This window comes from Vicia villosa, linkage group LG3, assembly GCF_029867415.1.
Source record: "Vicia villosa cultivar HV-30 ecotype Madison, WI linkage group LG3, Vvil1.0, whole genome shotgun sequence".
Lineage (NCBI taxonomy): Eukaryota > Viridiplantae > Streptophyta > Magnoliopsida > Fabales > Fabaceae > Vicia > Vicia villosa.
The window spans coordinates 56,823,653-56,895,741 of NC_081182.1; the positions used below are offsets into that span (position 1 = coordinate 56,823,653).

A 72,089-nucleotide genomic window follows, 5' to 3' on the forward strand; every position below is an offset into this window, starting at 1 on the left:
TTGAGATGTTGAATTTTGTATGTTAACATGATATCTCTATCTAAAATCTTTAAACATCAAATTTATAAGGCACTTCTATTAAATATATATTTTTAATAAGAGTCTAGTGGTGAAGACTTGGATTTTGAGAGTGTGCGCCTCTCAAGGCCTTGGATTTGAATCCTGTTCGAATATAAAATATTAGACCTTATAAAAAAATAAAATTAAAGAAAATCACATATTTAATTAAATCATAAACAATATCAATAATAAATACCATTAATAACTATAATGTTTTCTTAATTTATATTTTAATTTTTATTAAAAAATTATAATTTTTTTAGTTAAATACATTTTAATTTTAACATTTAAATAAAAAATATTTATTTTATTATTATCTATATATTTAAATATTTAAATCTCTAAAGACAGTTGCATTGATATTGAATGTAAAAGTTTAAAAAAATATTAAATAAACAAAGTGTATATAAAATCATAGAATAGTAACTAAAGTTAGAAATAATAAAATTGAAGTTAAATATTAAAACGTGGTCAGTTAAAGCTCTATCATAAAGTATAGTTGATACAAAATTAATTCGTTTAATAAAAGGACAATCCTAATTTATACAACCAAAAAAGAGATAATTCTAATTATTAACATTACTATTATTTTTAACTAAATTGGGAAGGAACAGATTTGTCAAGAAATCTCTATTAAGGGCCCGTTTGTTTTGGCTTTAAATAAAAATGATTTTTATAGTGTTACCAAATTTTGTGAAAAACTTTTTTACAAAGAAACTTTTTATAAAAGCTTCAAATGAAAATTTTGTTTGAATAGTTATTCTTAAAATGTGATTTTAGGTATTTCATCTATTTATGGTCAAAAAATTTGGATATCAAAATTTCAAAAAATCACTTAATTTTGAAGCTATTTCAAATAGATTTTCTTAAAAATCATTTTTGAAATACAACTTTTTGTAAAAATTATGATTTTGACTAAGTTTTGGTCTTCAATTATGTATGTTTATGTTATAAGATGTCAAAATTAATGTTTTATTTTAGAAAAAACGAATATAAAAAAACTTGTAATATTTTGAAAAACGATTTTCGAAAATCTATTTTCAAAAATACAAAGAAAAAATCCATTTTTTTAAAGATGAAACAAACTGTCCCTAAATTAGCTGTTCATTATTAATATTGGTATAATGGTAGTACCGATTTCTAAATTGCGTATAAAATGGCAATCACATTAGTGGGCCCAAAAACAGATACACTTATAGTAATAAATTTTATTATAGGACTAATGAGGAATATGTTGCTTTTTTATAATCAATGCAGTACAATCACCAAAACAAATTATTAATATTCAGATTAAAACTTTTATTGGAGGCCCTTCATTTTATGAGGCCCTGTGCTGTGGCTCTTGTTGCACATGCACTGTGCTGTGGCTCTTGTTGCACATGCACAGGGCCGGCCCTGCATATTAACACAGATTCTTTAATGAAGTAAGATTTTCCTTTTAATATAAAGACTAGATGGAGTACTAATTATCCTAGATTGACGTAATGTCCAATTCACAAGGCTCTATGATCTCCCTTATACAAGCATTACCATATTTCATTGATATACTAGATCAGTTCAGTTCATGTGACTAATTCACTATCTTCTTAAAAGTAGACAACGATCCTCACCATATTCTAAAAAGTAGACAATGATCCTCACATCGCACCGAAAATGCAGCAACTACAAAACTATCTTAAAACCTTGATCTCTTTACTACTAAAGGTCCTTAATATTTGGTGAAAAATACATTCTCTATTCTCATTCCACTATTGATTTTCTTAAAATCGTCTTTTTTACTTGAACGTTAAAGTTCTTGCATATACACCATCATCTTATAGAGTAACAATGCAATCCTATGAAGTATTCAACCAACTTCGGTCGTCGTCATCATCATCATCATCGTAGATCTACTATGAAATAGTAAAGCGAACAATTTCTTAATTTAGTCTTATAAATATATTTGGAGGTAAATTTTCATTACCAATTTTTTGACTTGCACTCTAAGAAATATTTTCTCTAAATTAGGTTGCATGAAACTCATTTTAAGATATATTTGACCATCGAATATCTAGTCAATCCAATCCTATTTTAGATGCCTGATCCTAAACATAAAGAGAGATTATTAAATGTCTACCTTAAACCGAATTTATAAACACACATATGATATTGTCTTCAAAATTGGATTAACTCTAAACTAAATTTTAAGACCTTTTCACTATAGGATGATAGAATGATACAAATGAATAGCCACCAACACTATCAAAAGTTGAGCCCACATAAAAAAAAAACAGCCAAAGAAAGTGTATGACAGAGGGCATAGTTGGAGTAATCAGATCAGAGCAACTATGTCCACAAATTGAGGAACAAATTACAAAGTCAGCATCCAATTTTCGACATCCTTGCAATGCACTCACTAACTTGAAAATTTTCATTATTGGAATTGACCTCACTATCACATCTTAATAGCCATAAATCTTTACTAATCTTTAGATGCAATTTTGCCCCTAAAAGCATGTGACACTGTCATGAACCGTAACAACACAAACTGAAAAAACAGAATGATCATTTTTTTGAGGGGCCCAAACTACCAAGAAACCCAACAAAATTATATCAGCTTTTTAGAGGTCTTGATGACCCATTGGTGAATATTGCATAATTTTAGTACACTTTCAGAATCAAATAAATGATTCACTTTTACTTAGTGATAGTGCTGTTCTTTCTTTTTCACACACACAAGTCAATGATTTCTTTACTTCATCGCTTGTTGACTCCGCAACTAACAAGGACTAATCAATATATGCATGAGTGAAGAGACCCTACCCTAGCTACATTGATAACTATATAAGTGCTTATCCATAATTTTTTTATAAAATGATATTCTCGTTCTCGGCGTACAATTGCAGAAATTAATTCTTCGAGCTGAAAAGAAATGTAATAAACAATAAAATTTTCTTCCAAAAGACTTTAACATCGCTGCATGTTCATCCAAGTACTCATATTCATGAAGCACAAACACCATAAATACGACACTGACACGTCGACATCTATAACAATTAAAAAAAATTTAAACCTAATCACAAATATTTGTATAAGTTTCAGACACATATGCAATTACAGACATTTTTAATAGAGATATGGTAGTACAGAACTCGTTGTTATCCATTATTGAGATGAAATGTGTGTGGAGAAGATTTATCACAAGAGACATAATTAGGAGATGGGTAAGGTAACATAATTCTTTTTAGTGATAATAGCAGCACTAATTGGTGGCACATGCTTGCATGAAAAAGGCAACACATAGAAATTTCTTTATTAAGGATTGTTAGATAAATACAATCTATTATCATGACGGTTTTGATAATGTTGGTAGACCTCAAACATTTACTAATTGCAATATCTATAATTGTTAACCACCATTTGCTTCCTTAAAAGGATTAGTTTTCCACCAAACTACATCGCCTGGTCGGTTCTTTACTGCTTTAAGGGATTTGTGGTTGATAATTCAAATCATATTAGACCTAATGCTAGATTTTTCTTTGTCGTTTCAATTATTTCATTATGTGGTGTGCATAAAGTCTATGTGTAATGTAAACCAAATCATTTTGAAAATTTAGTTTCTTAAATATATATACAGTACACCAAAATTAAGATTTATTAATAAATTTACATTGGTCAAATATTCCACCGATGTAAAATAAAATGTGATGGTATTTTTGAAATTTTGAATAAAATTTCGGTGATATATCATTGGTTGATAATTAAAACCTAAATGAAATATATTTTATTTTATTTTTAAAAAATGAATTTTTATTAGGAAAAAGTTCACAACCTAACGGAATATTTCAATAACACACTCTCTTAAATATTAAATGCAGCTTAAAGACAATCAACAAAAACAAACAAAACAACACAACATAATTTTTTTGTCAAAAAAAATAAAATAAAAAAACACAACATAATTTTAGTGTGGAAAAACCTCGGTTAATTATGAGTAAAAAATCACAAGACCCGTATGCCACTTAATATCCCCACTATAATCAGCAATGGGTACAAACAAAATTCTCTCTAACAATAATTAGAGGCATACATAAACATCATCAAGATCTATAATCGATCTTGAAATACAACATGAATCAAGAGAAATAAAACAATCCAAAAACACCAAGAAATTCACACCTCAAAGATGGACTCGACTGACGGACTTAAAAAGCTCATAATCCAATCTCCACCGTTCAAAATGTACTCCTATGAGTCATGAACACTGATAAAATTTCAGGATAATCTGACCGTTGGATTCTGCGCAATCTCCGATTTCGTGGAACTACTATGTGTTAAAATGGGATCGCGGGATTTCACTATTCTCTCTACTTTTTCTTTTTGTCTCTCACATATAAACCATATTCCTCTTTGTTGGATAATAACAAAGCCTTAAACACACATGAGACACTAACCCACATTCATTTGGGTCCCTCTAAATAGGAGTGGTAGCACAACAAACTCCTCCGACCGATTAGTTGGAGGGCAACACCAATCCATTTATCGTACGTGCGACAAAAATCAAACTTCCCCCAGACAACACCTTCGTCAGAGAGAGAGAGAGGAGAGATCAAATTACACCCGGAAAGTTACACCACGAGTTACACTCGCTCCTAATTTCATTTCAAATAAATATTTTTTAAAATCAACCGTTGGATCGAAACATAATATCATATAGATCATACGTATAAAGTTTGAGATTAATCTATAATGGTTTACTATGTCATCGAATTACATCAAAATTAATGCTATATGAAAGTCCATTTTGACGTTAATCTTTGTGTATATTGATGACATAGTAAATCATTATAGATTATTCTCAAACTTTATACATATGATCTATATGATAATATGTTTCAATCCAACGGTTGATTTTAAAAAATAATTATCCGATGTGAAATATTGAGCGAGTGTAACATATATATATATATATATATATATATATATATATATATATATATATATATATATATATATATATATATATATATAAAACAAAAATATGTTTTTTATTTTTATTAAAAATATATACTCTCTTTTCCTCTTCTATTAATATTTTCGACAAGAAAAATATAAAAATACACTTTTGTCTCTAGTACAAGTTATTTAAAATAAAAAATATCTATTTGTTTTTTATTAAAAATATTTTGCTCTTTTTCATCTTTCTCTATCAATATTTTTGATATAAAAATACTCTTTTGTCTCTAATACAAGTCATATAAAATATGATAATGCCATTTTATTTTCTTTTAAAAAAGTATATACCCATATCTCTCTTCTTATTCACATCCTTAATTAGGAAAATACTTATATGGACACAACCATAACACATGAATTTACACTCATCCAATCATATTTTTTTTATTAATTAAAAAGTTAAAATAAAATTGTCTATCTCCTCCATTAAACCAATCACCCCATCATGGCAATTAAAAACGAAATTAAATTTTAGAGCGAAGGTCCATTTTATTCCCTCGCAAAAACTTCAGAAGTTAGATTAGTCCCTGAAAAAAAAAATTCCCTATTAAATCTCTTACAAAATTTAACCGAGTCATGTTAGTCCCTCTACTAATATTTTTCAAACCAATTTTTTTCTTACTTTTGAACCGTAACTGGACTGTTAGTGAAGACCCATTTTAGTCCCTCACAAAAATGAGAGTCCAAATCAGTCCGTAAGAAAAAAAGTCCCTATTTAATCCATTACAAAATTTAATTGAGTCATGTTAGTCCCTCTTTTAATATTTTTTCAAGCGATTTTTTTCTATTTTTAAACCGTGACCGGACTCCTATTTTACGAGTGTTGATTTGAAATTATTTGTGAAGGGATTGTAGATAAATCATCGCGATACACGATGTTCTTTTTTTGTTGAGTTTATTATCAGGCTTATGGGTGGGTGACTGCGGTTTTTTGTATTATATATTCTTGTGTATTAGGTTTTGGTATTGTTTTAGTTGTTAATGATCATTTGGGAAGATTTAGTTCTGCTTCTGGGGTGATTTAGGCTAGTTTCTTACTTTTGTAAATAATACTTGTGACGAAAATAATACACATGATATGTTGGAAGAAATTTGGTTTATACCATATTTCTTAGGTTTTGATCATAACAAAGTATTCAATGAATAATAAGGTATACTAGATAACCTAATTTCTGGTGGAAACTCTGACTCTAAAGACCATGTGCAAAGGAACTTAACTTCTGACCCGTACTCAATTTCTGAAAGCAAGCCTATCTTGTCAAGTCTAGTCACGGTTTAAAAATAGGAAAAAATCGTTTGAAAAAAATTAAGGAGGGACTAACATGACTCAGTTTAAAGATTAAATAGAGATTTTTTTCTTATGGACTAATTTGGACTCTCTTTTGTTTGTGAGGGACTAAAATGAGTCTTCATTAGCAGTCCAGTCACGGTTCAAAAGTAAGAAAAAAACCAGTTTAGAAAAAATATTAATAGAGGAACTAACATGACTCGGTTAAATTTTATAAGGGATTTAATAGAGAATTTTTTTCTAGGGACTAATCTGACCTCTGCAGTTTTTGTGAGAGACTAAAATGGACTTTCAGTCTAAATTTTTTAAATAAATTTCAATTTTTTTTTACTTTTTATTGATTGTTTCTAAAAATATAAATTTAGGTTCATATCTATACGAGTATTTCTCCCTCAATTATACATTTATAAATATAACATAATAAATTTTACTTTATTTTATTTGTCTGGTTTATTATCTATAAAAAGTTTTAAAAAATGATCTAATACTTTAAATATTTGTATTGCATACTTAGTATTTTTTTAATCGAACACATTCATAGAGTCTTAATTGCAAAACAGCTCTCATAAAAGACATATCATGAAATTTTGTGATTCTCTCAATCTTATCTATCATAGAGGGCCGCTCATATATGAACTTATGTGCCTTTAGGGCATGTTCTTTCTATTGGCAGTTCCTTCTAGAGATTCGGGTAGTTTGCTTTCAATCTTTCATGCATACATATAAGGATTGGGTCCAATCTGGAACAAATATTATACGTATATCAATTAGGAATCAGAAAATTCGTCCAAATTGAGAGATATTTTGTTAGATTTATATAAAGAATAGTGTTCTAACAATACCCATACATCCCAATTCATTCCTATGACGGTGTAAGGATTTGGAACTATACGGATATACATAGTAAAAGAGAGGCTAGAATAGGATTCTCTAATATGGCCCAACGGATAAAGAAAGGAAGGAATGTGTGGTTGTGGGCCTAATCTTTTACCCACTTTACAGTGATATGTATGGAAGTTATGATTTTGCTTCAAACATGTAGATAAGAATGAGTTTGTGGCAGATCTTTACAACATTCCCTCCCTACCACCATTTTAATATGATGCACTAACGTTGGTGGCTTTGAGTGAAGATATATTAGATTTTATTTTGGTCGCTTTACAATGCATTCCTCCAATAACAGAGAGGATCTAATTTCGGTTTAGTGCCAGCCACTTTCTTTTGAACAAAACTTAATCCATATATGCCATCATGGGTCCTACATAATTCTTACGTGAGAAATGAGGAACCGTGAGTGACAACTTGGGCTTATATTGCACCCAACACAATAATAAAGAGGAAAAGTTGAAGAAGAAGAAGAAAAGGGGGAGGAGAATCATTAACAACTATGCTTTAAGAATAGATAAATTACTACTTTTCTAGGGTTTGAAACTCAAAATCCTATTTAATTATTTTTTGTGGTTGATGAAAATATAGATCAATACTTTAAGTATGTAAGTCCTAGCTTATAAAAAAAAAAATATGTAAGTCCTAATTCAATTAAGAAATTTCAAATTATTTTAATTGAATATCGTTACTCCAAAAACATACGTAGTAGTCCACCTGTGTGGGACTCTAGATCACTATTGTTTTATACTTCAACGCCTTAGTGGAGTAATTTTGGACTGATGATTGGGCCTATCTCCTTTCGGCCTATGATTGGCCCATAATAATTTCCCCAAGCCTTGTTGTGGTGCAACAACGGGAAGCCTTTAAAATCGTTAGGATATACTTTACGTGTCTGGTTCATTGCTCGGAAACGTGGGAAAGACTTGGAATTTGACACGGGTGATCTTAGAAACAAGCACAATGAGTTCTAGTATTGAGATGCCTCACACGATTGTTCTTACATGTGACCTTATTCCAATAGACTAGGGCGTGACACTTACCAATAAGATGTTAAGTGTACTCGAGTATCGTTATAATCTCGAGGCAAATCCAACCATTGCTTCTCATCTGCCCATTTCCTTTTATTCTGGACCACTAATTTGTCTGCCTTGCCTTAATATAATACTTCACCTTCTCAACCACGTTTCCACTCTTTGTGAAAACTATAATCATTTTCTTTTCTATACTAACTCTGATTGCTCTCCCCTGAGTTCTAATGATTCCTATTTTATTTGTATTTCAGTGCAAGATGAAGCAATAAACCTTCAAAGATAGCAACAAAATGATTATATAGCAACAAACCTTTGAGTTCCCATTCTAGCAGAAGTACAAATGATTATATGATTCTATTTGTGTGTAATGATTTCTCCTATCTACGAAATGATTCTATAGTTCCACAAGGATTTCTATATGATGACATGTCATGTTTCATAAGTGACACGCCATTAAAAATAAATATATCATCAATTTTATGTGCAATATGTAAGAAGGAAACCAAAACAGTTTAACATTCTTACATATTTTTAATGGTTTTTCAAAAAAATATGGATTAAATCAATTCAACTATTGAATTGAGAGTTATGATTAAGTAGAAGAAATTTATAAATTTATGAAGTTTTATTAAATTTTTAAATGATTTGATACTGTCATATCATTTTATTTCAATTATAACAAGTTATTTAAAATATATGATAATAGATAGAAAAATAAAATTCTTGAATGGTTTTAAATTTTATATACATAATTATTATTAGATGATTTAATAATTGAATTGATTTAATTTAATTTTTAAAAAAGGTTTGTTTAAAATGCAAGAATGGTAACTTTGACAATTGGTATCAATGAATAATCTCATACGTTATATCCAGTTATTTATATTTTTACATGCAAAAATATTAGAAAATAATATATGTGGGGTGAACTTAAAATAAAAATATTTGTGGTGTATGGTGACTAAATGTAGGGCGTAGAATATAAAGACATATTCGTCTTAGGCATTTTAAAATCATCTACCAATTGACATCGTTCTAATTTTTTTTAGCACTGTTGGTTATGAAGGATTTTTCCTGCCACCCATTGAGTTAAACCTTACACCCCTCTTTACTAGTATTTTTATTATAATATCTTTTATGTTAAAAATACAACTTCCACTATTTATTTGTTATTTTTCGGAGATTTTGGAAAAGTTAACTTTCTTACCGGAATTTTGAACATTCTACCGGATATTTACAAGTCGTTTTTTTCATTAAATTTAAGGGTTTTTACATGCAATTTAGGATTTACTAGAAAGTTATCCGCGCGACGCGCGACTGTTTACATATATATAATAATTGAATGAGTATTTTAAAATAAGATAAATATTTTATTTAACTTCATTTTATAATAATATGATATCATTTATGCTTGATAAAGAAATTGTAACAAAAATTTCTAAATTCATATATATTGTTAATAGATAATATTATTTAGTTATATTTAAATATTACTTTTTATTTTTAAAGACAATCAATTCTTTTACATTTATTATGGTTTATATGAGAATTAAATGAATTTAAATTGTTAATTAAAAGTTTTAAAAAGTAATAGATGGATTTTAAATAAAGTGTATATTAAAAAAATCAATAGAGCAAAATAATTAGTTTATTTAAAAAACCTATATTCTGATTAATTGTTTTAACAAAAATTGTTACATTTTTTCAGAATAAACTGTGATGATATTTAGTTCAAATGTAAGAATTTAGAGTAAAAAGTATGACTCTTTAAATATTTTAATAGTGTTTGAAATTACAAAATTTAACGATTGTGTAGAAAAATATTAATGATAATAATAAAATATAGTTATCGAAGGTTTCAAACATTATTATAGCATTGAAGAGTTAAAATATTATATACATAAATTAAATTATAGAATAACATGTTTGCAAAGAAAAACATAATGACAGAGATATATTATAATATTGAGATCAATTTGTTCAATTTTTTATTATTGTTTAAATTTAAAGTGAAATATTTTACTCATAACCTTTATCTAATAGGAAAAATATCGAAATTGCATATTATTTATAGATATAAAATTTTAATATATTAAATTGTTTTTAAATTTTTATATTAAAATGTGTACAAAATCAAACAATGCGTCAAGATAAATTATATTTTGTAAAATAGAAAAAATGGTTTATTATAAATAACAATTAATATTCAAATTTTAGATATAAAATTTAAATATATTTAATTGTTTTTAAATTTAATATTAAAATATGTACAAATCAATGGTAGCTAAATGTTTCATTGTTATCGGACAAAATATGTGACTCAACCTGAAAAAAAAAATTATAATGGATCAAATCTCCTATTTAATATATAATAAAAAAGTTAAATGAAAAATAAAGACAATAAATTGAATACACTTGAAATTTCATACCTTTTTTATTCTTCTAATTATTTATAGAAAAGAAAAAAAAAATGAACTCAAATAATAAATTAGCCTAATTCTCCCTTAGCCTTTTTCAATCCAAAGTTCAATCTTATAATCATATGTGATTTATCAGCTCACTTTTTCTCAATAAAAGTTAGGATTCAACATCTCTTTATCGTCTGACAAAATATGTGACTCAACCTGAAAAAATAAAGAAATTCCATACCTTTTTTTATTCTTCCAATTAATTACAGAAAAGAAAAAGTGAACTTAAATAATATATTAGCCTAATTCTCACTTAGCCTTTGTCAATCCAAATTTTAATCTTATAATCAAATTTGATTTATCAACTCACTTTTCTCGGTAAAAAATGTGACTCAATCTGAAAATTTTCAAAAAATAATGAAATTTTAACTATTTAAATCACATACATGAGATAATAAAATTGAAGTATATAAAGTAGAAAGAAAATAAATCATCAAAATTACATAAATTTCTTATTCTTCTTTTAACTATATGAAGGAGAATGTAAATTCAAATAATATATTAGACCAATTCCCAGCTAGCATTGTTAATTGAGAAAAATGAAGGAGAAAATTTTTAAAAGGGAAATGAAAAATAGAATATGATTGAAGATCATTACTTTTGCTATTTATAATGAATGCATAGAATTATAATTAAATAAAGAGGGGTTGAATGGTAAAAAAATGCTTATTAAAGTATATTTTTTTATTTTCTTAACCGAAAAAGTTAATAGTTAACCCATTATTTATCAAAATAGTAACTGATAAATAATAATAAGTATTGCATAAATGACCTATTAAAATAATATTTTTATGGTATCTTTAATGAAGGTTAAAAACTGAAAAAAAAACCAATGATGGTAGAAAGTTATGGAATAGAAAAAAAATTGATATATATATATATATATATATATATATATATATATATATATATATATATATATATATATATATATATATATATATATATATTTATAGTAATTCAAACCAAAATACATTATTACTCTTAGAATTATATTGTCTGTTTTATAAGAACTTTTAAATCTATATATTACCTAAAATTATATTCAGTTAGCATTGTCAATTGAGAAAAATGAACAAGAAAGTTTGTAAAAGAGAAATGAAAAAAAAAAGATTGAAGAACATTTATTTATGTATTTATTAGGAATGCATAGAATTTAAATTAAAGAGTGATTGAATAGTATAAAATGCACATTAAAGTATATTTTTTTATATTCTTAACTGAAAAAGTTAATAGTTATTATTTGTCAAAATAATAACTGATAGTGATAAGTAATAATAAGTATTAAACAAAGGACCTATTAAAATATTATTTTTATGGTATTTTTAATGAAGATTAAAAACTGAAAGAATACTAATAATGATAGAAAGTTATGAAATATATATATATATATATATATATATATATATATATATATATATATATATATATATATATATATATATATATATATTGTTTTTTATAAGAATTTTTAAATCTATATATTACCTAAAATTATAGTTTATATAGAAATGCCTATTTTATTAAATCATTCCTTAATAAAAATATGACCGAAAATAAAGCCAAAAGAAATAGGATATCAAATAGTATTATAATTTTATTTAGTATATCAAAGACTACTATAATTTTATATTATATTGGAATTAAAATAATTTAGACTATACGGTGTTAAAAATATTTTTTCAATGTTTCAATATTTAAATTCAATTATGAATAACTTTATACAAAAATGCAAGGGGAAATAAGAAATAAGACTTCAAAGAAAAATATATTATTAGTATTAGAATTAGATTAATATTTAAAGTTAGAAATAAAATTAAAACATAAGAATATTAGTATTTTTTATTGAGTTATGTATTTCATATTTTAATGCGTTGTCTTTATTTTAAAGACTTGTAAGTATATATATTATTTAAATTTTATTTTATATAGTAGTATATATTTTTGTAATTTTTCCTTAACAAATATATAGGAAAAAATAAGACTAAATTAAATATTATGTCAAAGACTATTATAACTTTATATTGAATTAAAATATTTTAGACTAAAACAATTTGTCTTAGCAATTTATTATAAATTAAAAGATTATATAATATTCATAATTTTTAAAATTTAAATCTCAAAAGTTTTTATTTTATTAATTTGTTAAAAATTCAAATGAATTTTATGAGTTTTTAAATATTAAGTATCTTAATTAAAAAAAATCTTTCATTAGGTCTCTTTATATAAATACATGATATGATCTGAAATGAGATATTTTAATTTAATTTTATAAATTTCTTTCTTAGAATCAATTTTATAAAATTTAAAATTTTCAATCTTAAAAATGAGAAGTAAAATAGAATTAAGGTTGGTGAAAGTTGCTATGAGAATGCCACCTGAGCCTAAAATTATGGTTTTATCTAGGATTGTCATCATGACAACCTTAGATTAATATTAAAAGAGATTAAGATTAAGATTAAGATTATTGTTATTATTATTATTAATTATTAATATAGTGCCAATTTAATAAATTTTATTTTATATATATATATATATATATATATATATATTAAAATATTATTATTATTAATAGTATTGTCAAAATATTGTATTATTATTATTATTATTGTTATTGTTGGTTATATATATATATATATATATATATATATATATATATATATATATATATATATATATATATATATATATATATATATATATATATATATATATATATATATATATATATATATATATATATATATATATATAATTTTTATTTTTATAGTGGTATCTAAATATTATATTATTACTATTATTACTAATTTTTTAAATAAAAAAATAGTAACATTCTATGATAATAGGAGTTATAAAGGTAGTAAAATGCTTTTATGAATGATACTTGAGATATAAATTAAAAATTAATAAATATATTTCTTATTTTTATTATTATTGTTATTATTATTATTATTAATATTGTTGTTATTATTATTTATTTATTTATTATATATATTATATTATTATTATTATTAGTATTGTTAAAATATTATATTATTATTATATATTTAATATTATTATTATCATTATTATTATTTATTTTTACTATAGGGTCAATTTAGTAAATGACACATTAGGGTTTTTGTTAAGAATGACTATTATGATGACACCTGACTAGGGAATGGCTATCATGATGACACGTGGTTAGGGTTGCCATCTTGACAACCTTCCATTTATATATACTAGTAGTTTGCCCGTGCGATGCACGTGTAAGTTTGTATAATTTTTTTTTTTTTTTGAAATAAAAGAGTGAATATATATATATATCAAAGAAACAAAACAGCCAGGCAATCAATTAGTTGCCATCCTAAAACAAACTATAACATGAGTAAAGCCAATTTGCTTCTATACTTGACTTTCATCCAACCTCTTTGCACTATCATATCAACAATTTTCCTAACTACAGTATGAGTACTATCCACTTTATCCCTATCAAAAATATTGGTATTTCTGTATATCCACAGCCCATACACAGTTTCAGCAATCGAGAGCTTGATCATGGTTTGCATAAAACCCTTCCCACGAGTACTATTAACTAGCCAGTTGAGTTCCTCCTGCCAGTTACACGGGGTATGCCTCACTTGCAGCCATTGGATCACATTCTTCCACACCTCAGAACCAATCCTACAGTCAATGAGTAAGTGATTAAAATCCTCAGGAGCCTCATTGCAGAAACTGCATAGATCATTTTGTAACAATCTGATTCTTTTTAGCCTAACTTTGGTTGCCATTCGATCCTGACAAGCTAACCATAAGCTCACAATTGCTCTAGGCCTCTCTTGGTTATGCTGAATAAGCCTACTCCAGCTCACAGTAGGAACATCAGGGATCAGTTTGTCATACATGGTTTTCATAGTAAACTTACCCTTGGCCTGCATCATCTGCCAAGTTTGTTGGTGTTCGTGGACATCGCTTCTCCTATCAAATATAGCCCGCATGATCCAGGAGCAATTGGAAGGAATAGGAGCATTCCACACAGTCTGCCTCTTCAGGTAGTATAGATGCACCCACTTCACCCACAAATTATCCAGCTTCATAGATATATTCCATAGGCACTTAAGCAAAGTAACTTGATTCCAAATGCCCATGTTGATGATATTCATTCCTCCATGTTTGATAGATCTGCAGACTTGATGCCAAGCCACAGTAAGTTTGTATAATTTGCTCTTAATAACTTATTAATCATATTTTTAATATAAAAAAAATCAATTGTAAGAAAATAAGTAAAACATAGATTGAAAAAGGAAAAGCGTGTGAGTAAGATGAAAAGAATATTACCGTAGTTTTATTATGATATAATGTGATTTTTTTAATGAAATGAAAACAAAATATAAGAGAAAAGGAAGATGAAGATATGATCTTAAAATAGTTTCATCCTAACATTCAAAAGTTTAATTCTTATGCTAGCATGAAGAAATATATAGCAGAGGTGGGATAATAGTGGAACGTTAAAAAAAATTACATGGTTATTGATTAATTATATATAGTACAGATTAGTCTGTGATAAATAATTATATTTTCTAATAATAATGTAATCACTAAAAAAGAAAAACTAAATGGTAAAATGAATTATTAAAAAATAATAATAGAAAAAATATTAGTTAATTTCAGGGTCTAATCCTTTGATCCGATATTGTAGTAGATGATTAAATTTTCTCAAAAAATTTAACATTGATGTGTGGTTAGGATTTATTTTGAATAAAAAATATACGATTAAGTTGAAAGAGATCTTTATCATATCATGCAAGTATTCTTCAATATAACATCCATTTTTTATAACTCGTTTTTTTAAATAAATCTATAAAAATTTGTACCTATAAAAAATTATAAGGTAAAATGAATGAGTGGAAGAAAAAAAACTAAGAGAAAATAATAGGAAAAAAATGGGATAATTACAGTGACTAATCCATCAAATCGATGAGAATTATATTAGATGACAAAACATTCAAAAAAATGAAAATTGTTTCGTGGTTATGATTGAATTCGAACCTAAGACCTCTGACTGAGGTGAAAGAGATCATTATCATATCATGTAAGTGCTCTTGAATATAACATTCATCTTTTAACCCACTATTTTTCACGATTCATTTTTTTTAAATTGTCTTCAAAGTACGTACCTACCAAAAAAATATAAGTTAACTTCAGGGACTAATCCCTTGATTCAATATTGTAGTAGATGATAAAAAAATTTCAAAAAATTTAACATTAATGTGTGGTTAGGATTAATGTGTGGTTAGGAAAAAAATGTGATAATTACAGTGTCTAATTCATCAAATCGATAAGAATTATATTAGATGACAAAACATTCAAAAAAATGAAAATTGTTTCGTTGTTATGACTGAATGCGAACCAATATATATGTATATATAAATTGTATTTATATTTTTTATTTATTATCTATCATAAATTAGTTATATACATTTTTAATATTTGTTTTTAGATATTTGGATATTATATAATTATATCAATTTTATTAATCTTTTTATATTTTATATTTATATTTATTATTTAGAAAAACTAAGTAATTCATGATTATATAAAAATTATAATTTTATTATTAAACAAAATAAATAAAAGAGAATAATTAAAAAAGCATAATTTTTTAACATTGCAATGGGATTTAATACATTAAGGAATGTTAAATGGGATATATATATATATATATATATATATATATATATATATATATATATATATATATATATATATATATATATATATATATATATATATATATATATATATATATATATATATATATATATATTGTATTTATATTTTTTATTTATTATCTATCATAAATTAATTATATACATTTTTTAATATTTGTTTTTAGATATTTGCATATTATATAGTTATATAAATTTTATTAATCTTTTTATATTTTTTATTTTTATTTATTATTTAGAAAAACTAATTAATTCATGATTATATAAAAATTATAATTTTATTATTAAACAAAATAAATAAAAGAGAATAATTAAAAAAGCATAATTTTTTAACATTGCAATGAGATTTAATACATTAAAAAATGTTAAATGAGATATAAATTATAAAAAATTTATAACATATTTATTTGACAATTTTTTTAAAACAAAACTTATTTGATATTTATATTTAAATTAAATATATATTTATAATAATAATTATTATTATTATTGGAGAATTAAAGATTTTTTTATAAAAAATGAGAATTAGAGTAATAAGATATAATAGTCTAATTGAATATATTATTATTATTATTATTATTATTATTATTATTATTATTAACATTTTTAATATTATTATTAGTTAGATATTATATAATTATTATTAATACTGGTGGTTTAATATTATTATTATAAATATTATAATAACTATTTTTATTTATATTAATATAGAGTTTGAATAATTAGAGTTTGTACTTATAATTAGAGTTTTTATTAATAATTATTAATGTAAAATCAATTTTAAAAAAGTAGAATTAAGATTGATATTAGAGTGACATGTGTCAAAAGTTGTCAAGAGTTGTTTTCATGATGACACATGGCTAGGGTTGCCATCATGACAACCTTGCATTTATATATAAGATTAAGATATCTGATTTTTATGGAAAAAAACATGCATTATTATCGACACTTTTGAAATGTCCAGTAAAATTGCATATTTCAAATGCATTTATATAGGCATTTTTTGAAAATTCGGTAATTAACATGCATTTTTATCAGCACTTTTGAAAAGTCCGGTAAAAATACATACATACACTTAGACGTTTCAAAAAATTCGGTATAAATGCATGTTGGTTACCATATTTTTTAAAAATGCCGATATAATCATGTTAATTTCCAAAATTTTTAAAAAATTGATAGTTCACTTTTATGTTTTAGTGAGGACTAGAGGAAGAGACAACAAAATAGTTCTTAGAGTGATTGATAGAGTAGAGAGAGCACCTCCAGAAAGCTCGGGTGGAGGCGGCGGAGATGACGGAGAGTCGTTTCACCTTAGGGAGGGTAGAATCGCCCCCGTAGATTCTAACTGCAATAGGATCGAGCAGTCTCGATTATCTCGCACTATGCATCATAGAGGTGGTAGAGTTGGACGAGCTAGAGGTATTGATGTCGAGCCTTATGCGGCTATTGCTGATGATGTAGAGGTTCCTCCACATAATTATACCGAGGTTTCTTCAAATGATACAAAGGTTCCTACTATAGCTGATACAAAGGTGGTAACTCAGGCTGATATGAAATCGTGTGTACACACATTTGGAAAGTTCCTTGGAGGGCCCAATGATCGTACCTTGCTGACATTACTTTGGTTTTGTACCAAATGTTTTTGAATATTATTGATATTTTTATCTTAACATTGTACTAGATAAAAAAAACTAGCATTACATTATTGCAAAATTAACATAACTTAACATGAATATTGCTTAGCATAACTTAACAAGAAAATAAAATGAACAAAATTTAAACATTATTAGATGATTCATGACGTTTTAACATGTTGATAATATCGTCAACAGATCTCGCAACTACTGCATCTACCTCGACTGGATCCTTTATTTTGTAACGGTGAAATGTACTCCACATAACCCTTAAATCTTCATTCGTCTTCACCTCAAACATGCTGAACTGTATATTTCCTTCATTTTCAATTGAGGGTGAACGATACTCAATCTCAATCACCAATTTGTTGTCTGGGTAGTGCAAGAGATTATCCCGTTTGGATTTTAGAAAATCAAGAGGGGTGTCATCTGTGAGTCTAAAATCAACAGGAGGTTTCACGTCATTGGTATACACAAATGCAAGATACCAAAATTAAGACATTCTGAGATATTTATCTTAACATCATATGGTGCATATTTATAAAAGTTTTAAATCATTATGTACCAAATAAAATTGTTGGTGCAATCACAACCCTGCAAAAGTGTCGATAAAATCTCAACCATTGAAAATTAACACTATTGATTTTTCCAGGGTCTTGGAAAAATTCGGTAATCCATGGTGTTTTTGAAAAAATTGGTAAAATTTGTCAAGCACCAGATTTTTTGAAAATGCTGGTAAAAATGCATTTCAAATTTTTTCGGTTGCCTACTGTTTTTTTGTGCGAGAGAAATTTTTTTCAACATTTTCTTAATGGAAAGATGAGAGGGGTATTTTTTTGTATAACGAAAAATTGAAGGGGTGTGAGGTACAACTTAAGGGGTGGCAGGGAAAATACTCTTGGTTATACATTGAGGAATTACATGGCACTTCCTCTATTGTACCTGACGCTTCTTCATATCACATGATTTGAACATAATACCTTTATAGTTTAGAAAAGACAATATTACCCATTAACATTATCATTTTCAAAGTTTCAAAAGCTTGGATTCTACCGAATATTTTGCAGTTAATACCAATTATTTACAAGTAAGTATTACTTTTTTTAATTTATGCATTTATATTGGAAATTTTGATAGGATACCATATATTTCGTGAAAACCATTTCTTTTTACGAATTTTAGAAATGTGTGCATGAATACCAATTATTTCAAAAATGCATGTAAAACCCTGTATATGCAATACCATGTTTTTCTAAATTGTCGGTATATGCAAGGGTATGACTGAATATTTTAAAAAATTGATAGATCTATCCTTTTTTTTTGTAGTGAGAACAAGATGAAGAGACAACAAGACTGTTCCTAGATTAAGCGCCAGAGTAGAGAGCAATTGTAGAGAGCTATGGTGGAGGCGACGAAGATGACCGAGAGCAGATGTGAACTAGGGAGGGTAGAGTAGTTCCCACCAGTTCTCATTATAGGAGGATTGAACAGTCTCGTGGACCCCGTACTCTCCAACGTAGAGGAAGTAGAGATGGACAGACTAGAGATCATAATGTCGAGCCAAATGATGTCGATGTTGATGATGTTTGAATTTAATGGTTTTGTGGAAGAAGACATTGATACACGTGATGAGAATGACAATTGGAGAAGAAAGAGTTTAAAGAAGAGATTTTGTTTGGAAGAAATTGGAAGCTGAAAGAAGAAGAAGAAATGAGGAACAAGAGTATTTAAAGTGAAAAAAAGAGAAACTCTTAAATTTATCTTTTGGACAAATGGCACCAAATTCAGGGACATATGGTCTTTGCGTAAAGGCATAGTCAAACGGTTTATTTTCGTGTCCCACATTATCCTAGGAAATTGGAGCCATGATGATTTTTTTAGGGCTGCACGTTTTGAGGCGACGTCTCGATAAAGTTGTCACGATGACAATGACGGCAGCGCACTACTTAAAATAGTGATAAGAAGATTAAAAAACGCCACTATCTATAGTTTGTCGAATGTGGCATTTTTGGGGGGAAATTTGTTATCGTAGAATTTCGACGTTATTGAGCTCAACAAATAAGAAAGGAGTTCACACAAATACTTAGTGAAATTTGGACTTTTTTAAAAATATTTTGACATTGATATTCTAGCCTAGGAGGTTGAAGCCATGAGTATTTTGATATATAAAGTTCTAACCCAAGAAGTTGAAGTCGTTACTCTGAAGTGGAAGATGGGATTTAGTATTTTTTTCCCCAAAGTTATAAATCCAATACTTCGACATCAGCAATTGGAGCGAATGGCAAGTTTAAAACGAATAACTATTTTTTGGTCTTATCCATGCCAAAAGAACATGTGGAAGCAAATCTAATGCCGAGAAGCATGCAGCAGAATACATGTCAATTTCTAAGGAAAAAATGTTGTAGACAATTAGTCATGTATTAGTATAAATAAGAGTTCTAGCATTATGACTCAGAGTGTCCAATTCATTACAAAAACCCAAACCCTCAAATTATCCAAGCGAAAAGTGAGAAACAAGTTAACTGAGCGACTATGTATGATTCTGAACACCACTCTTTACATATTTAAGCAAAAAAAATTCCTTTCCTTTTACTTATCTTTCTCCAGCATTTCGACTTTCTTTTACATTGCCTTTTACACAGATTTCGACCACGTCAAAATCCTTTACCTTTTTTGCAAATTTACTTCCTTTGTTTCATATAACAAGTTAGAGTCAATTTACATTTTACACAATAACCAAACACACTTTTAAGAGTTTATGCACATATGTCCTAGGAATAACTAGTTGATCCTGCAAATAACTTTTTTTAAAGACTAGAGCTTGTTTATTAAAATTTACGGTAAACACTCTCGTAAAGGGGGTAAGGAGAGGTAAAAGAAAAGAAAATACGTGTCTAGCATACAAAACAAACTTAATTAAAAAACAACGAAAATTAATACTATAGTACAAACATTCTTCACTCTACAGATAAAAGAGTCCTTTCAAATTAACCTAAAATTTTCCAAGTTCAAATCTCAACACACCATGAAGAGATTGAACGGCCAGAACAAACAGCTCCATTTAGTACACGACATTTTTTAAAGCATCACCCTTCAAACCCTCGATCGAAAGGTCTAACAATTATTTATCTAGACTGACTACCTCTTCTTACAAAACTTTCGATTAACTTGAAAAGGCCTCTTTCTCATCTTCAAGCTTTATTCTAGCAACTAAGACACTGAGTATAACGCCCCAGACTGCCTTCGGGATGATCGACTGACCCCACAAACCAACACGGGTCTTTTCAGCATGCTTTGACCTCACTCACACGCTTTCCGGGAAACTTCCCAGAAGGTCACCCATCCCAATACTACTCCAAGTCAAGCACGCTTAACTGTGGAGTTCTTATTGAACGGGCTCCCGAAAAGAAGATGCATCTTGTTGATATAGGTAGTACCAATCAATCCTTATAAGCTTTCCTTCGACCATGCAGTCCCATACCTGCACAGCCTTAGGATCCCTCTCATTCCGATGTGGCGACCACCCTTGCCATCTCAGGCCTCAGGTGTTCCATGCGGTGCAACCACCTCTCGCCTTTTTCGGCCTCGGGTGTTACATGCCCACCAGCTTCCGCATGGTTCGTCCTCGAACCACATCGTACTGGGAGAGGTATAGCTCTGATACCATTTGTAACGCCCCAGACTGCCTTTGGGATGATCGACTGACCCCACAAACCAACACGGGTCTTTTCAGCATGCTTTGACCTCACTCGCACGCTTTCCGGGAAACTTCCCAGAAGGTCACCCATCCCAATACTACTCCAAGTCAAGCACGCTTAACTGTGGAGTTCTTATTGAACGGGCTCCCGAAAAGAAGATGCATCTTGTTGGTATAGGTAGTACCAATCAATCCTTATAAGCTTTCCTTCGACCATGCAGTCCCATACCTGCACAGCCTTAGGATCCCTCTCATTCCGATGTGGCGACCACCATTGCCATCTCAGGCCTCAGGTGTTCCATGCGGTGCAACCACCTCTCGCCTTTTTCGGCCTCGGGTGTTACACTGAGAGATCAGGTCTACAAGGAAACACATAATTTTATCTTAGAGGCAGTGTGAGGCATCTGACAGTCAAATACATGAGGCACTTGAAAGGGAGAGAGCTCGGCATTGTCCGTCGCTTGAATGGTAGAAACTTTTCCATGTAGCTTCAGCCTTTTGGTGTGACTTCTGCGAGTAAGCTACTATCCAGAACCTCTTTTGGTCCTAACCAAAAAAGTTGACCTGTCATTATTTTTCTTACTTCGCCGCTCGGACACGGACTGAGTAAAAATTTACTTTCACATCAAAGTGGTATGGGGTCAAAAATCTCTGGGTTCTGTCAGTGCAACCAACCAGACCCAAAGCAAAAGTCGAGAAGATACAAAGTTTTGTGTGAGTAGTGGGAGAAATAGATGTTGCCAAAAAGTAATGAGGTTTGAACTTCTTCCAGCTTTTAGTATAAACATGGAAGATCTTCTCGTTATTATGGCGAAGGGAAACTAACTATGACTAGGCCCTTTCTTAGAAGGAGGATTCATGGAGAAAAGGTGAAAGGAGAGTTTTTTCAAAGCAGAACCCATTTGCCCCTTGTATTCGTATCAATATTGAAACACCCTTACAAAGGCCCAAGCAATGAGGTGGAATTAGGGAGCAATCCGAAGGTGATCCAACACCTCTTTCTCAAAAGCAGTTAGCAGAAGTCAAACACCTGGTTTCTGAAAAATGAAATCATAAAAGGGAATATAGAATCCATCAAACGTGTTGTATATCCTTTTGTCAAAGGGGATTGTGGAAATAGAACATTCAGAGGACGATCCCACTTTGAAGGTAACCTTCTCCACAGCAGCCTCTTGGATATAAGAAGAAATTATTTGCAAATACACAGGATATATCCAAAAATAGTCACCTGCATCAGTCGATTCCATCACCTACTCAAGACGAACTATTTCCAATTTGCGTCATAAAATGAATCATTCTCATCAGCAACAACAAAACACTGATGAGGAGGTTTTTTCCCGAGAAAATAGATGGAATAGCCAGCCTCACACTCCACCATCTTAAATAAAGTCAGACCCAAATTAAATTTGCCATGAACAAGGGAGACGCGCACGAATTGCAACTTCCCATGTCGACATATCATTCTCATAACTAAAAGAGTACTATTCTAACCCAGAGCTACTGCTAGGCATATTTTGGGCAAGAGCATGAAAATCCACCCCGTAGAAAATGTCCACAAGTTTTAAGTTCTCAACTCCAACAGATGATGGTGGACCATTGCTATCTAGGTCAAAAGCATCAGTTAAGGGCATATTTCCCGAGTTTACCATGGCTGCACATACGTCGAAGATAATGACCCACAAATGAAGAGACAACAAGGGATGAAATCGTCGAAATTCGCAAACAGAATAGTGAACTAAGGAGAAAAAGAATATTCTAAATGAGAAAGGAGAAAAAAGAGACGTTTGAAAAGAAGCCAACCTTTTATAACAAAATCAACAACATCCCAACGATCCAGATCAATAGGTGATGGATGAATTGTTCCTTGGGAATATATACGGTTCAAATGCACTCGAATACCCGAACTTGTGGACCTAGAGCCTGACGCTTGAAAACCTGGTGAAACGTCTTTAGGATGGGAGAATATTTAATGCACTTGTTTCCCATTACTTTTGTAACTGATCAATGATTTTTCTGCTTCTCACTATGGTTAGACATCATCACTAAGGGTCGCCCACGACATTGAAGACTTCCAGGCTGGTATGTACGAAAGGACCAAGAAATGAGTCAAATAATGCTTGATCAAGATTATCCAACATATATAGTCAGCACACATGAGATTCAAAGTATTTTTTATCTCAACTTTTCACCATACTCATCTTAGACTCTGAAACTAATTTCGGCGTTAAGGTTTAACCTTGCAGGTCCACTCCACACTACCGTATTAGAGATCAACATCGTTGATTCTAGAGTCCTACGTCATCAATCGACATAAATTCTGATTCCGCAACATATCACTAATCAATAACACAATTCAAAAGAATTAAAAATAAAATAACATCTTACTCGTATCCGTCTTAACTAGTAAAGTTTGGAAACCACTCTACAAGCACAAAATTGCATCATATAAAGGCGCACTAAGACTTGAACAATTCAACAAAATAACATGAAAATTATGCAAGGCCTAATCACAAGCCAAATTGTTAACATTAGCTAGAAATTAGATAAAGTTGAACAAATCTAGTGTTAGGCAATTAAAAACCAACCAAACACATGAGCGCCAACCCAACATTAACAAAATTGTACCATCATTTTAAAGTTACTTGCAGAATCCTCTGAAATGGTCAAAGGACTTATTTCATAATAAAAATCAATATCCCAACACAAAATTAAGCATTTGTAAATGAAAGTCTAAATAGGATTAATCAAAATTATATGTTGACTGAGACGATGATGATCAAGATTCTTACTTACAGAGTAATTTACTTACAACATGATAATATCCCTTTTTCTCTCTACTTCAAGTGTCAAATTTGCACTTATATTACACAAACACCTATATGATTGATTGATTTGGGATAGGAAGGTAAAAAATAAAATAAAATAAAAATAAGAACATGTATAAAATGTTACTAACGCTAAAGGGAGCAGCGATGACAACAAGCTCTAAACCGAACCGGTCAACTAGGAAGGGCGGTTCGGTTGTCGTACAGTAATTCTAGCAGGTAAAGGTCGACCGGTCCCGGACCCACCACAACTGCTGCAACCCATGCGGCCTGAACCGGAACACGTACTACAACCGACATCACCGTCCGACCAGCGTGAGCAGAGACAAGGGACTCGACCGGTTCCGTTGCAGCTGGGACATCTGGGAAATTGACCCGCCATGGGTTTTTGGTCCAAAACCGATTTAACGAGAACCGCTCCGGCCAGGACGCTTAGACCGGTGGCTAATTGGCTCAGCACGAGTGGACCCATTTGCTTGAATAGAAGATACTAAGGAAGATGAAGATGGAAGGGGAAACGTAAAGGGAGAGAAGAGAAAAGATAAAGATTTTGTGAGTTTTATTTGGAGTGGTGAATAAGAAAGAAATATAATAGAGATGAATAAATAAATAAAGTGGTTGTGGAATTGTACACGTTGACGAAACTATGTTTGGTGGCTATAACAAGTTTGGGTTTGGATGCTAGTGCAGATGTTTTATTTTTCAATTGTGGTTTCTCTTCTGGAAAAGCCACTTCTTAATTAACGGTGCTGCGCATTTAACCCACAAAAAAAAAACATGCAAGACATTTATAAAAAAAACATATCTCAAAGAAAATTTAGAATTACAATTGTCATTTTTTTCAAATAACCATAAACCCAAACAATCAATATTTTAAAATAATTATTTAAATAATTAAGTTTGGAGTGTGCTATAAACTAAGCGCACGTCATGGTTCATCTTAGATTTTGATAAACTGTTACTCTTTCAAAATTAATATTTTGGTTACTTATAGAATCGACTAAATTGATTATAGGACATTTGTGTATAATTTTGTTTAAGTTCTCTTACGGGTAATTTCTTCGAGCTAATGGTGAATTTAAAAATGGTGCAAAGATGGTGTATGTAAAATAAAGGCAAGAAAAGTAATTTCGAATGAAATTTAAAGGGAATGAAAATAATGTTAATGTAAGTAAATTGACATGAAATAAAAGATAGTGCTTCATACGTACATATTCGCAGAAAACTCTTTTTCAACAACACTTAGATACTTTGAGTAATTTTGAGTTTGGTACAATATTAAACACCCAAAATTCTAATGCTAAGACTCCTATTTATATTACTTTCGCAGTAACGGTAACGAACGATCTCTTCTCTAGAGGATAACATGTTCTCGTTTGCATGCACTTTGCCTTTCATAGGTATCCACACATCTTTTTAAGCAACAAATAAGGCCAAAATACAATTATCAGCCTTATTTCAAATTCTCTTCGTCGAACTCACATTCGAATTGTTTCGAAAATATTCTAAGTCTTAATGTAACATCATCTTCTAAATCTTCGTTGAAGTCAGCTTATTCACTTTAAATATTTTCTTAAGTCTTACTTGACATCTTATATCCAATTTAGCGTCGAAATTACATCTAATAGGTATTTGCAGCTGAAAACCAAGGCGGCCACCCCATATGACGCATATGTGCAATGTGTATGCATATGAGCCATATGGGATGACTCCTATGTATTATGGATTTTTTTATAAATAAAACCCACATTCTCCCACAATTATTCACACATTTTCTCACTTTCTCTCTCATTTTTTCTTAATGGCATCTAACCTTATTTTCAAAAAAGATGGGTATATTTGTTTCTCTATTGTGAAACCCCCAATTAAATTGAAATTTTGGAACATCCATTCCATGGACCATCCCAAGTGGTCCTTGATCCGCTAGTTAGGCGGGGAGTTCGATGATGGTGAAATCATCAGAAGAATTCAGAGGCTTAGAACGACCACCTCAATTGTCACTGAAGAACCAGGATGTTGGTGGGATGAAGTAAAAAATGACAATGATGTATGTGCTATGATGCATAAATCAGATGATATTGTTATGACGATTGTGATATCTTAGATATTTTATTTATTGTTCGTGTTATTGTTTTAGTCTTGTTTGTGTTTGTTTAGTTGTAACAAATATGTTTAAGGAATAAATAAAGTTCATATGATTTCTAAAAATATATTAAAAAGAATGCATACAATTATTAGGTGGCAGAACTTGTTCTACGATTGGGACAATTATTTCAATTGTGTTTGATTTAACGACATATACTACACATATAGTCTTGCGTAAAAAAAGCAGATTCCGAGGAGCTTGCCCTTAGAGGTTAGGGGAGCCTCGGGAAAAGATGATTTAGTGACTGACTTGGGGGATTTAGAAGCGGTGGGATAGGCAACGTGTTCCAAGAGAGCGCCTGGCTTATCCCTCATACGGGAGCCCATTTGTAAGTCTAATCCCGTGATGGATCAGCTTGTCGATCTCTGAGATCTTCAGGCCTATTTATAGTGCAGGGCTTTTAACTCATATTAAATAGCTGTGATTAATGGCCATGTAACCGTCCATTAATCACTTGTAACATCCGTAACCGCATCTTAATGGCCTTATAACGTTTGTAACCGCCCATAATGGCTGGTAACGTCCCGCCTTCCGGTTAAGTACCTGATTCTGCCTATATGCAGTTCTCGGCTGCCCAAATGCGTATTACTTGCTATAGGTCGCGTCCTTATAAATATTTCGTGTCCAGAACAACATCCTTTCCATTTTTTCAGTCGTATCCATTTCAGTTCTACTACGTGTGTTGTTGGGGCTACCATTTTTCTTCCTTCGTATTCTGTCATTATGCCAAACTACTTCTCCTTCATACGGAGACTAGTAATCCTCTTTTTCTATTTCTGGAAATGCATTGATGTAAACGGCGAGCAAGGTTTCAATCTTTTAAATGGGAGATAACAATGTTAAGGAATCACGGTGAGCATATGAACATGTCGATATAACATGAGAGCTAGGCATGCGAAATACTTGAAACTTTCCGCAGTCGCACCAACCATTCAGTAGTATTAGGGATGGCAATGGGCAGGGTATGGGTAGGGTACTATAGTACCCATCCCCATACCCGCGGTTGGAAAAAATCCCCGTACCCGAGCCCATACTCGCTTGGGTAACAACTTTAGCACCCGTACCCGTGCCCTTTGGGTATGTAAGTACTCATACCCGTACCCATTACCCGCATTTTTAATAAAAAATAAATATATCAACTATAAAATATCATATCATTTTAAGTTTTGAGTAACATTTAAATGTTTTCAAAAAACTTATTGAAAAATTATAAAATAAACGAACACTTATGTTACATATGTAATGGTTTAACATCGATGTATTTTTGAAAATTGATAGACATTTATTTTAATATAATAATATAAATCAAAATATATAAATATATATGTTGTGTGGGTATGGGGCGGGCTGGGTACTAAGTTGCCCATACCCGCTTATTTAAGTGGGTAATTACCCAAGCCCGTGCCCGTACCCATTTATACGGGTTTTTACCCTATCCATTGTGAGTATTTTTGTGGGTACCCACTGGAGATGGGCCAAATTGCCATCCCTAAGTAGTATGACCCTCATTGTGGTCAATTGTTTCTTTGACACTGAAAATGCGGTTAAAACAGTCGAAACTTGTAACCTGATGGGTGTTGGCTTTGGCAGTTTCTTCCTTCATAAATTTCATGCAGATTTCACTGAACAACTGCCCTGATTGTAACATTGCATTCCACCTTTCACCCCGTATCGTGAACAGTGAAGCCATCCTAAAATAAGTTGATCTCACCAATGTGGTTATAGGAAGGTTTCTGATGCCTTTGAAAACACTGTACTATTTTATCAACCAACACCAACACACCTACAACCAACAACGACAACAATCCGCTAACACTCAACCCCAATACCAAGACCTACCAACCACATACTCAAATTCAATACCAACAACAAGGCTATAGCCAACGCCCCGATGCGGGCCCCTTCAGATCTCAACCTAGCCCCGACTTGGGTCAACTCGACGAATACAACCCAAACGATCCACTAATCCTGCAAACGCCACATCACTGTAGTACCCAACAAAAATATGGCTTCAACACACCACAAGAAATATTGTCTTTTTGCCAAGCCAATTCAAATGCCTAGTGCTACCAACCAACCATTGATTCCCCACCACCCCTACCACAACAAAACTTTTAAGGCATAGGCAACCGACATTTTGACAATGGTTATTCGAGACAATTTGATGACTTGACGAATTACATAGACACTGAGCACATTAAGGAGATATTCCAAGAGTCATCGACCCACACACAACAGAAACCTCAAAGCATTAAGGGTCAATGAGTTAGGCAAGCGCCTCAGTGCATAACCTAGAGTCGTTACGATAAACCAGAACATTAAAATATATGTATTTCTTGTTCCCCAAATGTAATAGTTTTTTATGATTCAATAGTATTACCTTAATTTTTTATTGTATTAAATATTTAATAATAATTCAAGAAAATAAAAAAAAAATTAATAATACACACAAGCACCATATAAGATGACGTGTACATATATTTTGTATACTTAGGTGTCATGTGGGTTGGCGTGTACATCTATTTTCAAACCCAAGGTTGGTTAGTTAGTTAAATTTTTTGAAAACAATGGTCATTTAGTTAATTAATTTCTAAATTAATTTGAAAGTTCTGGTTATTTTTAAAAAAAATTATATAATTGTCGATAGTAATTAAATAAAATTGTGAAGAATAATTTATTTTGCAATCAGGAAAATCACTCGGAGTAATATGCACACACTTATATGAAAGTAATAAATTTTGGCCTTTTCAATTTTATCTGAACAAGTGAAAAATGTAATGAAGATGTAATTTAACTTCAAGATTCATGTGGAAGATTTCCCCACCACTTGGTTAAATTTAGATGATTTAAGCGGGGAAGAAAGTCCCACATAACAGAAAAAATATTGGGACCATTTATTTTGTCTTTTACACCATTAGTCCATGACCATACAAAAGTTATTTGCAAAACATGATTTGTTTTGTTGAAATTTTCAAGAATCGTTTATCTAAAACGAGAACCAATTGTCGACAAGGCAGAAGCCGTGTGCGGTTAAAGATTGTGACTAATGCGACTATTATTCTAGCCATCTTTCTGCGTGCACACTATTGCTCCGACCATAAACTTCTTCCACGGCTCTTGGCATGGGTAGCTAATTTATTACATTGTTTAATTTGGGATGTATGAGATGAGATATACATTATCTCCAGGATGTTAATAATAAGTTGTTAATTTAGATTGCTTCTGAAAGTTGCAGACCTCATCATCACAAAGCAAGCATAAGTTATGAGTTGATGTTGCCGCAAGGTTTGCTGAACATGATATAATATCCACATTAAATAGAAATTATATATATTTTCTTTTCTCATAATCTAACAAAATTTCATTTTGAAAGAAGAAAATATTACTTAAAACACTTGTCTGATATTGATGTTGATTCTTGAAGTTTGAATATAGTTTAGGAAACAAAGATCATCTTCGTGCGCCAACTGTGCCTCAAGATGGCCTATCTCAGCATTTTCTTTGTCGGCGAAGATCCGAGGAACACCTATAACATGTATAATAAGACAGTTTCCGATATTAAACAGAATTTTGAAGCTAAACAAATCAACGTTAGACACTATTTTTAAAGGGCAAAAGGATTTATTAAAAAAACACTAACACAAAGCACAGGTTGCTAAGGTTGGGAGAGAAGTCTAACAACCAAAAATTCAAACATTGCATAATGATATTGACAACAGAGGCAAGTACATAACCCTACAACAACAGGTGGAACAACTATTTTCCAGCAGCCCAATACTTCCAACCCGAATTACTTGCTAGTCTTTCCACACTCCCACTTTTAGCAATTCACATGCCTCAAAATGCGATGCAGATGATTAACTACCGAAACAAAATACCCCATCAAGAGACTAAAGCCAATGCGCACCAAATAAGATAATAGTAATTACAAGCTCAGCAAAGCAAGTAAATACCAAGCCATCACAGCTTCTTAATTTCAATTGAACTATCAAATCATCACTCCAACTCTTCTTACATACTGCAATTTATCAATAGAGGCCAAAACAAGCAGCAGGGTAGGTGAACCAAAATGATAAGGTTGGCAACCATCTTTAGATTCTATCTTTAACCATCTCCACGATATTTCCTGTGCCTGCTCTGTAATACTCAACCACAACAGACTTGCCTTCCCAAACAGGCACACATCATATTGTAACAAATCTATCTTCAAATATTGACCATCAAACCACCAAAGGGCCAAAAGTTTTCGATAGTTTCATTGTTCAAGCTACCAAACCAATCTACTTCAATAACTCATACCATAACTTGAAAATACAGGACATTCATGGAAATTTTGTTTCATGGACCCAGCTAGGCCACAGTCCCAAACTGGTGCACATCAGGTCCAATGATCCCAGTTCTTAAAATATTTTCTTGTTAGTGGAATTCTATCTTGAATCAACCTCTAGACAAAGAAAGACACCTTTAATGGTACTTCCTTATGCCATATTTCTAGATAGGTCTCTACTACAACCCTATCTTGAGTCCTTATAGGACCTTATATTGTCCTAATGTTCCTTCCTTCCAAATCCACCAATCACACTCATCCTCCTTACTCAAAACAGAACTGACCATACTCTGCATTTCATTCAACAGTTCTTCCTCCCACAAGTAAAACCTTCTTTTCCAACTCCACTTCCACTCACCCTTTTTTTCCTTCTTATATCTGCCGCCATTGCTGACTTGTCATTTGACAAAATAAACAGCCGTCCAGAGATCTTTCATCCTTTCCAAACCCACCAATCACACTCATCCTCCTTAGTCAAAACAAAACCAACCATACTCTGCATTTCACTCAACAGTTCTTCCTCTCACAAGTAAAGCCTTTTTCCTCCAATTTCACATCCACTCCCACACCCTATTTTAGTCTTATATCTGCTACCATTTATGCCTTGTCGTTTGACAAAATAAATAGCCGTAAAAATTGATCTTTCATGTTTTCTTCCTGAACCCCCAAACTCCTTTATTCATCTTGTTTACATCTTCTCACCAAGAAAAGCACACCCTCAGCTTCTCACCCAATATTGATCCCCCACTGCCATATTTATATTTCTATACCTTGTACCATAACCAGCAATGACAATTATATATCTCTAACCTCGGCAGCCACTTTCCTAATATCTCAATGTTAATTATATGTGAACTCAAATTAATAATCCTCATCCAAGTGACATAATTCAAATGGTCATATAAAATGCTATGTTCTAACAAGAAAATATCTATGTAATGAATAGTTAAATTATAGTTATGGTTATTTCTTGAAACAAAAAAAAAAATCAATGTTTTAAAAAAAATCAATGTTCTTAAAAAAAGATTGATAAAAATTATTTGAATAGTACTAGAGAATTTTTTTTTTATAGAAATTAAAACCATTTAATATTTAATGATTGTTTTTTACAAATATGCAATTATACTCCATGTTTTTAATTGGGGAAATTAATGTAAAAACTAAGAGAAAACTTGGTTTGATTAAATAGTTATAATAATAATTTGATTTTATTAAATATAGAATTTTAAATGTGACATAAAATGAAAATAAAATGTAGTTTCATGAGAATGAGATGGTTTCATTTAAGATTCAAATTTAATATTATAGGACTCGATGTTTATAGCATATATATCTTAATAGGGTATAATATTTACCATGAAAGCATTCCCTTGCTTCTCCAGCCATGAGTACAACATCCCCACTTCGAAGAAACATCGCTAGGGGAGCATCCTCTCTAGATTTTCCTCCCAATAGAAAAATGGCTTTACAGCCCAAGCTGAAGAAAAGAGGATAAGAAACTTATAAGGATTCATCATCTAGTAGCTCTCATTTGACATGCTTGTATCTAGAAACCAAAGAACAAGATAGTCCAAAGAAATAAGCATAATACCTTAAACTAACTATGGGCTTACTCCAATCTGCTTCCATATCATCAAGGTGGCCACCCAGTGTGTCCCCTGCAGTATAATAGATACATCGGAGTTAGAGGTAAATCACTGAATTGTGTGGTGTTTTATTGTGTGTTACAAAAACCGCTGATACATGTTACAGGTATTATTTTAACAAAAGGAAACATTGTCTCTTACAACTAGTGCTTGTTTGGATAACACACAGTTTGAGCACTTTTTGTTCAGGAAAATTGAGTACAACTAATTTTCAGAGACATAAAAATTTCAAATTTTTACATCTAGAGTAGTACTCTTGAAATGGGACACACAAAGGCATCCGCATCAACCAAGCAAAATAGATTCTTCTTAAGTTGCATTTAAATAGCATTCCCAAACACAAACCAATTTCTTTAAACTCTATTCTTTCAACATTCATTTAACAAAAAAAGTAAAACAAAGAAACCTTAACATGCATTGGAGTTAAACTAAAAATGGAGAGAAAAGAGGACATGCAGAACCATCGCACAATAAAAAAAAGTTGCTTTATGCGAACCTGATGCAAAGTAATTTACTATCGCAGCTTCAGGCTGGAATTCAACTCCAGCAGGTAATGCAGGTTTTGCTAATTGTTTGGCGAGCTCACATAGTGCTTCAGGGATTTTGTTATGTTTGAGAGACACATTATAATTTCGCTGTACATATACATAAACATTAAGAGATTTTCCAACAAAAGCAAGCATAAAAAAGTTGGGTCATGCTAACAAGTGCCATTACGAAACAAAAAAAAGGAAAATGCAGTGTTGAATAGAGCATTTTTTTAGACTTTTAAAGAATTGACTACACAACTTTTCAAGACATTATTACTATACTTGATTAAGTGCACTTGTAAGCATTTTCCAAAGTATTTTATTTGACATCTTCGCAACAGAGTAGAATGTATTCCTACGAGCTAATACAACTTAAGGTATATTTGAGCAATCTATAAGTAACAACGACAAATCATCAACCTCAAAAATCTGTAGTTTAAGCAAGGTGTGGACGTGTGGTGTATGCTACAAGGACATTGAGACCCTGGAATTGTGATGCAAGCTTTTACAAGCAACTTTCTTGTATCTTAGTCACAACTAGAAAGAGAGTTCCTATCTCGCAAAAAACGGGATGTATGCTAAGCAATAAATCATTGGGAGTAAGTAACCAGCTAATAGTTCTCCAAAGCAAAAGTGAAACAGTATATATTAGTAGATATGATTCCATTCTATTCCAAATAAAATAAACATATAACTAAAATTTAAATCTAAATGCAGCCGAAAAACATTTGAAGGGTGAATCATAACTCACATTGGACCAATCAAACTGTAGTCCAAGGGTACTCCATCGCAACTTTCGCAGCAAAGAAGAACCAGAAACTGATCTGCTTTTTCTTAAGGACGCTTCCTTTTCCGTGAAAAACTTCCATTCCTCACCATCCCTACAATCCAAATCAGAACTACATTCATGCGAAGTAACTGGAGATTTCTCTTCAACCAAAACTTTCCCTTCTTTGGCCGCAACAAACAAATCGTGTATAGGACCATATATGGCATTGTGATTTGTTCTGTTAGGTGGCTGCGGAAATTCAGTTAAACTCTCCCTTATCAAATCACATTGTTTCTCTATGCTCAATGCCCCAGGTATAAAATAAAAGCCTGCACAACAAGCATCAAATCACATTGAGTTTATTCAGTTTATTCACCATTCCCCGATCAACTCTAGTTCCATAATGGAACACTAGTTTCCGATTAGCTATCTCTATAGTTAGTTCCAAGCATATTCAATTGTTCATGTTATTAGTTTCTAGCTAATCAATGATTAGTCAAATCTCTACTAACATGTAAATCATGTAAATCACGCGTAGAAAAAGAAGAAAAACATTACCAGGGTGATTTTGCAAAGAGAACACTGGAGAACTGAATTTGTCCTGAAGAACAACAACACCTTGAGGAAGCTCAGCGTTGCGGTTATGGCATTCTAGAATTGATCTGAAGTCAAGTACCTCCGTTAAGTCCACCGGTTTCGGTTGTTTATTCCTGTGAAGAAAGAAAATTGCACAATTAGGATCTGAAAAAGGAAAAACAGAGTGAAAACTAACTACATTTAGAAGAAATTAAATACTTTTTGTTCTTGGATGAAGCATTGTTATCATAGTAGAGCTTGTACTTCTTCTCCGTTCGTCGGAAAGCCGTTCGCTCCGAATCTTCACGGTTGTTCTCCGATCCGTACATCGGATAATGAACCCGAACCGAGTGAAAAGAGTTTTGGTTAGGGTTTGAAAAAACTAACAAATGAGAGGAAAAATCAGTTTGAGGTCAAAAGTCAATAAAACCCTTGTAATATTTGTAATAGAAAAGGGTATTAAAGACATTTCAATTGTTCCTTATCGAAAAAAATCTGTGTTAATCTGTGTTCTTTCAGAGAGTACAAAGCGGGGGAAGAGAAGAATACAGAAAAAAAACAGAAAATGGCGTGCAGGAGCATGCTTCGTTCAGCGATTATTGTGGAACCATTTCAATTCCAATTCAAACCCTTACTTTTTGATTTGAATCCAAATAAGCGAGGAGGATTTCGGTGCAAAACCATTAAGGCTCGTCCGTTTCACCGTGGCGGTGGAGGAGTTCTCCGTTGCTCTCATAACGATAAGCCGTCGTTTCAAGACGATCAAGGTCCTCCTCAAGAAGCTGTGTTGAAGGCCATTTCAGGTGATAATTTCATCTTCTCAAATCTCAACCATTTGATTTAATTTTTCAAGAAAAGTGCTTAAAATAAAAGCTAATAACACTGTGTACAATTGGTTAATGGTTGCAGAGGTATCTAAGACAGAAGGGAGGATTGGCCAAACTACGAATATGGTTATTGGAGGCACTGTGACTGATGATTCTACTAACGAATGGGTTGCTTTGGACAAAAAGGTGTTCATACATTATGTGTTGGTTTTGTTTAAATTTTGTTAGTTCTAGTTTTTTTTTTTTTTAGTTTTTAGGTTTGTACTCATGTATGCTTGTGTTTTTTATACTAATTTGGGTTTCTTTATCACACTTTTGTGGCTTTTTAATTATCAACAATAAATGCTTGAGTTTGGTGCTACGCAGGTGAATTCATACCCAACTGTTAGGGGGTTCACTGCAATTGGAACCGGTGGTGATGACTTTGTGCAAGCTATGATTGTTGCTGTTGAATCTGTAATTCAACAGCCGATTCCCCAGGTATCTTAAGTGTGTCTGATTTTGCTTCATTCTTGTGTAACTTGGCTGCTTTTTAACATTGATGCAATGTTTGTTGGTGGATAACATTGATGCAATATCTATAGAAGTAAGTACAGTATAGGCTGCAAATTTTGAGTACGTAGTTTGGCTGCCGTTGTAGTTCTAAAAGTGCATGTGAAGCTTATCAGGTGGTTGTCGCCAATAGTTGTGTTAATGCTAAACTATAAACTGTCAAACTACCATTAGGTGTACATTTTATCATTCGGGTTAAAAACTTAGAATATATCTCTGAAGAGCTATTTAATGAGTACTAGTCTAAATTGGACAACAGAGTCGGAGACTAGTAATCATGAATCAGGACTCTGCTTCATGAAGGGCTCTGATCAGAGGGTTTCACACTATCAAAAGACTTTTAAGCATGTATGCGTGGTTGCCAATATGAGCTGTAAATGGTTCTGAAAATTTTGCTAAAGGTTTCTCAAAGTGAATGAAAGTACGTGCATTTTTTAAGAGAGTTCTCACTTACAGTTTTGTCTGATTGGTGAAACTCACACTGAATAATTATCTTGTGTTTATAATAATGAAAATTATATGGCATCTCTCTCTTACATGCTTGCACCAAAACACATGCACGCGTACCCGGATTGAGAAAAATAGACTTAAAGTATTGTTGTAATGAATAAACTTGTAAGCCAAGTAGCCAACATCAATCAAAGATTACAGTTTCCTTTCATGCTGAGTCAGATGTTTTGAATTTAGCACCGAATGGCCTACATAAGTTTTTTTCCTACTTTGTGCTGCATACCAATCATAGCAGTGTGGTGGACACGTGAATCTCAAAACGGTTAAACATTAAAACTTGTAACTGTGTCCTGGTGGGTATTGATGAATTTGATTGCTCCGTAAAATGCACCAACATTATGAGGACGTGTAGAGTATTCCATCAGAAGTTAGGACTTACAAAATGGACCAATTCTGAGCTCTTTTCGATCTTCTTGTTGGGGATCAAACACATGAAATATATGATGGCATTGATTGAAAATTTGATGTGTTTTGAAGTATAATTTTTACCCTGCACGTTGTGATTTCCTTGAAGTTGTTATTGGTAGAGTGTGAAATATTGCATGACCAGTTCTCATTAATATGTTCCATCGACACATATATTTGGTGGTTGATGTTCACCTTTCAAGATTGTTAACACATTGGTTTACAGGGATGTGTGAAGCACAAGTTATCAACAAGGGGCAAATATGTGTCTGTAAACATTGGGCCAGTCCAAGTTGTTTCCAGCGAACAGGTATTTCTGTCCTTGTTCCCTTTTTTTGTCCTTTCCTCTCTCTGAAATGATCCTCTTCTACCGTTTTTGTTTTTGCTAAAGATGAATTTATTATTTAAGATCGTGAAATTATGTATGTTACAAAGTGTAAATTGTGTCTCCCTCAGTGCAAATGATCCTGGCTGAGTATACCTTGATATTGAATATTGTTGTATGTTCCAGGTCCAAGCTGTATATAATGCTATGAGGAGGGATGACAGGATGAAATACTTTTTATAGTATGTTAGATTTTGTATAGGATGCAGTGTTTCCAATTGGAATATTGACATGTGGTTAGGCTGATTTTGTTCTTTGATTAATCCACAGTATCGTTATAATACGGTGCAAATTGGATCTCTTCTGTATTTTATGAAGATGTAACTTAGTATTACTTGTTTCGATTCCAATAATTATAATATTATTATAGACATGTGCATGTAAATGATAATTGAAGGTCATGAGTCTCCGAGCATTATGTCCTGTTTGATTCCCTTTAATTGCAGAATGGTTTTAAATAATAAAAAAAAATAAAGCTACTCCTTGTTGAGTATGCGAAACAAGTTTGGGTCTTGAGGGTGTACTTCCCTCGAGGTCTCAGGTTCAAATTCTGCTAAGTCTAAATTGCCTACTAAAAAAAATTGAAAAAGGCGTTATACTTGCTATGAAATATATATATATAAATATATATATATATATATATATATATATATATATATATATATATATATATATATATATATATATATATATATATATGTATATATATATATATATATGTATATATATATATATATATATGTAGGGAGTAATGTGCAGTCAGCCACCCTTATATCGTAGGGTCCATATAGACATTTGGAAAAAGAAAATCATTCATAGCGTTTGTCTTTGGGGGCTATCATTTCATTGCTTCATCCAATGGAACGAACAATTGTAGAGTTGGTGGTAATAAGAAGGGAGAATCATCGTCAGACGAGATGTCAGAGCGGCCTTAGTGTTCAAAGATAGTGAGAAAAGTATGAGGCATTCTTGAGATCTTTCCTTGAGTATGGGCATCATGACCAACTTAACTTAAATGTGTTAATGATCCTCGTTGATGGAGGAAGTTCATGTGATGATATGCACAGGAAACTTTTTGAGAAGTTAAAGAATGAGAAATTTATGCACTGCATGGGACACTAATTTGCAAGCCTTCAACGAATTAGTGACTCTCCCTTGGGTCTTCATTGAGCTTATGGTGGCCTTTAAAAAAGGGGATAGACGACATGACAATGGATATTCAATTCTTGGTGGTTTTTTGTAAAAGTGTTTAAAATTGCATCTTAGGGAGACATTTCACCTCAACTCATGAGGTTGCCGCTTTCACCATCCATCGGAAGATGAAATACCACAACGTTCATGATGAACCATTGATTAAATGTGTAGACCTGGAAGGAGATTGTCGTTGCTATAAAGTCGTGTGCCATGGATCGGTCTCGGACAACATATCAGGGCCATGGACAATCAAGCCGCCGCACTCGGGGCTACGGATACTCTCAAGTGCGTATTAATGTTAGGAACTTTCAAAGGTGAAGCATAGGATTGGTACATGGGTCTCCCTATGGATTCCATCTCAAGATACCCCGGCCTGGTTTGGAAGATGATCTCGTTCTTTCTAATGAGAAAACATTGGGAAACGTCTATCAACAATACTCCCAGTAACCGCTCGGGGCTGATCAGACACGCTCATGAATATAGAGCCTTCTTCAATGAAAGGGTAATTCATAACACAGGGTCTCCCTAGGACAATATTCAGGTTGGTGATTTGGAGGGGTCGTCGATTCAGAAACCAAAGGCCGACACAAAGGAAACAATATACCTCTTGCTATAGCGTCTTGGATGAAGAAATCAGCAGGGAAGAATATCACCCCTTCATCCCAAAAAGTCTTCATGACAAATCGGACAAGGACGCGCTTCGGAAGGAAAAACAATCTTGTGCGCAACAATAGGATGCCCGGGAGCGAAGCCGGAGATCTCGAAGAGGGAGAGGGCGTCCTTTTACACCCCTCAACTCGAGGAGGTCGGACATCCTGCGAGAGGTGGGCCATCTGGGCCTAATAATCAGGCCATCGTGGGCTCGCAGGGTGACAACGCTCAGTGGGAAGGAACTGTGGTGCTCATTTCACTGAGTAGAAGGCCATCACACGGAGGAGTGCATACAACTCAAAAAGGAGATAGAAGCCTTGATTCAACGTAGTAAATTGTCATCCTATGTAAACGATGTTTTTTCATCATCTGCGGGCAAGAAGGGTCCAACACAATCAAGAGGAATGAAGAAGAGGTATCACGTAGAGGAAGACAAGGGGGCCCGAGAAGAATATTCAAGGGGATCGTCCTCTAACACACCATAGTAAAGATTGGATTGCTTCAGTGATGGGGGTAGAGCAGAAAGTTGAGGAATGAGGAAGCCATTAATCTTCTTCAGTGAAATAAGCATGCCCCGTCGTCGAGCAACTATAAAAGAAAGCGAAAGTTTAGGTTTTTCTAGGATTTGGATGTCAAATAAGTTTGTTATTCTTCAACGAAGGAGAACTTTGAAGCTTGTAATAAATTAAGGTCGGTAGGAGTACTCTTTTCCCTACTAGAATTTTTAATGAGGTACCTCCGACCTTTTCAGGAGAACAACGAATTCCATTTGAGAAATTGAGCAGCAAAAGTACTAAGCGCAGTAAAGTCGACTAGGCTACCGCGGCCTCTTGTCGCACTAGTAAAATTATGCCATCGCGGCCCCTTTGATAAAGTCGACTAGGCCATCGCAACCTCTTGTCGCGTTAGTTAAATTGTGTCATCGCGGCCCCTTTGATAAAGTCGACTAGGCCATCGCGGACCCTTTGAAAAAGTCGACTAGGCCATCGCGACCCCTTTAATGAAGTCGACTAGGCCAACGCGGCCTCTTGTCGCGTCAATCAAATTGTGCAATCGCGGCCCCTTTGATAAAGTCGACTAGGCCATCACGGCCTCTTGTCGCGTTAGTCAAATTATGCCATCGCGGCCCCTTTGATAAAGTTGACTAGACCATCGCGACCTCTTGTAGTGTAACACCCCATATTTTCATTATTTGATTTAAATTGGAATTAAATTATTTATTTGAAATTATTTGGCATTTGATTGGATTTAATTGAAGAATTATGGAAAAAAAAAGGTTATTGGGCTTGATGTGGTGTTAGTAAAGAGGGGGTGTTATGTTAGTAAAGCCCTTTACTAAATTAAAATCTATTTTTCATAAAATAAGGAATTGAGGAAAAAAGGAAAATAGATGTGGAAGAGAAGCAGAAGAGTAGAAGTGCTGGTACGTGAAAGAGGAACAGAAGAGGAAGAGGGCTAATCAAGATCTTTGGCTAAGGTAAGGGGGGACTCTTCCGGTTAATATCTTTTATCGTATTATAGATGATAGGACTGATTTAGATGCATTGTTTGTGTCAATTGGTTATATGATGGATTGGGGTTTTGGGATGATTTTGAGGGAATTGTATGATTTGATGAATTGTATGATTATATGATTGTTATGATGATTGAATGATCCTCTTTGTGTGTTATATTTGTGTTATAACATGTATGTGGCTGATATGGTGGTATTTGAGGTTCATGACATAACTTGGTTTGAGTTTTGAGGATTTTGGGATGAATCCCGTAATGCTGTCAATCGATGTGAAATCTCTGGTTTTTGCCAGTTCGCGCCGCGAAGGTAGGTTGGCGCCGCGAAGGCGTAATTCTTTTCTCGCATCGCGCCGCGTGCATAGGTTGGCGCCGCGAACGTGTTTGTATGCTTCAGGTCGCGCCGCGAACGTTGGTTGCGCCGCGTGCTGTAGCGATAACTGTTTTCTTGTAAAAAGTTAAAGATGTGTAACTTTCAAACCGTAAGTCAGTTTTAGACGCCGTTTTGGACGTTGTTCCTTAAATTGAATGCTCTACCACATGAACTGAGTAAAACAATAACAACTTAATTTTATTTTAAAAAGTAACATTTTCTTCAAATGTGGTTTATCCTGGTTTTGCATAGTTGATGAGATGCAATGGTTGTGGTGTGCATAATTGGATATGTGCAATGATGTATGTTGTGATAATGTGGTTGCTTCTGTTAATTGTGCAAATGGGTATTATTGTTGTTGCACTGTATAATGAATGATTTACCTGTTATGATGACGTGGTTGTAATTGGTGTTTGTTATACATATATTGTTGATGTAAAATATGTATTTTATTGTGGTTGAGAAATAGCATAATTGTGTATGGCTATTGATTATTGTGGTGGTTGATGATTATGACATTTGGTTGATTTATGTGGGTGATAAGCATGTTATGGTTGATACATGCATTCATAATCATTATGTGGCTGATCCTTGACGATGGTGGATCAGTGGTAGCTAATTCCCATTGTGTGGAATTAGTGAGTGGGTGTTGCCGTATCCTTGACGATGGTGGATCGGTGAGTTGGGTTATCCCAGATTTTGGTACCACATGCATATAGTTGCATTTGCATTAGGTTACTTGTGTTATTATAACATGAATGGAAGATTGTCCAATGTTATAATATGTGATGATTGTGTGATGGTTACGATTAGTTTGGATGAATTATGGTGTCGTCTCTTGGTAATGTATTCTATTTGTTGTTGTGTGTTGATGAATACTTCCTGACAATCTGAATATAACGAAATTGGATGAATAATGTGACTATGATGTGTTATTGTTTATGAATCGATAACATTTGTTAATTGTGAATGAGACTCACCCTTACTTTGATGATTTCAGATTGGCGAGTAGCGGCTTTTGGCTCGGTGAGGATTAGTTCATGAGTCAGTTTATTTGGTATAGCGTCGGTGTCATGCTCTGATATTGTAACACTGGGGGAACGTTAGTTTAGAGTTTATGATGATACTCTATTTTGTTATTATTGGAGTAATTTTGTGAGATATTGCATAGATGATGTTATGCTTATCTGTTGATTATTGTTCCGCTGTATAGAAACATGATTTTGTTAAATGGATGATTTTCCCCTAAGTGAAGCATGACAATTGATTTATGATAATTTGTTTTAAATTGAATTGTGGCACCCTTGTTTTCATGTTTTACTCTGAATTATTTTATTAATTTCCGCGGGGTTTAGTAGGGTGTTACAATAGTGGTATCAGAGCAGGTCGGTCCGTCCGGCCAATTGTCGAGTCAGTTGAGTTGCACGACGGTTGAATACTGTCGGCATATTATCCCTTGGTACGCGACATGTGAGTGAATCACTGTCGGTACTTTGTTGTTTGTTGTGGGAGTTGGTTTGAAACAAGTGGGGGAGAAGTTTCACTTCTCAGTTATGTTTCAGTTGTAAGATGATTGATTCAGTCGGCTGTTGTTGGCAACAATGCAAGCATTGTTGGAGTTGTTGTTTTCCAAATCGGAGGTGACTTGGAATTAAGACTTGGCTGGTAATTGAGTTGGAACATCTTGAAGGAAGATGATTAGAGGTAATTGACAGTTATTGTAAGAGAAGGAAATTGGAAAGTTGCAATGTGTCAGCTCTGCTGGTGTGCTGCGAAGCTGTCAGTTGAGTAGCCTTACGACTCAGAAGAGGTTCAGCTGCAAGGTTGCGAAGAGGATTGATGTAGTAATGTTCCAGAAATTGCGCTTCGGCGATGGGAAGTGTTGCTCAAGTTATAATGATGTTTGGAAGTAAAGAGATATGATAAGGGGCTGTTTGGAATGTGATAGAGTTGAAGAGAATGAGTTTTGGAGAGAGATTTTCATAAGCAAAACGCAGGAAAATTGCTGAATGGCTGCGGAACTTCGAAAATTCATAACTGGAGTTCAGGACGTCCGATTTGAGTTCCGTTTGAAGCGTCGGAAAGCTAACGAGATGAACTTTGCTATAAAAATAGTTGCAGTAGCTGTAACATATTTAATTGGGACAGGATGATGTTGGAAAGAGGTGAAGTTACGGTTACTCTGGTTCTTATAACTAGACTTGTTTATTGGTACTGCACGGGATGTCAGTGTCAGTGTTGAATGGATCGAAGGAATAATTAGAAGGTTTGTTGAGGAGTAATTTTAAGAATTGAATTTACCAATTGAAGAGTTTTGGATGTATCGTATAGAGTGTCGCTGCATGATGTCAATGTTGCATTTTCGGACAATGATTGGAAAATTCATATCTTGAGTTCCGAGTGTCGGATTAATGTGCCGTTTGAACCTACGAGGAGGAGGGATTGTGTTCTAATTTATGGAAGAGTTATAAATACAGTAGGGTGACCCTATGAGGAGAGGTTCTGAAGTCGGTTATGGAAGCGTGAAACTTGTTGAATAAGAATGCCTACTACCGCGATTGTTTGAAACGACGTGGAGTAGAACATGTTGTTGATGAATAAGTCGATGAGATGTTCGGTCACAAAGATGATTTGAATACCGATGGATTTTAGTGAATGAGTAAATTAGTAGTAAAGATGGGACAAACTTTAGAACCCTTGGAATCGTATTTGTGATGGCAAGGTAACGATAAGTATAAAAGAAGGATTGTAGGGAATTTCTAACATTTGTTGACGTGAGGAAGACTTTGTTGGGATTCCGAGTGGGATGATAATTGGACGTGAAGGATGTAATAGAATTTGGATTAAAACCACGAGTTATAAATGTTGTGCTATTGTGTTGCGTAAGAAGTCTTTAAATATGTCGGTGCTAAGGATGAATGAGTTGGATTTAATTGGACAATTTAGAGACTTGAGTTGGTATGTGAAGGTGATCCTAATAGTGTTAGATTGAATATGCTAGAAGATGACTAGTGGTATTCTTAACGAGATTAGAGAAGGTCAGAAAGATGATGTTAAGTTGATCGATAGGTTGACTTTGAATTACCAAAGTAGAGGCGGTGAATTCAGAATCGACGAAAACGATGTAATGAGGTTGAGTGATTGGATTTGTGTAACTGAGGTTTTGAGCTTCGGAAGAATATTCTAGAAGAAGGACACCGTATTGAATTATTGAATTATGACGATGTTAATGAGTTTGGGTGCAAACTCGGAAATGGACACTATTATGTAGTAACGACGGTTTATGCTTAAATATGATTTTTAACTATCTATTGACAAATTGAGGACTTGATCACCCTTAATCTCTTGTTGGTAGTAGACGAAAATCATATAAATGAGATGAACTTGTTTTGTTACCTTAATGGTATAAGATGTGATGAATACTAAGCCGTGAGAATAATCACTCACTATGTTGTGTGAACTTATGAAGAAGTGAATACGAAAGAGTGCAATATATTGGACGATGACTTAAGACGGGTAATCAGAGTCGCGCAGTGAAAGTGTGATGTGGAGTAGTGTGCAAGTACTACTCGTGGGCAGTGAGGAATTAATATGTCGGAAGCCTACATAGAGAATATGTATTGAATTATATGTTGGATTTAGAATCTAGTGGAGATAATGATGTCGTATTGAAGAATTAGAATTTTTATTGAATAATTTCTGAGATGACGAACATGTTATTATGGTTGTACGTAGTTAACGAGTATGTATTCGACGAAATTAAAACGAGGAGTTGATACTATATGATGCTATAATAATTTTGCTTCGTTGTTAAGGTGGTATTGTGGATTCCATATATAGTGAGGAATTACACTCTGTGAAGGACGGAGTTGATTTGATTCTTAGTAGAGAGCGTGACTTAGTTGAGCTATTTTGTAAGCGATGGTATATTGAGGCTGACGGGTGTGTACTTGTTCTGATGATTAGGATGTTTAAATAGAGGAAGTGAATCGGGAATTGGTTTTCGTTGGATGCGAGTAAGGATTGCTAAATGGTAGATTAGTACCATGAATGATGAAGAATGATTCTTGGACGAATGAGTAAAGAGAATCGGAATCGGGTGAAACTCAGAAATCTATTTGGTATAGATGATTGTGATGAGTAGTCAGAGTAGTGCGGAAAAAGTGGAATGTAACGTGTTGGATAATTACTGGTGTGACTTAAGAGAAGTCGGATAATTGGAATTTAATGGTATAGGAATATGAGTATTGAGTTTCTTGAAGGAAGCGGTTGGGAAAAGTGTAAGTATTACCTTATCGCTCAGATGGGAGAGTATGTCTAAGGTGGGTATGTTGGTAGATGGTATGCATTACTGCAGTGTTGATCCGTGCGATCATACTATAGATCGTGTAATTGTATTACTCGGCTGTTGAGCGTATTGTATAGGTTGTTAACCTTTTGGAGCTATAGCGAGTGGTATACGTTTGGATAGTCGAATGCGACGTAAGAATTGGGATTTGAATGTATGAAACATGTTTTCTGTTGGTTATGTCGGATGGATTTTTGAGGATTGACTGATGGTAATGTTGATTAGGAGCTGGAGAGTCAAGTGAAAGACTCTTATACGAGCTGGTTACTTGATGTATGTTTTCGAGGACGAAAACTCTTTTAGTGGGGGAGAGTTGTAACACCCCATATTTTCATTATTTGATTTAAATTGGAATTAAATTATTTATTTGAAATTATTTGGCATTTGATTGGATTTAATTGAAGAATTATGGAAAAAAAAAGGTTATTGGGCTTGATGTGGTGTTAGTAAAGAGGGGGTGTTATGTTAGTAAAGCCCTTTACTAAATTAAAATCTATTTTTCATAAAATAAGGAATTGAGGAAAAAAGGAAAATAGATGTGGAAGAGAAGCAGAAGAGTAGAAGTGCTGGTACGTGAAAGAGGAACAGAAGAGGAAGAGGGCTAATCAAGATCTTTGGCTAAGGTAAGGGGGGACTCTTCCGGTTAATATCTTTTATCGTATTATAGATGATAGGACTGATTTAGATGCATTGTTTGTGTCAATTGGTTATATGATGGATTGGGGTTTTGGGATGATTTTGAGGGAATTGTATGATTTGATGAATTGTATGATTATATGATTGTTATGATGATTGAATGATCCTCTTTGTGTGTTATATTTGTGTTATAACATGTATGTGGCTGATATGGTGGTATTTGAGGTTCATGACATAACTTGGTTTGAGTTTTGAGGATTTTGGGATGAATCCCGTAATGCTGTCAATCGATGTGAAATCTCTGGTTTTTGCCAGTTCGCGCCGCGAAGGTAGGTTGGCGCCGCGAAGGCGTAATTCTTTTCTCGCATCGCGCCGCGTGCATAGGTTGGCGCCGCGAACGTGTTTGTATGCTTCAGGTCGCGCCGCGAACGTTGGTTGCGCCGCGTGCTGTAGCGATAACTGTTTTCTTGTAAAAAGTTAAAGATGTGTAACTTTCAAACCGTAAGTCAGTTTTAGACGCCGTTTTGGACGTTGTTCCTTAAATTGAATGCTCTACCACATGAACTGAGTAAAACAATAACAACTTAATTTTATTTTAAAAAGTAACATTTTCTTCAAATGTGGTTTATCCTGGTTTTGCATAGTTGATGAGATGCAATGGTTGTGGTGTGCATAATTGGATATGTGCAATGATGTATGTTGTGATAATGTGGTTGCTTCTGTTAATTGTGCAAATGGGTATTATTGTTGTTGCACTGTATAATGAATGATTTACCTGTTATGATGACGTGGTTGTAATTGGTGTTTGTTATACATATATTGTTGATGTAAAATATGTATTTTATTGTGGTTGAGAAATAGCATAATTGTGTATGGCTATTGATTATTGTGGTGGTTGATGATTATGACATTTGGTTGATTTATGTGGGTGATAAGCATGTTATGGTTGATACATGCATTCATAATCATTATGTGGCTGATCCTTGACGATGGTGGATCAGTGGTAGCTAATTCCCATTGTGTGGAATTAGTGAGTGGGTGTTGCCGTATCCTTGACGATGGTGGATCGGTGAGTTGGGTTATCCCAGATTTTGGTACCACATGCATATAGTTGCATTTGCATTAGGTTACTTGTGTTATTATAACATGAATGGAAGATTGTCCAATGTTATAATATGTGATGATTGTGTGATGGTTACGATTAGTTTGGATGAATTATGGTGTCGTCTCTTGGTAATGTATTCTATTTGTTGTTGTGTGTTGATGAATACTTCCTGACAATCTGAATATAACGAAATTGGATGAATAATGTGACTATGATGTGTTATTGTTTATGAATCGATAACATTTGTTAATTGTGAATGAGACTCACCCTTACTTTGATGATTTCAGATTGGCGAGTAGCGGCTTTTGGCTCGGTGAGGATTAGTTCATGAGTCAGTTTATTTGGTATAGCGTCGGTGTCATGCTCTGATATTGTAACACTGGGGGAACGTTAGTTTAGAGTTTATGATGATACTCTATTTTGTTATTATTGGAGTAATTTTGTGAGATATTGCATAGATGATGTTATGCTTATCTGTTGATTATTGTTCCGCTGTATAGAAACATGATTTTGTTAAATGGATGATTTTCCCCTAAGTGAAGCATGACAATTGATTTATGATAATTTGTTTTAAATTGAATTGTGGCACCCTTGTTTTCATGTTTTACTCTGAATTATTTTATTAATTTCCGCGGGGTTTAGTAGGGTGTTACATGTAGCGTTACTCAAATTATGTTATCGCGACCCCTTTGATAAAGTCGACTAGGCCATCGCGGTCTCTTGATGCGCCAGTCAAATTGTGCCATTGCGGCCCCTTTGATAAAATTGACTAAGCTATCGCGGCCTCTTGTCGCGTTAGTCAAACGGTGCCATCACGGCCCCTTTGATAAAGTCGACTAGGTCACTGCGGCCCCTTGTCACGTTAATCCAAAATCACACTATCACGACCCTTGCGACACAAGCCAACCGGACTATCGAGGTCTTGTGTCCTACAACAGGTCGGCCCTCCATGTTCTTGTGAACTGGGCTCAATTATCTTCAGTATGCTTCAGCGTCTAAAGAACGTTTCATCTCGCTACGCAGGTTTCTTGCTTAAGAGGAAATTGTATAATGCAGGATCGATTCGTACAAGTCATAATTTTAAGCATACGAGTTAAAAGTTCAAAGCAAAATAAATGCATTCAAAAGAGTAAAGGCCATAGTAATTGTGCATGTCACTAAGGGATAAAAATATTACACACTCAGGAATACAAAATATAAAAATACTAAAAACACAAAGCATTAAGCGTCGAGCTGGTCAATAGGATGGTCCTCGAGATTCTCCATGTGGGGCTCTTTATCATCTTTGTCATGCACACTTCCGGTCTCAACTTTAGGAGAGCCATCATCCAGATCCACCAATTGACCATCACAGACCACTTTAAAGAAGTCCATGGCTTCAACGTTTAAATCGGGCTGAAGAACCAAAGCTTGCGCTTTTGCTCTCTCAAAAACCTCGTCACCAGCATAAAGGATGTCGATTTGGGCTTCCTTTAAGGAAACCTTAAGCTTATCATTAGACTCCTTAAAATTTTTCTTTCCTCTAACTGTCAGGCTAGTTGCTTGTTGACCTCTTCGAACTTTTCAGTCTAAGTCCTCAAATTTTCCTTCAATTTAGTCACCTCCTGAGATAAACGGCGCTCAGCTTGGTCGGATTCATCCCCAACTTCAAATATAGCGCGGACCATCATGGCACTCCGCATTAAGTAGACTCCCAAGTTGGCAGTAAGCTATTGAGGACCGATGGATTTTGCTTTAGAAATGTCTTCATCCGAATTCAAATGATCATAAAGGAACTTCAAGTCGTCGAAACTATTTTCCCAAAACTTGAATTGTGGATCTGGATGGGATGGTTGGCTGCCCTGCCCGGTTTCTTGCATCAAGACAGAAACAACATGCTACTGTTAGGTTCAGTCAGCGTGAGCTTTTATTTCTTGGCAGGAGGAGGCTCGGAGACACGGGGTGGGTCGAAGATGGCCACTTGAACCGACTGCGTTTCCTTAATGGTTTCCGACTTCTTCTTCCGAAGAGCCCGGGTTTGTAGACCAGAGGAATCCGACTTCAGCGTTGATTGGGTGGCGGCACGCCTTACCTAGCTTCAGCCATCACTTTCATTGCTCCTTGAGGTTGGCAGAGGACATTTTCCCTGCACAAAAGGTAAAAAATATTTTTTTTAAACTTAAAAGCGAGCAAATAATTTGCATGAAATTATAAACACAAAACCAGCACCTAAATAAGTCAAGAGTGACACTTGGTCGTCAGACTTATCCATAATATCCTTGGTTTTCATCACGGAGAAAGCATATAAGAAAGAGAGAGTTTGAATCTCATCGACACTTAGCTTGTCATAGTCATAACAAAGAATGAGGATGGGATTCTCGGTCCAATAAAAAGGGAAGGCGCCGACTCCCATCAGAGTTGTGCAACACTTCCGAGCACTCACTCCCTCCTCTTACCCGAATGTACCGGTTCTTGAAATCTTTGTAATTGGAAGTGTTGGCTTGGAGAAAATTCATGTCCGGTGACCCGTTGATACTTACCCAACTTCCTTTGTCAGCTCCCTTTAACTAAAAAAGAGAAAAGAAGATACCCAGAGTGGGATCGATGAGTAAAGCCTCACATATAAACTCAAAAGCTTATATAAAGCCCCATCCATTAGGTCGGATCTGGACCGGGGTTATATTCATGCGGTTAGCAGGTTGGCCTCAAAATAAGTAAAACAAAACTAAATTCGGAAATCGTCTAAAAGGTTTAGATAAAAATAAAAGGACTCATTGCCAACACCCTGTGGACGAAAAAGACACACGGTTTCACCTTCCTCACGCACGTCCAAAATCATGTCTTCCTCATTCCCAGTATAGGAGATACTTCTCTTACAACGATGCTTCTCTATATTATCATGATCCACGGAGCTACTCTTATACTTCAATACTTCGGCGTCGATAAAAGACCATCCCATTTACGCGTGAACCTCTACTGAACCTGACGACCCGATTCCGAGTCAGTGTCGCTAAAATATTCATAAAGGTCACCATACACTTCGTGAATGATTTGGTTGAATTCAACCCGACTCATATGACCCTTGCATCCATCCATACATTGGTTGAATTCAGCGGTTTGGGGAGCAACAATATTCCTCGACTCATCACATTCTCTAATGATAACCATGATGAAAGGAAAAGCTAAAGAATAAAAGAAAATGGAGATAAAATTACCTGATGAAGAAATTTGGAACGAATGGAAATCACTGACGAGCAAGCTTTGAGTAGGAATGCTTGGAAATTGCAAAAGGAGGAAGAAAGAAAGGGCAAGCGTTTTGAATTAATTTAAAAAATTAGGTTGAGGGGTTAATAAAGTAGGTTTATATGTTACCCATAAATACTCATCATCATTGGAGCATTTGAAGAATTAAATGCAGTAATTAGTAAGGGAGATATCCTGATACACGCAAGGACAGATCTTTTTTAACCGTTTGATGGATATGAGAACCGACTTTCCAGATCGGCCCAAATGAAGTCTTGATTGACCGAACTATTCATCCCTATGGAATTCTAGATCGGGGGGCTTGTACATATTTGAAGATGTTTAGGCCGATCAAGGAAGCTGACGTCTGAAGGAGGAAGCATGTACAAGACCAAAGTTAGGGCTAAATTTAAGAAGCTATCAACCCGACACGGCAGTAACACACAACCTGGATTAGTTCCTCAACTAGGTTAGGGTCCTTAGCCCGGTCGAGATGAATTCTATAGGTCGACGGATGCCATCACAAATAGACTCGTAACCATTTTTCCATAGTTGGTTGTAACCATCACCTATACATGAAGGACTTCACCGTTACAGGAGTTACGATTCTTTAATTTCTAGATGGCAGAAGTTACTAAAGTTCGCTCATTATGGAGGGTATCCAAGTTTCCTCCATTTATGATGATGATTATTGCCCCAGTAGCTATAAATAAGGCTCCCGACTAAGGGATAAGCAAGACGCATTTTATCTTGAGCTTGCATTGCTCAAATCCTAAAGCTAAACACTCACAAACTCATGTGTGACCTCGCCAGAATCCGTTCCGCGAGGTAATCAAAAGTGTTCTATAGGAATAGTATATATATATATATATATATATATATATATATATATATATATCCTTAAAACCCTTGAAGTTGTCCATGTACACTTCAAATAGTTTCTGACCATGTCTAAAAGAAAGCAATATTTGGGCCTGATCAGACTTGGTATAATTCATTTGGACATGGTAAAGGTGGAAAAAGTGTCAGTATGGGAACATTGTTCTTATATTCACACAAATATTGAAAAACTTTAACATAGTCCTAGCTCACAAAGTATAACTACGAGGGGGAATCCCAAGATGATTCATGACCCTGACTTCAAAATCATTAAAAAGGAGAGTGAACCCCATCATAGAAAATAGACATTCATGTAAAGACATCACACACACATCCTCTTGGCGGCATAACCTTTTGTTCCTTCTGGGGATGAAACACTCCCATGTTTTAGGATGAACATACATCTTGGTAAGCATTATTCATTATAGGTTTTGTTGTATTCACAAACATCATCCCTAAAATATATGTACCCACCCAAGAATATTGAGTAGTGTCATCAATAAATTCAAGGTTTCTTTGTCCCTGTTGCACCAATTATGTATCATTTTTAAAAGCTAAAAATGGAGACCATGAGTACGGCATCTTGATTCTTCCACTAACCACCGTTTAATTTTGTCATCAGTGGTGCGACCAAAGGAACTTCTATAACACTTAGTATAAGTCAAGGCTTTCCACTTATGCCGAGGATTTCTCTCAATCTCATGGTCCCGCGTATGAATTTTAGGAAAAGAAAACCTTGGGAAACCTCCCTTATATTAAACTTAGTGGGAGTAGACTCCATGACTGCAACAACATTCACTTATAGGACTCTTTATAGTTGTTATACTTCTAATGATCATATATATGGGTTTATTACCTCTTCTTCGATCTGGACGATACATCACTAATTTTATTATCACTATATAAGTCGAGGAAGGAAATATATGGGTTTCCTATGTTGGCCATAACTTTGAAAACTAATGGAAATTAGAGAAACAAAAGGGTAAGAAACATGTACCTTAAATATATTTGTAGGTTCTAAAGAACTGAGAAAAAAATAATGAAGGACACACATTGAACCCCTGAAAGTAACAACAGCAGTCTTACAAGTTCTAAAGAACGAAGAACCAAACGATGAAGAACACAAAACGTGAAGCCCATAAAAATTTTGTTGTTGGAATCACAAAGAGAGACTGAGAATTGGTAGCGTTCAAAGGCAAAGGAAGTTGAAAAGAAGAAACATACTTTCGTCACTCTATTTATAGGCACAAAGAACGCCAAGATCAATAGTAAAAAGCCGAGGGGAAATCATAAACCACAACCAACAATCAAGATGAGGCATCGATCTTATAACAACACTCAATTGCAATCAAGTGCTCTAAGTGTGTTGTCCTTTTACCCTGGGTGCATAAGGGCAAATGGTGACCTTAACCAAAGCAGTGTTTCACACGATAAGTGATAAATATGCATGTTCCTAATGCCACCTTCTCCCACTCAACATAACAACATAACCTCCTATCCTTCCTAGGGATATCCCCCAAACATAGGAAACCCATGCTTAGACCAGTCTCACAAATTCCAACATATGCATTCCTCACTACATATTGGTAACAAGGACTTGAAAGACAGTTGTTTCTGGCTTGCCAAAGGCCCTATAAGGCTGGTCTGATTAAGTGGCTCAATCCAATTGAAACGTCCACCATACGACGAACATGTGTACTTGCGCTATGAGACATCACATGTTTTCACCATTGATTTGCATCCAACAGTCGTTTGGAATCCACGTCAAACTAACCAGAAACCATTCCAACATTCTCCCCTGTATAAGTGTGATCCTAAACCGCTCTCAGATATTACTCTCATTCACACTTACAAAATATCATTTCTCTTAAACATTGACTTAATCGTTAAAGTGCTAACTTCACATATACTCCGCCGTCTTTGATCACAAAAACTTCTACCACCGAATCGAAAGACCTTTTGTGGTGGTCACCTTAAATTTTCGTGCATAATAATAGCATAGTAGTATTTGAGTTTAATTATATATTTTGGTAGAAAAAAGTTGACCGACTATGTCAATCAATTAAGTTCTTAGTATTTTTATCATTATGTTACATTTATGAAAAAATCCCTTAATTATTGATAAACTTACAAAATCCTCACGTTTCTTAATGTTAATGTGACACATTAACACACTCTAAAATACAAATCACATAATTATAAAACAAACAAAAACTAAAAAAGTGACACCAATTTTAAAATAGAGTGAGCATTAATTTGTTCAGCATACCTTTCTTAGTGTCCCAGCAACATCTAAAGATCTAAAATAGAAAAGTAAAATAGATTATTCCCATGTGACCATTCTTGTCGGGAATAGGAAGGTGCAGTGGCAATGTCATCATCTCCAATCATCTCTACGTCGGTGATTCCCTTTTTCACCAAATTTTGTAACAACAACATGTAATAATACAAAACAACATAGTATTATTGTAATGATAAAAAAAAATAAACTTTTTTCTTTGAACAAAAAAATGTAACGTAAATCTGTAACACATGATAATGGTAACTGTTTGTTTCTATCTCTGATAACAAAGCAAAAGAAGAAGAAGATGATGATGAACAGTGATTATAGTTTAACAGAAACGAGTATCATCGGTGTTGTTTGACGGTGGTATCTTGAAGTGCCAAAGCCTCCCAGCACCTTTAACCATGTTCTTCTTACAAAGAAACTCTTCAGCATAAGCTTTCTCCACTTTACGATCCACATCATGCAGAAAAACATGCGTCACACCAGATCCCTTTCTATTCCTCGCCATAACAGCAGCGGAGAACACGGCGGCCATACGTCCCGGCGCCTCCGCGTAGTACCCTTTAGGCGCGTCGACCATGATAAGGTCCCACTCCGTCTCGTAAACTTCATCCGGTAGATTCTCCAGCGCGAGCTTACAAGCTTTGTTGCCACGTAGGAAGGCTTTAGAAGGAGAGCACATGGGCTCAGCGCGGTACGATATGATGAGCTTGTGGGCTTCACGGAGCTGCGTTCGGTAACGGACGGTATGAGCCCGGAGGCCCGGAGCGTCTTTGAGAACGGTTTGAACCCATCGAGGATCTTCTTCGAGGAAGAGCGTGTGGCCACCTGGGTTAAACGAGGCCCACATGAGAGAATCGTGGCCGAGTCCGAAGACGAGAAAGTTGCAGGGACGGTTGTAGGATTTCAATACATCGAAACTGATCTTGATCTCGGAGACGGATTGTTGAGGGACGACGCGGGAGGTGGCGTAGTGGAGTATTGATTGGAGCTGGATCGGTGTTGGGTTGTTGTTACTGTCGTCGTTTGATCTGGCTCGGATTCCGGTTGAGATTGGACAGTGTAATGAGGATGTGTCGGAGGCGGTGATTGCGGTGGCGATGAATAGTAGTGCTCCGATTAATCCAATGATGGCTAATCCGATTAATAGCTTTCTCTGTTGGAGTGGATAACGGTTCTTCATCTTGTTTTTTTTGTTGTTGTTAATGTAATAATGTGGTTGTGTTGTTGTATTTGTGTACCATGTTTGTGTTGGGGTTAGCTTGAAAGGTAAGGGAAGGTGATGATGAAGGTGGTTTGATTTTGTCAAATGATGATGATGGATTGGATGGGGTTGAGAGAAATTGGTAGCGCAAGAGAAAGAGTGAGAGTGAGAGGGTTCAATGGCGAAGATATTAGGGAATGGAATGAAAGTGATTCTTTTTTAAGCAATTGTTTATGAAGGGATTTGGGAATTTAATATCCAAATTGTTGGGGCCTTGTTGGGATGGTGATGGTGATTCGGAATTCAAGTTTTAGGTATAGAAAGTAGAAACTGTGTCTAATTTTTCAGGGTAATATTATATGTAATTTAGAGAGGGTACTACATGTAATTGACAGTTGATACGCCTTTATGGTGGAGGTTCACCAATCACCATTGTTATTATTAATTTTATAAATAAATAGTTTTTAAATAATAGCAATAATTATTTTTTATATATTTATATTTTTTTTTGGGTGACAAATGGATATCGGGAGTCCACCATAAATTATCTTATAAAAAAATGTGTGGTGTATTGGCTACTTTCAAATATAAATGGACAAATTAGTTAAAATTATAAATCTTGAAAAGAAAAAAAAAACATGATTTTAATTTGGATAAAACTTAGATAGAATTTCTTAGATGTAGTTTTTATTAATTCTCAATAAAAATATGATAAGGGTACATAAATACCATTTAGAGAGTGGAAATAAAAGAAAATTGCATATGTGTAGGAGGAAACTATACATTTGTCATATTTTCATTGGAAAATAGTAAATATCACACCTAAAGAATTGTATCTGATCGTTGTCTCACACAGGTCAAAAAACGAGTAATTAAGGTGTAGTAAAACAGAAGCGACACTCAAGTTGTATCACAAGAACTCTAGATTATTTTAACCAACCGATTGAAATAAAGGGGGGTTTAGGTTTTTAATTAAGATTATGATCAAAATAATTTGATACGATTAAGATTAACAAGTTGATATACTGTTTTTGTTTCCAACTTGTCATCGATCATTATAATCCCAAAACCCTAAGCCGATTTTATTCCCTTTTCGATTACAGCAACAATCAACAAGCACAATTGATATGATATGATATATGTTCCTACTTTCGAATTAAGCAAATGGATAAAATAGACACGAATTAACAAACGCGACTTAATCAAACGTGAATTAACGAAAAAGCTACGCTAACACAATTACGGTAAAGAACATACATCAATTGAAATAAATTATATTCTATAAACAACAATTGAATTAAGCAAACGATAGCAATCGAATTCATAGACAGAATTGAAAAGAAATTAAAATTGAATTGGAAATTTTAAAAACCTCAAAGTATCGGTGGAAACTCAAACAACAGATCAACTTTAAGGGATTAGTTCTCCATAGAACTCGAAGTTGTATTTCTAATTTCGTGAATACTAAATAATAAACCTAAAGTTGTGACTTTGTTTGAATAATACAAGAGAATTTGGGCCCTAACAGTAACCGAGCCGAAAAACATAAAAATCGGCCCAAAACTAATTATTTTTTTAGGTCTAGTACAAACACACAGAATTTGACTATCCTACACTCTGAATTGGGTTTTGACTTTAACACGAAACTTGTAGGTTATCCTCTCAGATTTCTAATGCATGTTAGAATGCATCAAACGACAACCCATAGCTCAAATTAGAACGTAACAAACTCCATCTCATGTCTCAAATTATGACTTGTACAACGAGAAGGTGTCAAAAGCTCCTTATTCAGAAAATGAGTAACGAAACTAAAATAAGATTAGAATAAAATAAACTTAGGAAACATAATAAAAATAGTAAAAATAACATAGGAAAGTAAAGAATTTTCATGGCACAATAGTAAAAGAGTGAAATTAAAATGCACCGATCAAATTCCCTCACACTCAAACCTTTGCATTCCAAGCAAAACTCTAAAATCAAACTTCAAAATAGAGTAAAAAAAGAGCAAAATAGAGCATGCAATTTCAAAGACTCTCAGGATCACAAAGTGGTAAGTAAAATTCTTATTCTAAGCTTCAAAGAATATGGTGTTAGTGAGTCACTTTTTGTGACATTTAGAGCAAATAAAAAGATAGTTTACCGAAGAGTACATTATAAGCAGCAAGATCCTCACAGGATAAAAATCCCTTAAATTTCAAGTGTTTAGATTAACTATTTACACTCAAAGCACATCATGAAAATTAACACTACCACAACCTTGAAAAGACTCTAACATTCACACTTTAAATACATGCACACAAAGATCAAAAAGGACTTTACTTGGGTTGTAACTTGGCCTAGATAAGGGTGAGATAAATCCTAAAAAGTACTAGACTCAAATTTAAAGGGACAATAATATTTCATTCTTTTTCAAACAATAACCTTAAAGATATTTTCTCTTCTCTTTTTTTTCTCCTTTTTCTGAAGCAATATGTATGACGGTAATATAAAATGTCGTCCTTCTTTTCTTGATTGGAGCTGGATCGGTGTTGGGTTGTTGTTGTCGTCGTTTGATCTGGCTCGGATTCCAGTTGAGATTGGACAGTGTAATGAGGATGTGTCAGAGGCAGCGATTGCAGTGGTGATAAATAGTAGTGCTCCGATTAATCCAATGATGGCTAATCCGATTAATAGCTTTCTCTGTTGGAGTGGATAACGGTTCTTCATGTAATTGACAATTGATACGCCTTTATGGTGGAGGTTCACCAATCACCATTGCTATTATTAATTTTATAAATAAATAGTTTTTAAATAATAGCAATAATTATTTTTTATATATTTATATTTTTTTTGTGGGTGACAAATGGATATCTCTATATGGGGAGTCCACCATAAATTATCTTATAAAAAATGTGTGGTTTATTAGCTACTTTCAAATTTAAATGGACAAATTTGTTAAAATTACAAATCTTAAAAAAATAAATAAACACTATTTTAATTTGGATAAAACTTAGATAGAATTTCTTATAGGTGGTTTTTATTAATTCTCAATGAAAATATGATAAGTGTATTTAAATACCGTTTAGAAAGTAAAAATAGAAGGAAATTGCATATGTGTAGGAGGAATTATACACTTTGTTATACCCCAAAATTTGCCCGCATCATTTTTCAAGAAAACTCCAATCTGAAAATTAAAAGTCTCATATAATCATGGATTTTTATTTCAACAAAGATCCTGATATATGAAATACTTAGTTTTTAGAATTTTTCTTATACAGTATTTTGGCTTGCAGTTGAATTTATTCTTACGCAAACGCCAAATACTGTTTATTACATCACACATGCTATTTATTTATTTACGAATAAATAGTACTGACACAATTGGTACAGAGTTAAATCTTTTGCAGGCGCAGAATCAGGAAACTCAGACTGTACTGGTAACAGTATATATTAGTTATTTATTATGTCTGTGTTTTTTAACAAGTCATGTAAATAAACTTTCATTTTTCACATAAAACAAAAGCAAAAACAACAAAAAAAGAAAATTAACTTTGACTGTTGATTTTTCACTCTAACTGCTACATCAATACCTGAACAGTCAGTTGACAGCCAAACTGTTGGCAGTACAATTCTCAGTGTTTTGTACCATCAATCAAATCAATCTTTCACAATTCAAAATTCCAAGATTTTTGTTCTAGAACTCTTCTGAATATCACGCGATTAGCAGAGACTCAACACTGCACAAAAATCAGGTACGTTTAACTGTCTCCTACATAAACAGTCCCTGACTAGGGTTTTCTTGTTTTTACAGGAGAAACAAGTTTTTGAGAGCTCAAATGGATTTCATGCACATCCATACATCTCAAAGTACCATCATGCAAATTTTCAAACTTCAATTCACTCAGACGCACCGTCAGCAGCTCAAACAGTCAACAGACGACCCGTTTGACCAAAAAGTCAACAGACAATCAAAAATGAATTTTTTTGTCGAAATCCATATTTTGTCAAAGGATTCATCATTTGATCATTGGATGATCATAATTCATCAAGGAAAGATCAAAAATCAACAAAACCCTAAGATTCAAAATTAGGGTTTTTACCTGAAAAGTCAACTCAACTTTGACTGGTCATAACTCTCTCATCCTTCATCCAAAAAATTCAAACCAAAGCTCATTTTGAAGGAAATTCAATTATCTTTCAAATGCAATTGATCCCATGGTCATTGCATTCACCATTTGAAAATTATGATCAAAGACATTACAGGTCATTTTCAAAGTCAATAAAAAGACACTTTTTTCAAAAGGACACACAAGGAGCATCAAAAATAATTTTGACATGAGACCAAAGTCATTGGTTAGAGGACTCTTTGAGGTTTCCAAAAAGTGCAAGATCTCCTTCATATGACAAAAATTGAGGGATTTACACCTTGTTGAAGTTGGCTAAATTTTGGAAAATGCATAAAACCAACATTGCTCAAAAATGCATTTTTTCCAAAAGGGGCCAAGTTTTCATGGTTCAAACATCATTTCCATAATATTATGGGCCTCCCACGACCAAGTAGGCCCATAACATTTTTCATCCATTTTTGCTTGATTTTTTCTTATTTTAAGATTAAATTAAAAGGAAAAATGAAAGGATAATGGATAGCTTGAATTCCAAGCATGACTCATCAATATGACTCATTCAACTCTGTCTCAAGGCAAAGTACAGCAGAGGGAGAGAATAAAATCAAGCCATAGTGGCTTAAATGCCAAGCTACATATGTGGAAAAAGTCAAGATTCTAGCAAAAGCACTTATTGCTTTCTAGCTTAGATTTTAAGCACCTCAATGCTTATAAATAGACTCCAATACTTCAGTAATGAAGAGAGACAAGTTCAGAAACAAAGCCTTGCTCATAACACACTTGTAACCACTTGGAACTTTTTGAAAGAAATTCAAAATTCGAATTTTAGTTTCTAACTAGTTTCAGTTCAAACTAAGCATTCAAACATCATCCTTGAACATCAATAAACGTATCCCAATCAATTGCAAGCCTTGAAGCTCACTAAATCGAGCTATATAGGTCATAATTTGTTCGAACCTAAATCAACTCGTATCTGGTTATTCACGCATGCTTAACAAGATGTAGACATATATTTGAGTTTGGTTTGATGTGTAGATCATTTCTGGAAACTTAATTGAAGTTTGAACACGTATACACGAAACTACCATTTTAGGGTTCTTCATCTCAAAATTAGGGCTTTCCAAATTAGGCAAAATTACAAGTTCAAACATGTCCCATTGAATTCGTATGGACCAGACGAATTCAACCATGGCATCGCGCCAGATTTATATCACGTTTTACTTGTATTCGCTATTTTTTGCAGGTGTAATAGGTGGGAGCTTTTACACCACCTGCAAATGCAAGGTGTAAAAGGGTGGTTCTGATGAAGAAGATGATGCGTGACTCCTCCCTATTGGCCAGGGCGCGCGCGTTTTTTTTTTAAAATAACTTTTGATCCTGTGCTTTGCAGTCCACGCTTTTGCCATGTGTCTCAATTTAATCACCTTCTGATCCACTTGTCAGCTCATCCTGCGTACCAGACACGCTAGCCCATGATATAGACTCTCAATCCAACCACACCTGATCAGTATCCTTTTATTTTCTATTTTATTTTAATTTTCTTTGTAAAATTAATTAAAAATAGTTTCAAAAATCCAAAAAATGCATAAAAAATATTTTTAGACTTCTAAAATAATATATTATTTTCTGAAATAAAAATATTTTATTTTTCTTCAAAATTTCAATTATTTTGCATAATTAATTAGTATATATTTATATATTTGCTTTTTAATTATTCTAACCAATCAAAAAATCATAAAAAATTGTTCTTAATGTTAAATATTGTTTATATATTATAAACTAATTTTGTACATATTTTGAATAATTTTCTCTTTAAGTTTTAATTATTTGTATAATTATTTGCATAATTATGTTTTAATTAGCTTAATCAAATTTCAAAAATTCCAAAAAAATTAGTTTTGTTTTAAAATTAATTAACAAATATTTTGTACATATTTTAAACTCAATTTCTAGGTTTAAATCTATTTTCATCTTTTTTCTTCATTTTAATTTAATTAATCATGCATTAATTATAATTAAAATCAATCATAAAAAATCCAAAAACATGCCTTTTATTTTTCTTGCAATTTAAATTCCTAGATAAATGTATAGGATGTCAAATTCATGTAAATAGGCTAGTTTACATTTCCTGCACAATCGATGTAATAGCGTAGATTTACTTTCCGCACTTTACATTTCCGCATTTTAATTTCCCGCACATATAAACTGCGTGTATGTCAAAGATAAAATTGAACCGTTAGATCACTAACTTCAAAGATAAAATATCTGAATACAAACACAATCACACTTGCACCTCTTAAGGTAATCCCTTCTCATTCCTTTCAAAATCAAAGTCAAAATTCTACTGTTTCGAGTACAAAATCGAACCTTTTGTTTATATCCGATGAAAGGATAGATTTTTAAAGGAAATAAGGATAAAGACCTTACAACTCAGGGTAGACCTCCTAGTTTGCTTGCTCAAAACAAACAAAATTCTCATACACTGTTGTTTTTCAAAACAAAACTTTCCAAAAAGACAATACTTTGTATACATCCAAACATGGATCATTACAAAGTTAACGTTCTTTTCAAAACATCTTTCGAAAGATAAACAAGCATTTTGTATACATCCGCACACGGATCATTACAAAATTCAATTTTTAAGGTATTTGAAACCACATATGAGCATTCTAAAGCAATTGAAAAGTAATCGAAAAACAAGTGAGCTAAGCAAACTTAAGAGCCCATGGATAACCATGGATACAAAGGGTGCTAACACCTTCCCTTTGTATAACCTACCCCCTTACCCAGAATTTCTTAAAGGTCTTTTTTCTGTTTCTTTTATAAACCTTTCCTTAATTGGATAAAATAAAAGGTCGGTGGCGACTCTGAATTTTCAAAAATGCGAAAGCATTAAGCGATAAAAAAGAGTCAGTTCACGTATCTCTCCCGAACAGAGGTATGGCCCGAGATAAAAACGGAGGTCCACACACTTGTCATATTTTTATTGGAAAATTGTAAAAATCACACATAAAGAATTGTATCTAATTCGCTATCTCACACAGGTCAAAAACGACGAGTAACTAAGGTGTAGTAAAACGAAAGCGACACTCAAGTCGTATCGCAAGAACTCTTAATTATTTTAACCAATTGATTGAAACAAAGGGGGTTTAGGTTTTCAATTAAGATTATGATCAAAATAATTTGATACGAATAAGATTAACAAGTTAATCTACTATTTTTGTTTCCAACTTGTCATCGATTATTATAATCCCAAAATCCTAAGCTGATTTTATTCCCTTTTTTATTACAACGACAATCAACAAGCACAATTTATACTATATGATATATGTTCCTAATTTCAAATTAAACAAATGGATGAAAAAGAAACGACTTAATCAAACGCGAATTAACGAAAAAGCTACGCTAACATAATTACGGTAAAGAACATACATCAATTGAAATAAATTATACTCTATAAACAGCAATTGAATTAAGCAATTGATAACAATCAAATTAAGAAATTGAGTTCATAGACAGAATTGAAAAGAAATTAAAATTGATTGGAAAGTTTAAAAGCCTCAAAGTATCGGTGGAAACTCGAACAACAAATCAACCTTAGGTGATTAGTTCTCCATAGAACTCGTAAGTTGTATTTCAAATTTCGTGAATACTGAATAATAAACCTAAAGCTGCGATTTTGTTTAAATAATACAAGAGAATTTGGGCCCTAATAGTAATCGACTCAAAAAACATAAAAATCGGCCCAAAACTAATTATTTTATTAAGCCTAGTACAAAAACACAGAATTTGACTCTCCTAGACTCTGAATTGGATTCTGACTTCAAAAAAACTTGTAGGTAATCCTCTCATATTTCTAATGCATATTAGTATGCGTCTAGGAGATTTCAAATTTCGTGAATAGTGAATAATAAACCTAAAGCTGCGATTTTGTTTAAATAATACAAGAAAATTTGGGCTCTAATAGTAACCGACCCGAAAAACATAAAAATCGGCCCAAAACTAATTATTTTATTAAGCCTAGTACAAAAACACAGAATTTGACTCTCCTAGACTCCGAATTGGATTCTGACTTCAACACAAAACTTGTACGTAATCCTCTCTGATTTCCAATGCATATTAGTATGCGTCAAACGACATCCCATAGCTCAAATTAGAACGGGTCAAACTGCATCTCATAGCTCAAATTATGACCTACATAACGAGAATGTGTCAAATGATTGCTTATTCAGGAAATAAGTAACGGGATTAAAATAAAATCTGAAATAAAATAAACTTAGGAAACAAAATAAAAATAGTAAAACTAACATAGGAAACTAAAGAATTGTCGTGGCACAATAGTAAAAGAGTGAACATCAAAATGCACTAATCAAATTCCCCCACACTCAAACATTTGCATTCCAAGCAAAACTCTAAAGTCAAACTTCAAAATAGAGTAAAAACAAGAGCAAAATAGAGCATGCAATTTTAAAGACTCTTAGGATCACAAAGTGGTAAGTAACATCCTTATTCTAATTTTCAATAAATATGGTGTTGGTGAGTGACTTTTTGTGACATTCAGAGAAAATAAGAAGACAGTTTACCAAAAAGTACATTATAAACAGCAAGATCATCACAAGATAAAATTCCCTCAATTCTCAAGTGTTTAGGCTAACTATTTACACTCTGTCATACCCCAATTTTTGACCTAAGATACCACCTCATATCATAGCATATGCATCATTTGCATCTCTAACAAAATGCATAGCTTGTGTTTGCTACTTGTGCTCAGCAGGATTTAATCAAGAAATCACTCATCAGTACAAGCAACAATCAATTAGGGTTTTGTTCTCCCTTCATTTCAAATGAATCATCTTCATCAACAATTAACATTTGGTCCTCAGAGATTCATTTTCAACAAGCTCAAAGGCTCTGAATCAACCAGATTAGGGTTTTGACTGAAGCTAGCATACTCCTGACTTTTGCTCAGGATTTGACCTAATGACTTGGGACATGATATCAAGACCCCAAGTGCATCATTTTGACCTAATCTATTGGCTCAATACATCTCCTACACAAGGATTGATCAACAGTGAAATTTCAAATCATCAGATTAGGGTTTTGAACTATCAAGGACTAAAATCAGGGATCACATTTGGGAAACCCTAAAAATCCCCAGGGAGTCAATCAAAGGTTTCAATCATCCTCAAATAATCCCTATGACAATATCCAAATCAAAATACCCTAGGAGATTAGACATTTTTCATCTCTATGATAGGAGTATCTCTTCTATATCATCACAAACAATCAATCAGTCAAACTTTTTTGCCACAAGGCTGGCTAATCAATCAAATTTCTTTTTTTGCCACAAGGCTGGCTAATCAATCAAACTGTTTTACCACCGTACTGGATGATTAATCAAAGTTTTTGTCACAAGGCTGACTTCATTGAAACTTTTGCCACAAGGCTGGCTGATTAATCAAAGTTTTTGTCACAAGGCTGACTTCATTGAAACTTTTGCCACAAGGCTGGTTAAACAACAAAAACATCTTTATCATTCTAAGCACCCTAAGTGGCATGGCCCCTGGCTTATAATGAAAAGATTTTCAAACAAAAATCAAACAGATGTATGTGATGATATAGATTAGATACATCGAACATTTAGATGACATTTGTCTCTTTTCCTTTGCTTCCACTAGCATAAGTGGGAACTACGATTGCTCTGACTTTCTCAACATCCCTTTGAGAATACGTAGGCACAAGGTCGTATCCTTGGCGAGCAAAACTTCTCCCTCAAACCACTCAAACCTTAGCACCCGTAGACCCCGAGCTACAGATGCTCTGATTCCCTCTAGGGGATATGTATGCAGAGGATCGCGATGATCTTTGCGAGCATAATCAAACAAACACCTTAGGTCCCACCTTTTTCTCACAAGAACCTCCACCATAACAAGAATGGAATAAACAAAACAAAGAAACCTATAGAGTACTATAGATACGTTGGGTGCTAATACCTTCCCTTCGTATAACCAACCCTCTTACCCAATATCTCTCCCCACTTTTAAGGTTATTGCATCTTTTTTCCTTTTCCTCTTTTGGAAACAATAAAAAGTTTGGTCCGTACAAAAGAAAAATCATTTTTTGAGCACTCGAGCCCAAAGAAGGCATCAGGTGTCTCATTTAGAAAAAAAACAACGATTTTTCCCCGCGACAGAAAAATGGCGACTTCACTGGGGACAAAACTTTTTATTGTTTCCAAAGAAAGGGTTATTTATATTTGTTTTGTTTTTATTCTTGTTACATGTGTGGTTCCTTGGTTCTGTTACTTGTGTGGTTCTGTTACAAGTGATACATTATGGACAAATCCTAACCCGGATTAAGTACACATAAGAATTAGGTGGAGGGTATAGTCATGTATGGCATACAAGGAGTTCAGTCCTTAAAAAGTCAGCATGAGAATCCTTCCGCTCAGTGGAGGTTCCTTGTTGGTAGTATATGTTTAGCAAGTTCAGTTGCGAAGACATTATTGCTTTCATTGAACTGTAGAAGCTGAGTTGGCTGTAGAACCCATAACCCATCCTGGCCTTATTAGGTTGTGGTGCAGAAACTATTCAGGTGTAGACTTGGAATAGTTGTCATGCGGAGAACCACACTCAGACGAGTTTTTCTTGAGAATATTGCTGGCTCACAAGTTCAGTTGTGCAAGCCGGTAATATCCGAAAGAAAAATGTAGACTCTGACGTATCAGTAGAACATGTTGTGCAGGTGATTAACCCCTAGTACTATCCCATGTTTGGTTCTCTGACCTCATGCTCGTGACGCTGGACCTTTGAACCTATGTGTACTATGTTTTGAATTACCATGTTTGTAGTACCATGTTTGCGTTACCATGTTTGCATCACCGTGTTTGCCTTACCATATTTGTATATGTGGCATTCATGCATCCATGCATTCATACATTCATAAAAATCCATCTTTTCCCATAAAAGCATGATTTTTCCAAAAAATTTAGAGAATTTCCTTTGCAAACATTATAGGATTAAGTTATGGAAGGGGTAAAAAGGCATACCAAGAAGTACGGTTTCAAAGCGCCTAATATGGAAAGACTGAAAGAGTTAGCATCTTTTGTACAAGATCCTTCCGATTTTAGGAAAAGCCATGGAAAGCTTTTGCCTATCTTGAACACTCATGTTGATGAAGGACTTCTCAAAACTCTGGTTCAGTTCTATGATCCCGTCTACCGGTGTTTCACCTTTCCAGACTATCAGTTGGTACCAACCTTGGAAGAATATGCCAATCTTTTGGGTATTCCTGTGTCTGACAAAATACCTTTCAATGGTTTGGAAGCCATTCCTAAGTCACCAGCCATTGCAGCGGGTATCCACTTGAAGAAATCTGAAGTAGAGAGTAATTGGACTACCAAAGGAAACCTTCCAGGTTTAACTTCGCAGTTTCTAATAAAGAAAGCCTTTGACTTCATCGAAACTGGTAGCATGATAGCTTTTGAAGCTGTACTAGCCTTGCTCATCTATGGGTTGGTTCTGTTTCCCAACGTCAACGACTTTGTTGATATCAATGCCATAAAGATCTTTTTGAATGGAAATCCTGTTCCGACTTTGCTTGGTGACACGTATTTCTCTATTCATCATAAAAATCGCCAAGGTGGTGGAATCATTGTATGTTGTGCACCTCTTTTGTACAAATGGATTGTTGCACACTTACCTAAGTCTCCTATTTTCACGGAAAACCAAGAAGGTTTGCATTGGCCTCGAAGACTTATGTCCCTTACTAATAGTGATATTCATTGGTATACTCTGGCTCGCTGCGGTACAGAAACCATTGATAGTTGTGGAGAGTTCGCCAACGTACCCCTCATCGGTACACAAGGAGGAATTAACTACAATCCGGTCCTAGCCCGACGACAACTCGGGTATGCAAATTCAGTTAAACCAATTGGTCTCGCAGTGGAAAGTTACTTCTACCAAGAAGGAGAGGATCCTCAAGGGTTGAAAACAAGAATGGTGAGAGCTTGGTACGACGTCCGATGGAAAGGAAAAGGTGGGATAAGAAATTGCATTGCTAAAGACGCCTACACCAGTTGGGTGAAGAAAAGAGCAAAGGAGTTTCAAATGCCTTATGATTATGAAAAACCCATGTTCCCTGTGGTGTCTCAACTACCCAATGTTCCCATTAACACTGTGGAAGAATACCAGGAGATTTTAGCCAAGATGAGATTAGAAAAGGACTCTTGGGAAGAAAAGTTTCGTAAAACTGATGTGGAAAACAAAAAGTTGAAGAAACGAGTGAAAGATCACGAAGAAACTCTCTATTATCAGGATGGATGGCTCATGAGCAAAGATGAGAAGATCCGTCGGAAAGACGCTGCAATCAGAAGATACATCAAAGAAAGCAAGAAAAATCTTGAAGCCTCGACAAGCAACGCTCCGATGCCTGACAATTGGAAGAATGTTGTTGACAAGCTGAGGGCCGAAAAGGCCGAGTTGAAAGCTTACTATGGGAAAGAAATCATGAAGCTCAAGCTGCACAACGCATTTGGTTCTTCGTCCGATGAGGATGTTTAGGATTTGTTTAGATTTTCATTTATCATTTGCTTCTGTAAGGAGCTACGCTCCAATGTTGTAACATTTCCCATTATTTCAATAAAAGAATTGTTTGTGTTCAAATGTTTGCAAGGAAATAATCTTTAAAATGTTTGGAAAAAATCATAAATTTCTTTTTGCATACATCATTCTGCATATCGAGTCTGTTGTATAGAGTCTCATCTTTTGGATCTTTCTCCAATAGATCGTCAAGCTGTCGCGTCTCAAAGTTTCTCGACCGCGTTCGCAATCAGATCACAGATACAATACTCGTTCAAGCAGAAGAAGAGTAATGGAACACTCTGAACAAGAGAATATTGAGCTTCGTGGTACAGTGACCACCCTTCAAGAAAAATTGGAAAGTCTCACTACTCTGGTTGACTCTCTAATGGCCGCACAGAATCAGCCGCCGCCACCTAACAGTCAAGCAACGGTAACATCTGAAGTCACTACTCCAGTCTCTACAGTTGCATTCAGCATTCCATCTTTCTCCATGCCAGAAGGTTGGGGCCCGCCTTTCAGCTTTGGTACAGGTTTCCGCCATAATTTCTCTGGGGTTCAAACAGCTACAACTGAAGCGCCTGCTGCACAAGGTTCGGCGTTTATTCCACATTCAGGGGTAACTTTTTCCCAAATCACTATGGCACTTTCTCAACCCACTATGACAGTTCCGACCCCTACGGTTCACACTGTTCCTTATGATGGCAATGAGATTTATCATGATCAAGGTGATAGCACAAATCCGCGTAATCTTGTGGAAGATCTCCAAGAACAGTTCAACAAGATTCAATTGGAAGTCAAGGCTATTCGTGGGAAAGATTTGTTTGGAAAGAATGCCCAGGAGCTATGTTTGGTTCCCAGTGTACAAATACTTGCTAAATTCAAGGTCCCTGACTTCGAGAAGTACAAAGGTAGTTCTTGTCCACAAAGCGATCTTGTGATGTATGCTAGAAAGATGTCTACTTATGCAGATAATCATCAGTTGCTTATCCATTACTTTCAAGACAGTTTGACTGGTGCCGCACTGAAGTGGTACACAGGCTTGGATAGCACTAATATTCGAACATTCAATGACCTAGGTGAGGCCTTTGTCCGACAATACAAGTATAACTCGGATATGGCTCCGGACAGAGATCAGCTTCGGTCCATGGCTCAGAAAGACCACGAAGCTTTCAAAGAGTATGCCCAACGATGGAGAGAAACTGCTGCTCAGATTAATCCACCGTTAAAAGAGAAAGAGATGACAAAGATCTTCTTGAATACTCTCAGTCCGTTTTATTATGAACGCATGATTGCTAGTGCTCCAAGTGATTTCACCGAAATGGTAAACATGGGGATGCGTCTAGAAGAAGGAGTCCGAACCGGACGTCTGACTAAAGAAGGTGGATCTTCGAGTGGAACCAAAAAGTTCGTAAGTGGTTTCCCAAAGAAGAAAGAACAAAGTGTTGACATGGTGTCCCAAGGAAGGTCAAGAGGGAACGTCAATCGTCAACGACAGGTAGCTGCTATCGCACCAGTCGTTAATACAGCGCCAAATCCGGGATTTACTCCGCAATTTCAACAACAACAGCCTCGACAACAGGCTCAGCAGTTCAACAATAATCAGAATCGTGTACAAAGAGCTCCGCAGTTTGATCCGATTCCAATGACCTACACAGAATTGTATCCTGCCTTGGTTGAAAGAGGTCTTGTTCAAACTAAAGCACCACCACCAGTACCTGAGAAACTCCCATGGTGGTACAAAGCAGAGGTCTCATGCCCTTATCATCAAGGAGCACCTGGCCATGATCTTGAGCATTGCATAGCTTTGAAATATGAAGTTCAGAGGTTGGTTAGATCTAATCTCCTCTCGTTCAGAAATTTGAATCCAAATGTGCAAGCAAATCCGCTGCCCAATCATGGAGGGCATGTTGTAAACATGGTGTATGGATGTCCTGGTCCATACCGAGTCTATAATATCAATTACTCAAGAGCCGATTTGGTACAAATGCACGCCACTCTCTGTCGAGGGCAGAATTTTCGCCAGCATCAATATGGTTCCTGTAGCATATGTTGTGTAGATCCTCACGGATGCTCGATTGTGAGAAGAGATCTCCAAGTTCTGTTGGATAATGGTACTATTCAGATCTACAGAAATAGGGATGAAAATGAAGTTAACATGATAGGATGTTATCCGCATGAGCTTTTAGTCTCAGATATCAACTCGGAAATGCCTAAAGTTAACATCATCATTCCTCATTTCAACATGCCCGAGCGCATAGAAGTTACTTACAACAAGCCAAGGGTTCCTGTTGCTCCTTTGATCATTTGTCTACCTGGACCTGTTCCTTATGACTCTGACAAGGCAGTTCCATACAACTACAATGCTACAATGATAAAGAATGGACAAGAAGTTCCTTTACCAACTCTCTCATCTGTCGTAAACATCGCTGATGTGAGTCGAGTAACAAGAAGTGGACGTGTGTATACTCCACTACCTTCAAAGCAGCCTGTTGCTCCTGCAACCGGACAAAATCCTGCCAATACACCAGTGAGAAATCCTGTGGGGATTCCTGTCAGTAATACAAACATTGACGTTGGTCAATCCAGCGGAACCAATGCCAATCCTGACTTTGACGAAATTTTGAAGCTTATCAAAAGAAGTGAATACAAGATTGTGGATCAGCTTATGCAGACTCCTTCAAAAATCTCAATACTTTCATTGCTGTTGAATTCAGAAGCCCACAGGGAAGCCCTGATGAAGGTCTTAGATCAAGCTTTTGTAGATCATGATGTGACTGTTGATCATTTTGATGGGATAATAGCTAACATAACAGCTTGTAACAATTTAAGCTTCTGTGATGAAGAACTCCCCGAGGGGGGTAAAAATCACAATCTTGCTTTGCACATTTCTATGAACTGTCAGTCAGACTCTTTGTCCAATGTATTGGTAGACACCGGATCTTCCTTGAATGTGATGCCAAAGACGACTCTTGCTCGCTTGTCTTACCAAGGAATGCTTATGAAATTCAGTGGTGTAGTAGTGAAAGCATTTGATGGATCGCGAAAATCTGTTATTGGCGAAGTCAACCTTCCCATGACAATTGGTCCACATACATTTCAAATCACCTTCCAGGTCATGGACATTCAAGCTGCTTATAGCTGTCTGTTAGGACGACCATGGATCCATGAAGCAGGGGCGGTAACTTCTACGCTCCATCAAAAGTTAAAATTTATAACAAACGGAAAATTGGTAACAATAAGTGGGGAACAAGCCTTGATGGTGAGCCATTTGTCCAATTTCTCTTTCATAAGCGCCGATAATGAGGAAGGAACGCAGTTCCAAGGTCTCTCTTTAGAAGACGAATCTTCCAAGAAGAAAGCATCAATCTCTTCTTACAAAGAGGCAGTAAAAGTAGTGAAAGATGGAACTACCACTGGCTGGGGGCAAGTTGTGATCCCGGCCAAGAATGAAACCAGAGCAGGTCTCGGATGTTCACCAACATTCTCAAACTGCACCAAGAAGGATGAAACCCTTCGTCCGATCAAAGAAACATTCATTAGTGGAGGATTCCTTAACCCAATTCCTCAAGAGGTCAATGTCCTTATTGAAGAATGCATCGAAGAAGGTCTCTCCGATACTGAAGAAGAATGGAAATGTTATCTCAATGACTCGGGATACATATCTCAGGAAGAACCATATCCTCCTTCAGAAAAAACAAGTGCTAAAGAAATTCCGCCTATTCCTGCAGAGGTTTGGGACACCTTGGGACAACCAAGTGGAAAATTTGATTATATGGTGAAATACACTGCACCTGAAAGTTCAAAGATTGCGATTGAAGATATCCAACCAACTGGATGGGGAGATCCCTTTGAATATAACAGTCAACCAGAAGAGGCTTATCAGCCCTGTCAATTTTCTCAGCAGCCTGAAATTGCTGAAGATTTCGGATTCAATGCATCTGCCAAGGTTCATAATCCTGAAGGTGGTTATTATCACATAAATGCCATTTTTGAAGATGAAGGGGAAGATGGCCCCGCAACTGACTCGGAAAGTGTCGCTGACAATGAGTCTCTTCATCCTGAAGACTGGGAAATACATCCTGAAAATTCAGAAGATTGTGACTCGACTTATGCTCTTCAAGAAGTGGAAGAAGACCGTTTCAACTCTACAAAGAACAAGAGTGACAAACCAGGACCTTCAAATCCTGCTCGACCAGCGGTCAATGTTAATACTGAAGATCACTCTGGGGAGGATTTTCCTGAATACATAATACAGAGAGGAGTTCGTTGCTACTGGAAGGCTGTCGACGTTCCGAATGTTGTTCGCCGCTCAAAGTAATCACCTCGCTGTTATTTTGACCTCCTGCCTTGCCCAAAGCAGAGAGATGTTTTATAGGGCTTTGCTTTTAAATGTTCCGCCCAAATAACTTTGTGTATAGGGCTTTGTTTTAAAAGTTTCCCTCTTTGTCCTGCCCAAGACAAATGAGTTTGTGTTTAGGGCTTTGTTTCAAAGATGAATCATAAATAAAGTGTCATTTTGAATTCCCTACATTATATATTTTATTTTTGCTTTTTTCTGGAAATGGTAATCCTAAAAAACCAAAAAAAAAAAAAAAACTTTTCAAAAAAAATCTGCATACACTCTTGCATTCATAAATTTTCTGAAATAGATATAAATCACATGTGCAGATTTACTATTGATAAACCCATTGAATGCAATAACCCTATGCCCTCTCCCAACTTTGAGTTT

General features: G+C 34.2%; 5 protein-coding genes across 6 annotated transcripts; 1 reads left to right on the top strand and 4 right to left on the bottom strand.

The window, feature by feature from the left end:
* Positions 1-14,086: 14,086 nt before the first annotated feature.
* Positions 14,087-14,857, bottom strand: LOC131658112 (uncharacterized). Its single transcript, XM_058927446.1, has one exon. It carries the CDS (start codon positions 14,855-14,857, stop codon positions 14,087-14,089), a length of 771 nt encoding a protein of 256 aa, XP_058783429.1.
* Positions 14,858-24,509: 9,652 nt separating this feature from the next.
* Positions 24,510-25,248, bottom strand: LOC131661532 (uncharacterized). Its single transcript, XM_058931104.1, has one exon. It carries the CDS (start codon positions 25,064-25,066, stop codon positions 24,773-24,775), a length of 294 nt encoding a protein of 97 aa, XP_058787087.1. The 5' UTR covers positions 25,067-25,248; the 3' UTR covers positions 24,510-24,772.
* Positions 25,249-29,610: 4,362 nt separating this feature from the next.
* On the bottom strand, positions 29,611-34,989 carry LOC131661533 (alpha-ketoglutarate-dependent dioxygenase alkB). 2 transcript variants are annotated; one of them, XM_058931106.1, is made up of 8 exons: positions 34,808-34,989; positions 34,571-34,722; positions 33,995-34,341; positions 33,210-33,348; positions 32,659-32,725; positions 32,423-32,544; positions 30,127-30,266; positions 29,611-30,030 (listed from the first exon to the last, which is right to left on the bottom strand). In XM_058931106.1, the coding sequence occupies exons 1-7, from the start codon at positions 34,915-34,917 to the stop codon at positions 30,127-30,129; spliced, it is 1,077 nt and encodes a 358-aa protein (XP_058787089.1). In that variant the 5' UTR covers positions 34,918-34,989; the 3' UTR covers positions 29,611-30,030. The 2 variants fall into 2 exon arrangements, with proteins under 2 accessions (XP_058787089.1, XP_058787088.1); XM_058931105.1 differs by having other exon boundaries at positions 29,611-30,266.
* A 120-nt stretch (positions 34,990-35,109) lies between these two features.
* On the top strand, positions 35,110-37,682 carry LOC131661534 (uncharacterized). Its single transcript, XM_058931107.1, has 5 exons — positions 35,110-35,391; positions 35,498-35,601; positions 35,782-35,895; positions 37,109-37,192; positions 37,394-37,682. Exons 1-5 carry the CDS (start codon positions 35,154-35,156, stop codon positions 37,448-37,450), a joined length of 597 nt encoding a protein of 198 aa, XP_058787090.1. The 5' UTR covers positions 35,110-35,153; the 3' UTR covers positions 37,451-37,682.
* Positions 37,683-53,490: 15,808 nt separating this feature from the next.
* Positions 53,491-55,057, bottom strand: LOC131661535 (arabinogalactan O-methyltransferase 1-like). The gene has a single exon (XM_058931108.1). It carries the CDS (start codon positions 54,652-54,654, stop codon positions 53,797-53,799), a length of 858 nt encoding a protein of 285 aa, XP_058787091.1. The 5' UTR covers positions 54,655-55,057; the 3' UTR covers positions 53,491-53,796.
* Between the last annotated feature and the right edge of the window lie 17,032 nt (positions 55,058-72,089).

Coding starts and splice junctions, on each gene's coding strand:
- LOC131661534 (XM_058931107.1), top strand. CDS start 35,154: ATGGCGTGCAGGAGCATGCTTCGTTCAGCGATTATTGTGGAACCATTT. Junction 35,392..35,497: donor TGTGTTGAAGGCCATTTCAG/GTGATAATTTCA, acceptor TAATGGTTGCAG/AGGTATCTAAGACAGAAGGG. Junction 35,602..35,781: donor GGGTTGCTTTGGACAAAAAG/GTGTTCATACAT, acceptor GGTGCTACGCAG/GTGAATTCATACCCAACTGT.
- LOC131661533 (XM_058931106.1), bottom strand. CDS start 34,917: ATGTACGGATCGGAGAACAACCGTGAAGATTCGGAGCGAACGGCTTTC. Junction 34,723..34,807: donor GCTTCATCCAAGAACAAAAA/GTATTTAATTTC, acceptor CTTTCTTCACAG/GAATAAACAACCGAAACCGG. Junction 32,545..32,658: donor AAGCCCATAGTTAGTTTAAG/GTATTATGCTTA, acceptor TCTTTTCTTCAG/CTTGGGCTGTAAAGCCATTT.
- LOC131658112 (XM_058927446.1), bottom strand. CDS start 14,857: ATGGGCATTTGGAATCAAGTTACTTTGCTTAAGTGCCTATGGAATATA.
- LOC131661532 (XM_058931104.1), bottom strand. CDS start 25,066: ATGGGTCCACTCGTGCTGAGCCAATTAGCCACCGGTCTAAGCGTCCTG.
- LOC131661535 (XM_058931108.1), bottom strand. CDS start 54,654: ATGAAGAACCGTTATCCACTCCAACAGAGAAAGCTATTAATCGGATTA.